This window comes from Vicia villosa, linkage group LG3 (genome assembly GCF_029867415.1).
Source record: "Vicia villosa cultivar HV-30 ecotype Madison, WI linkage group LG3, Vvil1.0, whole genome shotgun sequence".
NCBI classification, from domain to species: domain Eukaryota; kingdom Viridiplantae; phylum Streptophyta; class Magnoliopsida; order Fabales; family Fabaceae; genus Vicia; species Vicia villosa.
In genome coordinates, this window is record NC_081182.1 from 211,263,508 (window position 1) to 211,335,596 (window position 72,089).

A 72,089-nucleotide genomic window follows, 5' to 3' on the forward strand; every position below is an offset into this window, starting at 1 on the left:
TGAAGTAACACATTATTACAAAACGAAAAATTATATGAAAAATACAATTATTGGTTGTAAGAATAAATCTTAAATGACCACTCATACAACATTCTACCATAAAGTATATTATATATGTCTTTGATATTTCCCTTGCAACTATGGTCTCTGCGGTAACCCGTGAAACAATATACACTTTTTATCAATGCACTTATAAAAGACAGTCACCATGTTAGGGCTAATACTTTGAAATTTAGGCAAAGGGCAATCTTCATCAGTTACACATGGATTACCTGCAACTGTAAAAAATAGAATAAAATATGTTAGTGAAATACTAAAAATTGTTTAATAACTATAAAAAAAATAAAAATTATTCAAAAGAGGGAAGATTATTTACCGCCAGCCTCCGTTGAAAGATGAATTAAGGAAAGAAATAAAACTATAGCACAAATAAACTTGAGAATGGTAGCCATATTCTTTTCTCTTTTTGTTTTACAAATTGAATGAAATGTGATCAATTTATAATGTGTAAAGATAATGCTTAAAACATTTAAATATTTGTAGTAGCGCATCACATAATATATTTTAGAGTTAAATATGTTTTTGTTTCTATAAAATACAAAATTTTATTTTTGATAACTATAAAATTATTATACACGTAGTTTTAGTTCATACTGTCAAACTAATATATATGTTTAAATGATTGTTTTACATACATGTTAAGAACGTTTTAAAAACTGCATGCATACAAATTTTATAGGGACTAAAATATGTCTTTTTATTAATAAAGATTACAAATATATTTTTTAATATTTATAAGGACAAAAAAACATATTTAACCCTATATTTTAATTTTAATTGTATCTTTTACAACTTAATAAATGTTTCTTATGCATATTTAGTAAAAGGGTAATATACAAATAATTTATACTCTTTACATCTATTTATTTTCAATATAACTTTTCATCCTTTGGTAATAGAAGAGGCACAGTTTATATTTAGAAAATTGTTAAATTGTTAAACTATGATTTAAATTATCAATATGAATAATGTAAGGTTGATGAGACAATATTTTTATGTATAAGTTGGAAATATTGTATGATTTCTTTATATAAAATCATTTGATCATAAGGAATGAGAATCACATTTTGTATTATACAAAATAGATAAGGATTTCTACAACCTCATATCATATAGAAAGTGTCTTCTCATTAAAGCTTTTACAAATTCTTAATTTGATTCCTTCAAAAAATTAAGTATATTAATAAAACATAATATGATTTGGTTAATAGAAAAATTAGTTTTTGATATATTATTTATAAAATTAAAAATTGGAGGTGAAAAGACATTTTTTAGTTTTTTTTTATAATCAAAAGGATATATTAAAAAACACTAGGGGTGCTTAACCCAAAAGATACAAGATAGAAAAAAATAAAAAATAGAACATAAAATCGCACCCGGATGAAACCGGCCAACAAAAAATTACAAACCCTAGTTATGATTAACTAGTTTTTATACTTGTGATCTAAGTAATGATTAGCACTTGAATCCTAAACCCTAATTAATATTTTAGCCTAAGTGCTTTGATAACAAAAGAACTTTTGTAAGTGAGGATATATTTGTAATTATGAAAAGGCACTACAAGAAATACTGCAATTTGCCAGGGGTTAAACCCCTCACTAAAGGGAAAAACCCCTCATAAATGCATAATTTACGAGGGGACAGCTCCCCTAGCAAAACAAGGGGTCGCAAATCCATTACCGAGGGGCTATCCACTTCGCTAAATTGCTAGGGGCTTTCCCCCTCGCTAAATAAAAAGTCAAAGTTCTGCTCTGCAACCTACAGAAATAGGCACCAGCTAGCAGTCTGCAAGGGGGCAGACTGCGTCAGATATTTTGCTTGGGGATTAGCCCCTCGCAAAATGCAGCATATATTTTTTTTCTTGGGGATTAGCCCCTCGCAAATTGTTTATATTTTGAAAAAAAATATAATTTTCAAAATTGTACATAATAATATATATATATATATATATATATAATTATAATATAATTTAAATAAAAAATATATATAATAATTCAAATTAAAACAAAATTATTATGATACATATAATAAATAATATTTAACCAAATATATAAAAAATTAAACTCCATATAAAATTACAATAATATTTAAAAATAAGTTCATAATAGTTAACACAAATTGTTCCATACAAATTAAAATAAACTTAAATATGTAAATTTAATTAATCCCCCCGTCTTGTTCCTCCTCTTCTTTATTAGCTCCTCCATATCCACTAGTTCCTCCAAATCCACCACCTCCCATATTTTGTGAAGCAAAAAATTGATCAAACCTTTGTGACCGCTCATTTGCAATTCGCATTGCTTCTTAATACTCTTGTGCCTGCCTCCTCATTTCTTCCTGAAATTCTCTCCTCATTTCTTCCCGTAATTCTCTTTCTCTTCTTTGCATTTCCTCCAGCATCTCTAATTGTTTTCTCTTCATCTCTTCAATTTCCAAATTTCTTGCTGCTACTTGTTGTGCTGCCTCAGTATTTGCCAAGTTTCACACAGTTTCAAGCATTTCGGCGGCTAATATAGGTGGAGTGGATGATCCTTCTCCATCAGCATATCTCATTTTGAAATCTCTACTACGCCGCTTGATATTTTTGGAATACCCTCCAGTACAATACATTCTCCCATTTTTCTTCTTTCCAACTGAAACCTTATACCAAGTCTGAAAACCAATACTAGGGTCAACAGGATACCCCGGTGGTGGTTCGGGTATTTCAGGATGCTCTAACAACTTTATGGCAAGTTCTTTATCAAAATTCTCCTATAAAACAATTAAATGTTATCATGATTCAAATAAACTATTACATATAAAAGAAATAAAACTATGTACATATAAAAGAAATAAATAAAATATTTTTGATATAAAAATAACTTACTTGAGTGATTTTTGCGCGCTCGTCAATAAACTCTCCATTTCTCTTGAGATGAGTCTCCATGTGGAGCTCATTAAGAAGTGGAGTTCTGCCTAATTCTTCACGGTAAATAAGTAAAAAAAATTAATTATACATAATGCAACATTTTAATAATAGTTTAATAAAAAATTAATAAATTTATGTGCCATCCTTCGCGCAACTTCAGCCACACTAATACTTCCCGCTGCGTTATTGCAGCCACCAACTTCAGATGCTCTATTTTTTTTGCCTGCTCAGATATTTCCTTAAACTTATCATAATTCCAATGATCAATAAGCTTTGGGAATATATCTTCTCCTATCCAACATGGACGTGTCCCTTTTGCTTCCCATTTAAGTCTAACATTCCTCATGGTATCAGAAAATCGAGCAGCACATTTTGAGTGAAAGTTTTCTTTAATCGTGGCCTCATCTCTAAAATCCCAACAACGTTGCTCCTACATTGTTTTATGAATTTAAAAATATTAAATAAAGTAGAATCATGAATATCACAAAAATTAAAAAGGAAATGTCAAAATGAATAAGTAAATTATACCTGAAATGACTGAAACCATTTTTCCCTATCATCTTCATGTACAACTCCATAAGACGGCCAGAATTGTGAGTATTTCTCTTTTATAATATTTGTTATGATCGATACTGCCTGATGTGAGGGAACAATTCTAAACAACAAAATCTTGAGTTAGTATTGATTAAATAAAACTCATATTTAAAATATAATATAAAAACACAAAAACTTACGATCCTGCATCGGGATAAATGATTAGTCTGCCCTCATGATACTTAATTTTTTGAGTCGTATTTTTTTTCAAAATACGCTTCCTCTTCGTTTGCTCCTCAGCACTAGTATCTCCAGGAGCGCTGGTATCTCCAGGAGCACTGTTATCTCCAGGAGCACTGGTATCATCCTCTGAAGGAATGGGTAATGGCATGCTAGATCCACCTGTCTCCATATGAATGGGTAATGGCATGCTACCAGATCCACCTGTCCCCATATGCATGGGTAATGGCATGCTAGATCCACTTGTCTCCATAGGAAAATATGTGGGGTAAGAGTATCCAGGAGGACAAAAAAACCTAATCCAGGGGGCATGGATAGTAATCCAGTGAAAGATCCAGACATGGGCGGTGTAGGATGCATAGACGGTGTAGGATGCATAGGCGGTGTAGGATGCATATGCGGTGTAGGATGCATAGGCGGTGAAGGATGCATAGGCGGTGGAGTAGAGCGTGGCATATGAACGAACATATCTGAGTTAGGAACCTCGTCTACAATGAATCTAGTGCGACGAGGCTTTTGTTGACCCTTACCTTTTTCATCTTTTTTGGGTGGCATTTTTTCCTGTTACACAAGATAATATTTGAAAGATAATTGCACAAGACAATATTATAAAGTTAATATTACATAAGATGATATTTGAAAGTTAATATTGCACAAGATAATATTTGAAATTTAATATTACACAAGATAATATTTGAAAGTTAATATTGCACAAGATAATATTTAAAAGTTAATATTACACAAGATACTATTACACAAGATAATATGTGAATTACTCAAGATAATATTACATATTCAATTTATTCATCATCATAATCTTAGTTGTCTTCATCGCATCTGATATTATTGTCTTCAGACTCTCTTAACTCTTCATGCTCTTCTTCCATAGGATTTGTTGACAACAAGATACTTGCGTCAACTTGTTGACCCTCAACTGCAGTATCACACAAACTTACAATCTCCTCGGTTTCAATTACCTCATTAACAGGTGAAATCTCATCATGTTGGTATGCAACATCTTCCATTAACTCATCAGTCTCATTGTGACCCATTGGGTTGGACTTGATTACAACACACCATTCTCGTTTCCGTGGGGTAATTGAAGGATAAGGTACATAATAAAATTGCCTAACATTATGTGCCATAATGAAAGGGTCATACTCTTTGTACTTTCTATCTCTTCGAATCTCAACAGTGTTATACTTTTTATCAATTTTTGTTCCTCTAGAAGATGGATCATACCAATCACAATAAAATAAGACAACTTTATTTTCCGAGTCCATATAATTATAAACCAACTCGTAAATATGTGTGATAACCCCATAGAAGTCGTCCTCACCACCCTCTGTAACTCCTTTTACGACTACACCAGTGTTTACGGTTTTCTTCCCTACACTCCATTCCTCAGTGTGAAATTTGTAACCGTTTACAAAATATGTGTTCCATTCATTTACACGTTGACTAGGGCCTTCAGAAAAATTTCGCAAATGTATTAAGTCAGGACTTGGTGTAACAATACATGATAATTGCTGCTTAAACCATGTTGGAAAATAGGCATGTGTGTAACCAGTCGATGGTTGTTCGCCTGTGCTTTGATAATAGTAGGTACCAAATGCCCTATTTTGAAAAGAAAAAAAGGTTAGAGAAGGTAAATCTTAGCCAATTAAACATATACACTTAATTTAAAATATACTTACTCAGGATATGGTTTAACTTCAACGCAGTTAATCAGCACATGAACATGAGCATATTGCATTTCTTTTTGTGAAAGCCAATGCTCACTCTTCTTCCCTGCGGGATGGCCTGGACGACCGAAAACTGATAAGGTAAATTTACTTCTTTCATTGAAGTGAACTTCGTTCCTTATGATTCTTGGAGACAACATCATGTGATTGAAATAATGAGAGCAAAAATGTGATGTTTCGCGATGTATATAATGTGCACAAATTGATCCCTCAACTCGTGCCTTATTTTTAACTGATCGCTTTGAATCACCCATGAATCGCTCAAATGGATACATCCATCTATATTGAACAGGTCCACCTAGAAAAGCTTCATAAGCAAGATGCACAGGGAGATGCTCCATAGAATCAAAGAAACCTGGCGGGAATATTTGCTCCAACTTGCAAAGAATGACAGGAATATTTCGGTCCAATTTAATGATGTTGTCTACTCTTAAAGTTGAAGCACAAATGTCTTTAAAAAATTGACTGATCTCAGTTAGTGGATTAAGCACATTCTTGGGCAGTGAACTAAATGCAATTGGAAGTAATCGTTCCATGAAAATATGACAACCGTGACTTTTCATTCCATGCAATTTCCTAGTGTTGGCATCAACACATCTTGCTAGGTTAGAAGAATAACCACCAGGCATCCTCAATTCATTTAACCACCGACATACAGCTTTTGCTTCTTGGGGAGTAAGAGTGTAACAAGCCTTGGGTTTTAATAATTTTCCGTTTGGTCGAGGTTTCAACTCCAATTCTTTTCGATTACACAAAAGTTCCATGTCTTTCCTAGCCTTCTCATTTTCTTTTGTCTTCTCATTATCCATCACCGTGTTAAGCACATTATCAAAAACGTTCTTCTCAATATGCATAACATCAAGATTATGAAGCAACCAATTATCCTTCCAATATGGGAGGTCCCAAAAGATACTTCTTTTTGTCCGATTATGGTCAACCCCATATCCTTTAATTCTACGTGCTTCACCATAGTCTGTGAATTTTGGTAGGTCACAAACATTATTCCATACTTGAGTCGATGACAATCGAGGGGGAGATAGATCTTTTACTTTTATTCCTTTTCTAAAAGCATCTTTATTCCTTCTAAATTCATGGTTGGTAGGTAAGAAACTACGATGACAGTCAAACCACGAACTTTTCCCACCAAAGTCCAAAGTAAACGCTTTTGTGTGATTCATACAATGCGGACATCCCATTTTACCATGTGTACCCCATCCAGACAACATGCCATATGCAGGAAATTCATTAATTGTCCACATCAAAGCCGCTCGCATATTAAAATTTTGTTTACGAGACACATCATAAGTCCACGCTCCCACCCACAGCCTCTTGAGATCATCAATTGTAGGTTGCAAATAAACATCGATTCCCGCCTTTGGACTCGACGGTCACGGAATGATGCATATCAAAAACATGTAAGGTTTCGTCATGCACATCTCAGGAGGGAGAATGTACGGGGTACCAATAACTGGCCAACAAGAATATGCATTTCCTGAAAAATTATAAGGAGTGAAACCATCTGAGCATAATCCAAGTCGGACATTCCTAGGTTCAAATGCAAATTCAGGATGAACTCTATTAAAGTGTTTCCATGCCTCGCCATCAGAAGGATGTCGCATCATGCCTGAACTAATTTTGTTTGTATGGTGCCATGCCATTTGTCTTGCACTGTGCATTGATGCAAACATTCTTTGCAACCTAGGTATTATTGGTAGATAGAACATAGATTTCGCTGCAATGCGATTTTGCCTTTGGTAAACTCCTTTATTGCTAACTAAATACCTCAGACTCTTGCAAAACTTACATTCCTCTAATTCCCCATCATTTGTACCAAACTCGTTGTCATAAAACAACATGCAACCTCTAATGCAACAATCAATCTTTTTTACTTCTAATCCCAACTTTGACACCATCCTGTTTGCATCATAATAACTTGTAGGCATGTTTTCTTTCACAGGAGTCGTGTCCAACATCAATCTCGCAAAGAATTCTAAACACTGATCAGGAATATTCCAATTTGATTTCGCAGCCAAAAGTCTCACACACATTGATAGCTTAGAGTCAGAAGACCCCTCAAACAATGGTATATTTAATTCTTTCAACAACTGATAAAACCTTTGAGCTTTCTCATTCGGGAGCTCTTCTCCATCTAAGTCTTGTGGTTCATCATACACCACATTCACCCCTAATGCGTCAGTGAACATCTCCTCTACGAGATTAAATTGCTCCTGGCATTGCATATGTGATGAACTACTCCCTGGATCAACTCTATTTATATCTGGTTCTATATGTGTTTGACTGCTAGAAGCCTCTCTATTCATCTCCTGCATTGTTTCCCCATTAGATGGCCAAACCCAGTAATTTGGCCTAAAACCCACTCTCTCCAAGTGACGTTTCACTTCACTAGGGTCACTAATAATATTTCTGCAACAACACTTTAAACACGGACACCTTACCCCTCCTTCCCTGCGACAACATTCTTGAGCAAATGCATACGAGAGAAACGCGGCAACTCCTTCCATAAAAAGTGGTTTAAGCCCACGTCGTCCAGGAAACATTCTATCATACATCCAACTACGATAGAATTGGTAATGTTCCATACTACACATGTGAATAATGTTTAATTATATTCAATATTTATCTTTTTCTAAACATATATAAAATATATTTACTTTTTTTTAGTCCTAAACATACATACTTGCTTTTAAAATATTTATATACCGTTTTAATAAATATATTGTTTTTATATACTATTTTTTATTACATACAATAAACTATGAAATATATATATTAAATATAATATAAACTATCAAATATAATTTTAATTTTAAAAGTACAAAATTGATTTTTTAAACCATCAAATATAATATATTGTTTTTATATACTATTTTTTATTACATACAATAAACTATCAAATATATATATTTATATATATATATATATATATATATATATATATATATATATATATATATATATATATTTAATATAATATAAACTATCAAATATAATTTTAATTTTAATTTTTTAAATAAATATTGTTTTTTAAACTATTATATGAATATATATTTGTAGTGCTTTTTAAAAAAATTTATACAAAAAATCACATAAATTTTGAGTTTTAATATACTATTTTTTTTATATACTGTTTTTTAAAACATGTTGTTTTTGTGGTGTACTTTTTTATATTATATACAAAATATGCTTTTTAAAACATATATGTTGTTTTTTATATTATGCAAAATGTTATACTACTTTTTTATATATTGTTTTTTTAAACATTTTATTTTTGTATAATAATTTTTATATATACTATAAACTATACAAAATAAATATTCTATTTTAATTTTTAAAAACACATAGTTTGCTTTTATATACTGTTTTTTATATATTATTTTAAACTATTCAAAATATAAAAGATATTTTTATATACTCTTTTTTAAAACACATTATTTTTATACACTGTTTTTATTTATTTTAAGCATTAAATAAACTGTTTTTATATACTGTTTTTTGTTTTGATTTAAGTAATATAAACAAATTGTTTTATATAAATAAATATTTTGACAGTGTATAAAAATACAGCTTTTTTTCTAAAATAAAAAAAATATATCATTTTTTTAAATTAATAAATATACAATCTTTATATTTACTTAAAAAAACGAGAAAAAAAAAATTTAATCTCTAACATAAATACACATAAATATACACTCTTTAAAATTAACACAATAAATCTCTAACATAAACACAATAAATTTATATACTATTTTTAATTTAACAGTTTGTATAATATATACACTAAATATTGTTATACAGTTAATAATATATAAATATCTATTAATTAATAATTATTTCAAAATTAACTTCTTTAAAAAATAATAGTTTATATTATTATTATACAATCAAAAAAACACACAAAATCAAATATATAAACACCAAATATATCTACTGCACCTTTTAAATACATACACAAAATATATAAAAAGTTTAGTAATGTGTACCTCGAATTGATGAACAAATTGTTGTGTTTCTTTATGCTTTTAGTTCCAAAATCTTGCTCCCTTTAAGTAAATCATTTGATACATGAAAAACAAGAAATAAAATTAAAATTTTAATTATAAATTAACTCTAAAAATAAAATTATCACATAACAGAATAATTAGATTTACTCACCAAGAAGAAGAAAAATAATTGTAGAAGATAAGATGAAGGGAAGAAGAAGAAGAAATTAGTGTGAAGATTCTGGTGAATGAGGAAGTGGTGAATGAGGAAGGGAAGAAGAACAGATAAATATTAGGTTATAATAAGCGGTGGTTGCGTGAATTAATGATGCTGTCATTATTTCCAAGGAGCGTCCCCTCGCTAATAAAACGGTAAAATTCTGCGTGGGGCATCCCCTCGCTAAAAAGCAACATTGGAAACATAAACTGCACGCGCAGTCTGCAAGAGCAGTAATGGTTAATTTTGCATGGGGTAGCCCCTCGCTAATATCCTAGTGGTTTATTAGGAGGGGTGTCCCCTCGCTAATCTCTGCCAAAATGCTATGCCTGAATTGACTTTTTAGCGCCATTCCCATTTGCTAGGGGTTGCCCCTCGGAAAATGGTTTTTTCAAAATTTAAATTTTCCCTCTTTCTCTTTTGCGAGGGGATTTCCCAAGCTATGTTTATTTTTTTCTGTTAACCTGAATTTAACGTTGCGAGGGGCTTTACCCCAAGCAACATTAATTTTTTGTGAGGTGTTTTACCCCTAGCAAATATCCCTGGCAATTTCAACTTTTTCTTGTAGTGAGGATAGAATTGTAAATTCACCAAAGGAGTAATTTGTTTACACATTGGTTGAATATAATCCAATTGGGGATTTATTTCGGTTAGAAGCAAAATTTGTTAAAATCTTTGATTTGGGGATTATGTATAAAACCCTAGTTTAGGTTGGAGATTAGCTTATGATAAAATATCATATATTATTGGTTAGCCCGGTATTAAAACAAAGATAGGTTTAAGCTTAGCCAAATATTAAAAGCTTCATAGGCTGGGGATCAGCTCGAAGTTAAATTATCACAAGTTATTGATTATCCCGTAAAAAGCCAAGGTTTAGATATCAAGGTTTAAGAAACTTGAAGACTAATAGCTCCAAGGTTCTTGTTTGTGGAATGAAAACTAACCACTTTAGTCCACCATTGGGAAAGAAGACTGGCCATTTCACTCCAAAGTTTATCTCTGATGACACTCTATCATTACATATATTTTGTCGAAGAAATGGAGAAAAACAAAGTAAAGATCACTAAATTTAATAATTGAAATTTTAGCTCTTGCAATACAGATGTCAAAACTGAGTTCTTAACAAAAATCACAATTTCAGGACTGATGTTATGACATCATCTGCTGACAGAAAACACTTGGTAAAACAAAAGATTGTGTAGAAACTAAATTGCAGAAAAATAACGGCAAAATCAATCGCTAACCCAGTTCGGTGCAAGGTCACCTACTCTGGGAGCTATCAAACTAGTAAGGAAATCTATTATGATAATATTAGTTCAAAGCCTAAACAGTCCCAGTTTACAACTTCTCACCTAATCACTATCTTGTGCGACTTCTACATAGAACCTTATAGACATGAGATCCCTATCTCACTTCCTACAACCAATCACCTTTGTGATGAAACCTGTCACAACCTGTGACATAAACCAAAGAACCTAATAGAAGATTACACTTCTAATAAACAATACTTAGTTTTGCCTAAAAGCTTTAACTAAGAACAATACTTAGCTCTTTGCTTCAAAGCTCATGAGTGAGAACAATTAGTCTACCTCAATGTATCAGAAGATACATGAGTGAAATACAAAGAAAAAACAAAAACCTTAAAAGACTCCCAAAACCCAAAACCTAAAACCCTTATTTTATACCCACTATCTCTTTTTGTGAATGCTTGCTATTTTAGGTTTAGCAAATCCTTATTCATATACTTTGGAGTATGCGATTGGACTCTTGAATCAAATCCAATCTCCTCCTTTTCAATCATCTGCAAGATCTTCACACAAAAATAGGAATCAATGGAATCAAGGTTTCCTAAAAAGACTCTAAGATCTTTTTTATGAAACCAAATCAAATCTGAATTGTTCCTCAAATACTCTTGATTGGTCCAGAGTATTCTTATTTATGAGTTTTCTCAAATACTTTTGTTTCTTTAGTATAAAATTCTTGTTTTTTGAACTAGAGAAATACATGGATTAGACCTCAACCATAACTCCGTTATTTGCATTGCACTGTGATCATCTTTTGCTTTTGTATAAAAGGAATAACTAGAAATGTCGTATGTCATCCAAGTTATCACAGTAAAGTTTGGCATGTATGACAACCATATTATTGTCTCAGATGCACCATAATAATTAGAAATCCTCTTATTAAACCAACTTATGAATCTCTTGATATGACGTGTCAACAATCACTTGTCATTCATTTGGGGATATTTATTCTTTATAACTGTTTTGTGAGTAGCTGTGTAAGGTTCGGCTACACTAAGATTTTTCTTTATATATAGAAATGTGCTTCAAGTACCACATTCTGATCCATTGACTTAACATTTAAATCTTGGGTATCTCTACCTTCAAATTTGTGAACATGTGAAGATTTTAGAATTCCAATAGACTTTGTTTCCGACAAATAGTCTGAACAAAACTCAACAACTTCTTTTGTGATGGACATTTCAACAATCGAAGCTTCCGGTCGGTTACAATTCCTCGTATATACTTTAAATATCTTCATGTATCGCTCTATTATATACATCCACCTTAAATAAACTGGACCAAAAAATTTTGATATCTTTGACTAGATGAACGAGTAAGTGAACCATAATTTCAAAAAATGATGGAGAAAAATACATCTCCAATCGACACAAGATTATTGCAGCCTCATCTTATAATTCATCTATTTTTTTGAAATCAAAAACTTTATTACATATAGCATTGAAGAATAAACACAATCTGGTTTAGTTACTCTTACATTTTTTTGAAGGATACCACTGATATCCACTGGTAGAAGTTATTGCATCAAGTTTTTTAAGCCAATTAACTTGAGATATTTATTAATAAAAGTTTTTTGATGTTTGATGAGTAACCTTGAAGAACTTTGATACCATGCAAACACTCTAAAAAACTTTTCTTTGCCAACTCTAAAACAAACGTTCCCCAGTGTTACCAGACCAGAGCATGACACGACTCTAAAACTATCGAAAACAGCCTACGAGCTATCCTCACCAAGCAAGTATGGCTACACTTCAATCTGAAAAATAACAACAGTAAAGGTGAATCTCATTCACAATTAAACAATGTTATCAGTTCATAAACGATAAAACATCAACTGCATAATATTCACCCAATATCAAATACATTCAGATTATCCACACATTCACCAATCACAATCATCAATTACACACAACATTATAATAATTCAGATTATCCACACCGCCTTTTTCCGTTAAAGGTAAATTCAATTAAAGGTAGGTAACTATCCCAAGCACCGCCTTTTTCCAATACACAAGCACGCAACAAATATTCTAACGATTGAATTGTCCTCTCTATCTGACCATCTGTCTGCGGATGATAAGCAGAACTCAATCTCAACTTAGTACCCAAAGCTTTCTGTAAACCTTCCCAGAATTTAGATGTAAACCTCGGGTCTCTATCAGACACGATACTCGAAGGACTACCATGCAGACTCACTATTTTCTCAATATACAGCTGAGCCAACCTCTCCATCGGATAATCCATTCTCATCGGTATAAAGTGAGCAGATTTCGTCAACCTATCCACGGTAACCCAAATAGCTTCACAATTCTTCACCGTTCCCGGTAAACCAGAAACAAAATCCATCGATATACTATCCCACTTCCATTCAAGAATAAATAACGGTTGCATAGGTCCATACGGCTTCTGATGTTCAATCTTCGACTTCTGGCAAGTCAAACAAGAATAAACAAACTCAGTTATTTCCTTTTTCATTCCAGGCCACCAGAACAGCTTTTTCAAGTCATGGTACATCTTGGTAGCACCAAGATGAATACTCAATCCACTACGATGTCCTTCCTCAAGAATATTCTTTCTCAATTCGGTAACATCAGGAACACAAATACGATTGCCAAACTTCATTATGCCATTGTGGTCAATTCTGAATTCGCCTCCTTTGCCTTGGTTAATTAGAGTCAACTTATCAACCAACTCAACATCAGTTTTCTAACCTTCTCGAATCTCTTCCAGAATACCACTAGTCAGCTTCAACATACCCAACTTAACACTATTAGGAGTACCTTCACATACCAAACTCAAATCTCTGAATTGTTCAATTAGATCCAATTCTCTTACCATCAACATCGACATATGCAAGGACTTCCTACTCAAAGCATCAGCAACAACGTTTGCTTTACCTGGATGGTAATTCAACCCAAAATCATAATCATTGAGAAACTCTAATCATTTTCTTTGTCTCATATTTAACTCTTTTTGATTGAAAAGATACTTCAGGCTCTTATGATCACTAAATACCTCAAACCTTGAACCATACAGATAATGCCTCCACAATTTCAACATGAAAACTACTGCTGCCAACTCTAAGTCATGGATTGGATAATTTCTTTCATGAACTTTGAGTTGTCTTGACACATAAGCTACTACCTATTAATTCTGCATCAGTACACCTCCTAATCCCATCAACGAAGCATCACAATAAACAACAAAAGATTCCGCCGGGTTCGGCAAAATAAAGATCGGCGCACTAGTAAACCTCTTCTTCAACTCTTGGAATCCTTCCTCACATTTCGAATCCCAGATGAAAGCTTGACCCTTCCTAGTCAACTTAGTTAACGGCAATGCTAACTTTGAAAAACCTTCGATAAACTTTCTATAGTAACCTACAAGACCGAGAAAGCTACGGATTTCAGAGACTGACTTCGGAGCTTCCCACTGAGACACAGCTTCTACCTTCGCCGGATCCACGGCAATACCATTCTTGGAAATTACATGACCAAGAAAACTTACTTCACTTAACCAGAATTCGCAATTCGATAGTTTAGCATAAAGCTGCTTTTCTTTCAGCAATTCCAATACAATTCTAAGATGATCCGCATGCTCTTCTTCATTCTTAGAGTATATTAAAATATCGTTTATGAACACCAGTACGAACTTGTCGAGATAAGGATGAAAGATCCTATTCATATATTCAATAAAAACAACTGGTGCATTAGTAACTCCAAATGGCATCACAGTATATTCGTAATGACCATATCTTGTTCTAAATGCAGTCTTCTGAATATCATCCGTCTTCACACGAATCAGATGATATCCCGATATCAGATCAATCTTACTGAACACGCAAGCCCCAACTAATTGATCCATTAAGTCATCAATCCTCGGCAATGGATATCGATTCTTGATAGTAACTTTATTCAGCTGTCCATAATCCACACACAGTCTCATCGAACCTTCTTTCTTCTTTACTAGCAACACCGGCGCACCCCACGGCGAAACACTAGGACAAATAAATTCCTTCTCAAGTAACTCTTCTAGTTGACTCTTCAACTCAGCCAACTCAGATGCTGACATGCGATAAGGTTCCATCGATACAGGACCAGTTCTCGGAATTAATTCGATAGCGAATTCCACTTCTCTCTCAGGTGATAATTCTCTAACATCTTCTGGAAAAACTTTGGGAAATTCACATACTACCGGTATTTCACTACCCACTGCTCTCCCTTTCACTTCCATAGCTGCAATTAGCATAAACACGGCAGCCCCGTCTTTCATTGTTTCATCCACTTGTCTAGCAGTCATCGCCAAGTCCTCGACACTGACATCTTCAGGAAAAATAACCGTCTTCGTGAAACAGTTGATAAGAACCCGATTGAATTTCAACCAGTTCATTCCCAGAATAACATCGAGTTGTTCCAACGGAAGGCACACTAAGTCCATTCCAAACTCTCTACCAAAAATATCAATTGGGCAGTTCAAACAAGCAAATGAAGTAGTCACTGAACCCGACGCAAGAGTGTCAATAACCATACTTTTGTTTATATCAGATATTTCTAAATTCAATCTTTTAGCACAATCCATAGAAATAAAAGAATGAGTTGCCCCAGTATCTATAATTGCAATTAAAGGTGTGCCACGAATGAAACACATACCTTTAATCAATCGATCTTCAAGAGTTGTCTCAGAACCAAATAAAGCAAACACTTTACCACCAGCTTGATTCTTCTTCGGCTTAGGACACTGTGGACTAATATGACCTTCTTCACCGCAGTTATAACAAGTCACAACCTTCCCTTTGCAATCCGCAACGAGATGTCCTGCCTTCCCACACCTATAACACTTCTTCTCTTCACTATTGCATTCATGGATACGATGTCCAGGTTCACCGCACTTATAGCACCTTACAGGAGCACTAGAATCTCCCCCACTAGGCTTCCTCCAACCGCCAGTCTTTGGATTATCCTTACCTTACGGTTTACCCTTATCCATAGGCTTCTTCCCTTTCCTGTCAACTGACTCGCGGGAGTGAGATGACTTCAGCTTAAGGTCATCTTCTTCGAAGATCCTACTACAGTCCACCAAGTCAATAAATCTCCGAATCCTCTGATACTTGATTCCTTGCTTAATCTCATCACGAGGACCATTCTCAAACATAACACACTTCAAGAATTCGCTCGCTTCATCATTGTTATAGTGAACATAATACATAGCCAGCTCGATGAACTTGGAAGCATACTGAGGTACCGTCATGTTACCTTGTGTCAGCTCCAAAAAATCAACCTCTTTCCTGCCCCGAACATCTTCAAGAAAATACCTCCTCAGAAACTCTCTCTTGAACACAGCCCAAGTAATTGCTACACCCGCGGCTTCAAGTTCATCCTTGCTAGCAACCCACCAGTCATCAGCTTCCTCAGACAACATGTGAGTACCATACCTCACCTTCAGGTTTTCAGCGTAATCAATCACTCGGAAAATCCTTTCAATTTCCTTCAGCCATTTTTGAGCGCCTTTGGGATCGTGAGTGCCCTTGAACAGCGGAGGATTATTCCTATGAAAACTATTCAGTTGTCTGTCAGCACCAATCCCAACTCCATTTACATTCCCTCCCAGCATACCGACAATCATGCCCAGAGCCTCAGCAATTGCGTCATCGTTTCTTCCACCTCTTCCAGCCATTGTTATGCTAATTCACAAAACAATTCAGTCAGAATTAAGGGTACCGACAGTGTCCACCTTACACTAGTCGCATACAAGGGAAATACTGACACTAAGACTCTGACTCAAACGACCGACTATGCTTTGATACCATTATCGTAACACCCTTATAAACCCCTATTAAATTAAATCATATTTTTAGAGTAAACATGCAATCAAGAGCGTTACAACTACTTCATATAAAATAAAACACCTGTCATGCTATTCCATGGAAAATAAATAACTTCAAAATATGTTTCAAACACAGCGGAATACTTCATTTAGTTGAATAATCAAAACAACATCTGCCATACTCAAGGCATAAACAACCTTATTCAACAATAAAAACCAAAAAGAGAGTTAATATCCAACTCTAAAACAAACGTTCCCCAGTGTTACAAGACTAGAGCATGACACGACTCTAAAACTATAAAAAACAGCCTACGAGCTATCATCACCAAGCAAGTACGGCTACACTTCAATCTGAAAAATAACAACAGTAAGGGTGAGTCTCATTCACAATTAAACAGTGTTATCAGTTCATAAACGATAAAACATCAACTACATAATATTCACCCAATATCAAATACATTCAGATTATCCACACATTCACCTATCACAATCATCAATCACACACAACATTATAACATTGGAACACTTCCATTCATGTTATAATAATTCACACACCTAATGCAGTGCAACTATATGCATGTGGTATCAATCATGAGTTTCTACTCATCTCACCGATCCAACATCATCAAGGACACGACTACTTCCTCTCACTAATTCCACACAATGGGAATTAGCGACCACTGATCCATCTACGTCGGGATTCAGCCACCATATGATTACAAAATGCATGCATCATCTATCACATGCTAACCACCACTTTAATCATATGAACACACCATCACAAAACAATCCATCACCTAATCCATACGACAATAATGTCTATCATCATCATGTACCAAGTACATCAAACCAACACAACAACAAATAGGGTATTTTCATCATTTCATACCATACATAACACATCCGACACGATTCATCATTTCCGGATAAATACTTAATTATAAAATAAAATTGAGCTACTAATCTTTGAATTATTTAGGTGTATAGGAAATAAAATTATCGACTCAACGCCCAAAACGGACTCACGGTTCGAAAGATACAAATTTTTGAAAATAAATATTTTTCACAAAAGATACAGCGTAACGGGTTATAGATAAAGCGTAACGTGTTACAAAAATAGTTTTTCAAAAAAAGCTTCAGCCGTAACCGGTTACAAGGAAACCGTAACCGGTTACGCTTGACATAACTCTATTCGCTATTATTTTTTTTCAACCGTAACCGGTTACGAACAACGCCGTAACCGGTTACGAACTCGCAACCAGTCCAGAAACCTCATTTTTCACAACCGTAACCGGTTACAAGCCTGACCGTAACCGGTTACATCACTTGTAACAGCAAAAAATCACTTTTGACAGCAGCTTATTTCCATTTAAACATACACCAAATCGATTCATTTCGACTATACACGAAAAACAGAATCAATCCACAGTTATTACATGTTATTTCATGCTTAACAACACATCCAAATATAATCAAACATCACAAACATGTATCATCACACAAACCTATAAATTTGAACCTAATTGTCAAAATCCCAACCCGATAATAAAGGTTAATCGGAAGAGTCCCCCCTTACCTTAAAGTCTTGGGATCTTCGAAGCTCTCTTCCTCTTCTTCTCCTCTATCGCACTTTCACGTTCTCTGTGTTCTCCCAAATGCACTTGTGTTTCTTTCTTCCAAAAACACTCTTGTTTTATGAAAACTTAACACAACTTTAGTAAAGGCCTTATTTCCTACACCCCCTTTCTCACCAATTACAACACTGGCCCATTACTATATATTCCAATTTTATCATTTTAATCACCGCTGTAACACCCCATATTTTACATTTATTAATTCAATGGGAGTTTAAATTAATTTCTTGGATTATTGGTATTTTAATTGGACTTAAGTTGGAAATTGTGTAAAATAAGCTATTGGGCCAAGTTGTGGTTAGTAATGGAAGGGGTGTGATTGATAGGCCATATTACTAAAGTTATTTTGCTTTATTTTCATAAAATAAGGAAAAAAAGAAAGAAATTGGAAGTTAGAAGAAGAAAACCTAAGAGAAAGAGGGAGAGAGCTTATGGAGAAAAGAGATTTTCGTATTCATGGTGCAGCCCTCACAAAATGGGTCATAACTTACCGCTCGTAACTCCAAATCAGGTAATTCTCGAAGATTTGGATTCTACACGAAATATCCTTCAATTTGATATATTAATTCGTGTCAGGGAGGTTCTCGATGAGGGAAATAAGCGAGTTTGAAGATTGGGAATTCTTGGTGAAAATGAAGAAAAGAGGCTTACGGGTTTGATGGAGAAGAAGGGGAAAAGTCCAAATTCTTGGCTAAGATAAGGGGGGACTCTTCCGATTAACATCTATTATCGGGTTATGGATAATAGGACTGATATAGGTATATTATTTCATGTCAACTGAGTTGTATGATAGAGTTGGGATTTTTGGGGATGTTGGTCGATAATTATGTGTTTTGATGAATTCCATGAATTTGCGGTTGTATGATGTTTGATGATGCATAATATATGTTATATGTGTGTATGATATATGTTGTGTGGCTGTTTTGTGGTGTTTGATCAACTTGAATCGAATTGGTCGAGGTTGAGGAATTTGGGTTTCAGGTTCGTATGCTGTCAATTGCGATGGGGATCTCTGATCTGGTCAGTTCGTGCCGCGTCCAGTTGTTGGCGCCTCGAACTGCTTGGCAAAAAGCTTAAGGAGAATTATTTCACTCAGTTCGTGTCGCGTCCCTTGTTGGTGCCGCGAAGGCGTCGTTTCCTGACAGCGCGTCACGAACAATGTGTGGCGCGCGTGCTGCTAGTAATTTTTGAAAAGTTTAAAGATGCATAACTTTCGAACTGTTGGCCTGTTTTAAGTGCCGTTCCGAGAAGGATTAAGCTTATGAAACATTCTTTGTGTTATAATAATAAAATGAGCAGCATCTTGAATTTATTTTATCATCCTTTGCTTGTTTTGATGTATGATGTGTTGTAGATATATATGATAAGATATGACGATGTATGCTATGTTTAAAATTTGAGTCATATGGTGATTTGTTTGAATGGTATGGCGAAGCTTATGAGACATCCTATGCGAGGATATGAGTATGATGTGAATATTTTGTTAGTTCGATGGATGACGTATTGTTGACATATATGATTAAATGTGACAATATAAGATGTTGTTTTGAAAAACATTATTATGTGATGATTGTTGAGAATTGTATGATGATGATTGCTTTGTTTGGAATGATGTAGATACATGTATGTTCTTTCTTATTAATGATTATGATTGATATGGACACATGTATGTTCTTTAATGATGATAGTGATGATTGATTGTATTTGAATGATGCTAATGTATATAAGCATACTTTGATGATGATGATGATGATGAAATGAGTATTTGAAGATGTTACTCATTAGACTTGACGATGGTATAAGTATGTTCATGTATGTTTGCATTCATTCATATTCATTGATGATGCTCTATCCATGATGATGTGTTGGATCAGTAAAGGGCATGATTCCCATTGTGTGGAATCTGTATTGGCAGGGCTGTTTCTTGATGATGTTGGATCGGTCATGGGTTATTCCCATTTGATGATGTTGGTACCACATGCATAGTGTCAGTTCATTCATATGCATAATTTTATAACATGATTGGATGTTTTCCAGTGTTATGATTTTGTTATGATGTGTTGGTTTGATGAGGATGAAACTTGTCTGAATTCTGGATATGTTTTCAATTGGGTGAATGAGTAACTATGATGTGTTATTATTTATGATTCAATAACATTTGTTAATTCGAATGAGACTCACCCTTACTGTTAACATTTTCAGATTGGCGAGTAGCAGCTTTTGGCTTGGTGAGGATTAGCTCTTAGGCCAGTTTGTATAGTATAGTGTCGGTGTCTGTTGCACCCCAAAATTTGCCCACTTATTTATTCCCTAATTGGATTTCACATCACATTCATATGCATGCCTCATGTAGGTCATTCATATAACACATGCATGCATATCATTGTTACTGAGCAAGAAAATTGATAAAAGAAAAAGGAGCTGAGGTTGAGGAAAAGTCTTGGTTAAAAAGAATCAGATCTGAGGTCTCGTTGTAAGGCATCATCTCCATTGATATTCTGCTCTCCAAGTCAAAGCCTTGATTAAAAGATATAGTCTTCGAGTTCATCTGGTTTCCTGAATCAGGGTTTTCTTACTAGAGTTAACGCAATTGACTTTTTGGTCAACATTTAATCAGGAGTCGACTTTATAATGTGAGGTGGAAGGAGACTGAGGAAGAAGTGTACAATTGATTTTCTTTGGTTGATAATTGATTGGAAGTGGAATCGGGGATCGATTAATCGAAAATTCATCTGAAACTGAAAATCAAGACAGTTGACTTTTTGGTCAAAGTCAAGGTCAACTGTCAAATATTGAAGGTTGGTTGAAAACCGGTCAAAGAAGTCAACAAAACAAAATAAAATCAAGAAATAATTGAAGTTGCCATTTTTGGAAGTTGGTTGAAAAATGAAATTTCCAAAAGAGGGAAGTTTGATACTTAGAAATATTTTTGAGGGTTTTCAAATGATTGATCAGCTGACTTCGCGACACATTTGCACGTGGATAGGGGCAGTTTTTTAGGAAAAGTGTAACATGAAAGTTGTCCAACTCGTGGCCCTCTATAAATTTGTAGTTGGGAAGATTTTCATATGAAGACTAGATTAAGAGATATGAAGTCAAGAAGTTGGAAGAATCTCCTGTTTTTAAGTCAAGCTGCTGGTCATTCTTCAAGACACGCGCGAGGCATTTTGTCAAGCACGTGGTGGACCAATTTCAAAGCTCATTATAGAGCAATAAAAGAATTATAAAAAATAAAACTTGGCGAAAATCTCTTCTCCTCTATGTCCTCTATTCAGCAAGATAAAAACCATGGAATTTGATTGTGTTTGGAGCCTGATATAAAGCTCCAAAGTCACGCCTTGGCAAAGTCACGTCTTGACAAAATGCCAGGCATGAACTCAGGGCACGCGTGAGGCAAATGATCGAGCACGTGGTGTGTTGTCTTTGAATCGATATTTAGAGAGTTTCAAGCATTCATTCGACCCAAATTCAATATCATACTATGCTATCGCATGCCCTCTTCACATTGATCATGAGTTTGAGCCTAGAAGTGACCTATTGAGAGAGCTATGATAGCACAAACATGGCCGATCGAAATGTTTGTAAAGACTAGCTGAGTCAACTTGCTGCAATTATTCCACAAGGTATTGTCAAACATGTTGCTAAGAAACAACCAGGTAACTCATGCACACATGAAAGGAGCACCCAAAGCTTACCTCATCCAACCATGCATACTACTGTGCACGTGAAAGGCATGCAAAAGTTACTCCAAATGCAAAAACTTGTTCATTAAGGGTGAGAAGGATGAGACACTCTATATGCAACTCCACCATAACTCAAGTGTATCTCCATATATAAACCACACTACACTCCTTCACCGAGGGATAATCATTTTCTTTCACACTCGACTCCCCCATCTCTCTTCACTCTCTCGGTTCTCTCTCTCATCATTCTTCTCTCCACCACCAATCACCACAACAAACTTTTTCAACCACCATCACCACCACCATAACCGTTCAATCTACACCATAACAACCTCACTCTCATCTCAACAACCTTCAAACCTCCATTCATTCATTAGTGCCATAGCTCTTGAATCCTCATAACCATAGCATGACCTCCACTATCGGAACACCATCATCATGTCACCATCATCATTCTTATCAAAAGTGTGAAAGCATCATCATCATGATTGCAAGTGCAGGTTCTTTTACCAAATCGAGTTTATTTCTCGGTTGAAGACTTACGCTGAAGGATTCATCATCATCATCATCACCATCACCGCCAAGGAACTTCAAGATTCGTGGAGTTCTCTTTCATTTCTTTGAATCAAGATTCGCAACAAGTAAGCTCTACTCCTTTGCATTTAGAAGCATGTATAGGCCTGGAACCCGTCATCAGGGATTGGGTTAGGACAATTAGAACCACCATGTTTTCACTGCATATGTTGCATCTGTGTGAATTTTCTCTCCTTGAGTAAAGATTCGGTTGGCAAAATATAGCCCTTGTATGAATGTTTGAGTTGCGTATTTGAGATCTCTGTATCATGAGGTTTATTTTCGTACCACTGCTGTGTGTATTAGTGGAACTCTTGAAGCCAGGGTTTTGAAAACGCGTTCGGTTAGGATGTTAGAGTTAGAATTAACTAAAAATAGTGGGAGATTCATGATCTATGCAAAATTTCGAGTGGAAAGGTGTCGGCTTTTTGCGGTTCTGGGAATTTTTGTTTGGCTCCGCCGCCTGTGTGATTGGAGAAGACGACTGGAGCGGAGCTCCGACGTCTGAGCTTTCTTTTAAATGATTTTATTTGGCTAGCTAGGTGGCGCGTTCCTACTAGTGCTTCATTTCAGTTTCTGTTTCATTCAAATGATTAGCAAGCGTGGTGTTGTGTTCTGATTGGCTGAAGCATGCTTTTGTCTTTATGTGACTTAATTCTCACTTGCCCTATTGATTTTATGTCATGGTTTTTACGTAGCATGTTAGTAACAAAAACAAATAAAAAATGGCATAACAATGGAATAAAAATAAGGATAGTGGAGCAAGAGACTGGGCCTCAGTTGCAAGCGCTTTTCACACACCCCTATTTTGGGCCCAAGCGCCAACTAAGATAGAATTAGTTCTTTTTTTTTTACTTTGTCACCCCCAGCTTAGGCAGATTTGTGTTGTTTTAAAAAACTGTTTTCTCTTCAACTTTTGCTTCATAAATCATTTTTCTTATGGAATAAAAATCAATAAAAATATTTTTAAGATAGTTCAATGTATGTAGATAATTATGGTATTTTTTGTATATTTTTAGATTTTGTTCTTCTATTTTTGAAAAATCCTTTCCTTCAACATGTTCATTTTCTTTTTAAGTTTGATATGTTTTGCAAATTAATTTGGTTAAATGCTTTAGGAATAGAATTTAATTGCCATTTTTTGTGTGATATCAGTAGATTCATATACCATATTGTGTGTAAAAAATGAAAGTCCAATTCCATGTTTTGGTTAGGTTTTCATTAGGTTTTCTATACCCGATTTATGTGAGTTTCTAAATGGATAACCATGTGAATTTGACCTATAATTTGCTGTGCATTTATGAAATTGACTTAGGTTCTTCTTGTACATATAATTAGAGATGCTTAGAGGTCCTAAGACCTGGAATTAGATTTTTTTAGTCATGTTTTCTTATTTTACTTGATTTTTCTTTCTTACATGTAAATAACTTGCTTTTGATTAACGATTGTATCGTAACTTGTCCAAATGACATATAATTTTGTAAGAGACTTCTTGACTTGATTCCATGGTTGTTTAAACACCTATTAGAGGATATTAGCTACTGACTTCCATCATTTGATTGCATTTTCCTAACTTCATTCACCATTTGAACTTACTAACTAGTTTTGACCTAGTTTTGTCTAGTTTTTGTTAGAATTTTGTGTTATTTCAAGTTAATTGACTAACATAGATTGGTACAAAGCCTTAAACCTATAAATGATATAATATGCTACTGACCTCAAATTTAGTTCATGTTTTCATTCGCTTTTTGTTTCGATTAATTGATGTTAGTTCGCTAATTGTTAAGTGACGATTCAAGTGATACTTTGGTAACGTCTTGTGAATATTTTCGTGTGATACCATATTGCTTTTGTGTTTGACTTAGGACCCTAATTCCTTTGGTTTGCTACTGCCCTAAGGCTTTCTTCCCTCCTTCTCATGCTTTGCTTCTTCTTTCACACTTTGTTTGTTGTTAGTTTAAGAGGCGACGATTGTTTGTTCTTCCTCCACCTTTTGTGGATTGTTTTCTTTTAAGATTCATTATGTGTAGTCTCTCTTAGGAGTAGACTTGGTTAGGGACTTCATTAAGTCACTTACTTTGCTTATTTCTTTTGCTTATCTCTTACTATATGCTTACCATGTTCCCTTAGGGCGGTGACTTCAATCTTCATTAAGATTAGTCACATAGAACAACTTAGGTTGTAGTCTATGCATGATAACATAGGTAGAGATCCCTTATCCTTGACCTTAGGGCCATTCTTATATGTTAGCATTAGGTTAGAAATGTATGTTCCCCTTTTGCATAACAAACAAAAATCCATAAAACACCATAAAACATTAATAAAGGTTGAAAAGTCATAAAATGGAATGGAAGCTCTTGTCCCTCTTGTTTAAGGGGATCACTTGAGTGGAGATTCCTAAACTTAAAAAACACAAACCAAGAGTTGATTGAGTCTTCCTTGATTAAGGTTCACTCGAAACGCTCTACATACTTTTCTCTTTTGCATTTAAGAGCATGTTACTTCCACTCCAATCCCAGCGCGAGTCTCCAAAGGTCGAGCGGCGGAGTGTGCTGTAACTGTTCACTAAAAAATACCAACAAATCCTAAAAAACATAGAAAATATTGAGCAGAACTACGGCGCTCTGATTCTTCTTAAGAGGATACGTAGGCATAGAGGCAACTCTAGCGAGCACAATAATTATTAAAAAACTTTAGGTTAAATCATGCACTGCATTAGTAATAGATACACCCTTTAGATAAAAACAAACATAGGTGGATACCATCGAGTACGATGGGCGTGAGGGGTGCTAGCACCTTCCCCTTGCGTAACCGACTCCCGTGCCCTGTTCTCTGGTCGAAAGACCTTGTTCTTATTCTGAGTTAGGTTTCCTGGTATTCCTTTCCCGCGATGGGATGAATATATTAGTGGTGACTCTGATCCATTTTTCGCGGTAGCGACAGCTGGAGACTCTGCTGGGGATGTTGATAGACCTGTTATGGTCCATTCCAAGCGAGTCGATCCTAGCCTTGTTTGTTTGTTTGTTTATTGGGTGTGCTATGTTTTGCTTATGTGTTGCATTCATTTATTTCATGTTTGCATATCATGTATATTTCCTATTCGCACATATTTTCCTGAGTTGTTTTGCAGGTGGGGGGTTTGTGTGAGGTAAAAGGCCCACTACCCAGGCCAGTGATACTTAGGATTAGTGTGGATGCCCATGTCAACTCCCGTAGCGTTTGATACGATCGAGTTTGACATGGGGTACCACGACCAGGCGAGGTTCTTTCATGGAACATTGTGTCTGGCACGTTTGTGCCTCAAACACATTGTACCCCATGGGAATCGTTAACCCTGGCGACCATTAGGGACCACCTGTCCATGTCTAGACTTCATACCTGTAAGATTGGGGTGGGACAGGATACTAGCCTTCATCATACCCGGATTCCTATATTGCCATCTGAAGCCGGAATTTTGAAAACGTTACATTCAGTATAACCCAGATGTCCAGATATGCGAGAGAATCAGTCTCTCAACACACTGCACACATATCACGTCACATCACTACTATATCCACTTTGTTTCGTCATGGGAGAATCCTAAAGTCTGTTTCAAAAAAAAGAGAGAGAAAGAGAAAAAAAAGAAAAAAAGAGAAAAACAAAGTACTAAAAAAAAGAGAGAAGAGAAAAAGAGAAAAATGGATATAAGGAAACAAAAGAGAAGACTTTATGATTCTCCCCCAAACGAAACACATTCCATCATATCATTTAACATGCATGTTTCATTTATTTTCAGGATCTTTTTGCTTTGTCTCCGATAAGAACACCATTCTCAAAGATGAGGCCTGGCAGAAAGAACACCTACTCGTACACTTTTCCGAATCCGAATCTGGATTCTCTCAAGAGGTTAGCAAGTCAGATTACACTGGATGAGTTGACCAAGTTCAAACAAGATTATGGGAGGATCCTGTACTTCCTCAAGACACCATTTACCAAGTATGAATCGGACGGAGTTCACACTTTGCTCCAATTCTATAACCCTTCTCTCCGCTGCTTCACATTTCCTGACTACCATTTGGTTCCTACCTTGGAGGAATACTCTTTTTTCCTCGGCATCTCTATCAAAGAGCAGATACCGTATCATAGTATGATGAAGGCTCCTACTTCTATCGAGATTGCAAAGGCTATTTATTTGAGCAAATCAGTTGTGGAAGCAAACCTCAAGGAAAAGGGAAACTGTCATGGATTTCATTTGGAGTTCTTGGTTCAGAAAGCTTATGACGCTGTTGTGACTAAACAGTGGGACACATATAGAGCTCTTCTGGCTCTGAGTATCTATGGCATAGTAATGTTCCCAAATGTGGTCAATTTTGTTGACATGAATGTGATCCATATCTTTATTCTGAAGAACCTGGTTCCTACGCTCCTAGGTGATGTGTATCACTCAATACACCACAGAAATGACCGAAAAGGGGGATTGGTTCAGTGTTGTGCTCCATTATTGTATCGTTGGTTTAGGTATCATATTCCTGAGCGCGGCCCTTTCGTTGACAATAGACATACATCAAGATGGTCTGATAGAATCATGGGGCTGGTAGCCAAAGACATTGTCTGGTATAATAGGTCGTTGGATGACGTGGAGATTATTATGGGTTGCGGAAAATTTAACAATGTGCCTCTCATGGGTTTAAGAGGAGGAATCAATTACAATCCCATATTGGCCAGAAGGACTTTTGGATATGCTTTTGTGAGTCCTCCTGAAAAGAAAGAGGTTGATGATGTCATGTTCTATCATCTGGCCACAAATTCTGGAAAGCTGGAAGAGATGGTACAAGCCTGGAAAATAGTTCGCCGAAAAGGTAAGAAGCATTTTGGCCCAAAAGATTGTGCTACTTATGAGACCTACACTGCATGGGTGAAGTATGTGGCTGAAGCTCAAGGGATGCCTTTTCCTCCTAAGGATCCCTTATACCCCCCCATCTGAGGACCAACCCAACATTGTTTCCATGCCGCTCTACAATCAAACGGTGAATCCAAATAGGGAATTAACTGAACAAATGGAAACAATGCAGGTTAAGATGGACATTGCTCGCCAAGAGAAACTGTCTGCGATACACAAATTAAGACAGAAGGAAAAAGAGCTTGAGGAATTGTATGCTGGTGGAAATACCTCTCAGAAAAGATCTCGAATTGTTGATAGCTCTAGAGAAAGAAAGATGAAGGAGAAATATGAGGTCCAATTGGCAAAGTTGACTGAGCAACTTCAAATTCAAACTGAGAAGGCTCATTCAGAAAAAAACCGTCGTCAGAAGGAAAGTAAGAGTCTGCTAGAACATCAAGAAAAGTTGGAATCATGCTATGCAAATGTGAGAGAATTGAAAAGCCAGGTGGAGCGTAAAAATCAGGAGAACACTCAGGCTCAAGAAGAGGCGAGGTATTGGGAGCTGAAAAACCGTCAAATGGAAGTGATGCACGCCAGAAAGGACTTGCTAATCCAAGCGCTCATCCTCAAACCCAATCATGAGGATACCAAGATTTTGTTCAATGAGATGAAGGCTTGGAGTGACAAGAACATTGGAGAGAGCGCACTTCGTCATGTTGACATGGAGGGTCCTCCTTAGAGATGATTTTATGTCGAACCACCACCAAACTTGTTGGTTGGGGTTCTCTTTGTTATGTTTGTAATTGGTTGGCTCATGTGAGCAGGATTATTTGTACTTGGTATTGCCAGAATTGGGTTTTGAAGTTAATGGATTTGTTTCTCATTCCTCATTATTGGTTTTGGGATCTCATTATTATCTTGTGTTGTTTGATTTGAGACAAAGCTAAAGAATCCTAAAAATAATAAAAACATGACATTCATATGCACACCATGCACGCATGCATTTCATACATTCATGTGTAACAGGTACATCAGATGGTTTTCTTGTTTGACTGATCAGGTTTTCTCTTTCAGCAATTGCACCTCCACCTACGCATCGCTATTATACAAGGGCTAATCAATCACTACAAATGGATCAGTTAAGGGATGATCTTATCCAGATGAGAACTCAGGTTACTACTCAGATGGCTCGGTTCATGGAAGTCATGCAAAACATGGTTGATCGCCAAGAAGAGCTCAGAATCAGGATGGATACAGTTGCTCAGGTTGTTGCGGACCCCCCGCAAAGAAATCCTGCTGATATTCGTGTCAATGGTGAGCCTGTGATTGGAGGACCTGGTGTAATTCCTCCTGCTGCTAATCAAGGTAATCCTCGTGGGCCTCCCAAGCCTACTCCTGAAGGACAAACCACACAACAAATCAGAAGGGCTGCTGCTATCCCCGTGTTGGAAGAAGACCGACATGAGGACTTGTTTCCTGAAAGTGAATGGGGATTTCCACATGATGCTGGAAGGATGTTTATAGGGCTGGAGGAAAGGATGAGGGTAATGGAAGGCCAAGGACTAGGTATGGATATCAATGACTTGGGTTTAGTTCCTGGCGTCCGTGTGCCACCAAAATTCAAAGTACCCGACTTTGAGAAATACAAGGGGAACACCTGTCCTAAGACACATGTCCGAGCTTACTATCGCAAAATGCATGTGTACTCTGAGGACGGAGGGTTATTGATGCACTTCTTTCAAGATAGCCTGACTGGGGCATCCTTGGAGTGGTATATGAGGTTGGAGAGAGCTAATATCCGAAGTTGGAGGGACCTAGTTGATGCCTTCATAAAGCAGTATCAATATAATGTTGACATGGCACCGAATCGCACTCAGTTACAGAATCTAACCCAGAAAGCTAATGAGTCCTTCAAAGAATATACGCAGAAATGGCGCGAGTTGGCGGCTAGAGTCCAACCACCTATGCTGGAAAGAGAGATGATGGACATGTTCACCAACACTCTAGAGGGCCAGTACTACTCCGCATGCTCTGCATCCTCGATTTTCGCCGAGTTGGTCATGATTGGTGAACGAATTGAAAGTGGAATTAAGGCTGGTAGAATACAAAATCCAAATACTGCTAGTTCCTCCTCTGGGGCTAGTGGAAAGAAGCCATACAATGGGTTTTCCAAGAAGAGAGAAGGTGAGACTAGTGTTGCCTACTATGGTGGCGGCAGAAATCAGGCTTATCAACAAGTAGCCGCTGTGACCATACCAAATGCTCCCTTCCAACATCAACAACAAGGGTATCCGTCGCGTCAGTATTAGCAAAGACCGAAACTGCCAGAAAGGGCTTTCGATCTGATCTCGATGACATATGCACAAGTGTTGCCATACCTCCTTGATTTGAATTTGGTCCAATTGAGGACTTTGGCCACTCCTGCTAAGTTGCCTGCCGATTGGGATGCCAATGAAAGATGTGAATTCCACTCTGGGCCACCTGGACATAATATTGAAAATTGTAAAGCATTGAAGCATAAAGTCCAGGATCTTCTCGACTCTAAAGCCATCGAGTTTACTCCTACTCAAGGGCCTAATGTTGTTCAGAATCCTATGCCTCCCCATGGAGCTCATGCGGCAAATGCCATTGAAGTTGCTGAAGATACCCGTTTGGTCAATAGTGCGATTGAATTAGGCTCTCTCTTGCCATTATTGAAGAAGGAATTAGTGAGAATGCGTCTATACTCTGGTTGTGGAGAATTTTGTACTGATTGCATAGTCGGATCCTCAGTTTGTGATAAGGTGAAAAGCGGTATTCAACAGTTGATAGATAGTGGGTATCTACAGTTTGAGCATGTGCGACGTCCTGAAATGGTTGAAAACGATGTTAATGTGGCATGCATCCCGTATACTCCTGCCAAGATTCCAATCCCTGCCAGAGCACCTCCTTTGGTTATTACGCTTCCTGGTCCTGTCCCATATAACAGTGAAAAAGCAATACCTTGGAACTATGGGGGAAAGGTTTTCTACCAAGGGGCCAAATATGAGGTTAAAGCGCCGGTTGAGAAAGAAGACGTTGATAACGTTGTGGGCATTGGAAGAATGACGAGAAGCGGTCGTATTTTCAATCCTCCCCAGAATACTCGCGATGTTAATACAGAAGCCCTAGCCCAAGCAAAAGGGAAAAGAGTGGTAGAAGATACAGTTGATAAGGGACAAAGCTCTAATCCTGAAGATACTGTGGCTAAAGAGATGGAAGAGTTCCTAAAGATCATCAAGAAAAGTGAGTATAAAGTGGTTGACCAGTTGAGTCAAACTCAATCAAAGATCTCGATCTTGCAGTTGATCTTGTGTTCCAAAACACATCGAAATGCTTTGTTAAGGCTTTTAAGTACTGCTTTCGTTCCTCCAGAGATCTCAGTGAATCAACTTGAAGGGGTGGTGTCAAACATCAATGCTGGTAATGGATTGGGATTCACTGATGCAGACTTGCCCTCCGAAGGTAGAAACCACAATAGAGCTTTGCATATATCAGTGGAATGTAAAGGGACTATGTTATCTCGTGTTCTCGTGGATAATGGATCTTCTCTGAATGTATTACCGAAGTCGTCTTTGATGAGGCTAGATTATTCTGGTGTCGAGATAAGGCCGAGTGAATTGACAGTGAAAGCCTTTGATGGGTCAAAGAGATCAGTATTTGGGGAGGTTGACTTGCCGATAATGATAGGACCTCAGCTCTTCACTATTACCTTCTTTGTGATGGATATCCACCCGTCTTACCGTTGTCTCCTGGGACGTCCATGGATCCATGATGCTGGGGACGTGACTTCCACATTGCATCAGAAACTCAAATTCGCGACTCAAGGAAAGATAGTCACAATATGTGGAGAGGAAGAACACGTGGTAAGCCATCTTGCGTCCTTCAGGTATATTGATGTGGAAGGAGAGGTCCACGAGACGCCTTGCCAAGCCTTTGAGGCTGTCCAGACTATCAAGATCCCTTATGTTGACAATAAGAAGTTGGAGGCTCCCATGTCTTCACTAAAGGAAGCTAAAGCTGTGGTTGAATCTGGTCATCCTGAAGGATGGGGCCGAGTCTTGGATCTACCAATCAAGCAGGATAAATGTGGGATTGGATATCAGTTGGGTCAGAGTTCATCTAATGAGGCCTCCAAAAAGCCCGGAACCTTCGTTCCGATCAAGTTCTCTAGTGCTGGCATCGTCAAGGATCATATTTGTGCTGCTGATGATGATATGGATAGTGATTACGACATTGAAGAATGGATCAAGCCGTGTGTCCCAGGACAGAAGCTTCTCAACTGGTCGTCCGAGGACATCATCTCAATTGCTTCTGATCAAGAGTAATACTATCTGTTTTTGTTTATCATACAATAACTCTTGTGTTCTTCCCATGTCACAGTGAACACATGTAGGGCATCATTTGTTGCTTTTCAATGTTAAAACCATTAATAAAAGGACGTTTTTGCATTCAAATATTTTGCTCCCTGTCTTTCTTTTTTTACTTTTACATTTGTTTTGAATAAAAAAAAATGGCAACGTTTCTTATTCATCATCATCCCTCCACTCTAAAATAAAGCATAAATCATAATTCATGCAGATCCACTTCTCCTCCAGATTCTGTTGGTAACGATCTTGCTATGCCTCGTTATGACTTCAACAATCCTATCTACACCGCTGAAGAAGGGGATGAAGAAGATTGTGAACTCCCTGATGAGTTGGCCAGATTGTTGAAACAAGAAGAGAAAGTGATCGAGCCACATCAAGAGCCTATTGAGACGGTGAATCTTGGCACCGAAGAGATGAGAAGGGAGGTTAAAATAGGGGCGTCTTTGAATGAGGATGTGAAAGAAAAGTTGATTGGAATGTTGAAAGAGTATTCTGATATCTTCGCCTGGTCTTACGAAGATATGCCTGGATTAGATACTGATATTGTTGTGCACAGGTTACCTCTTAAAGAAAACTCTCCACCGGTCAAACAGAAACTCAGGAGAACACGTCCAAGAAAATCCAGGAAGAGGTTCAGAAATAGTTTGATGCAGGTTTTCTTGCTGTAACAGTTTATCCGCCATGGGTCGCCAATATTGTACCCGTACCTAAGAAAGATGGGAAAGTACGAATGTGTGTCGAATATCGAGATCTGAATAGAGCGATCCCGAAGGATGATTTCCCGCTTCCTCACATCGATGTGTTGGTAGATAACACTGCTCAATTCTCGGTTTTCTCCTTCATGGATGGTTTTTCTGGTTATAATAAGATAAAGATGGCGCCCGAGGACATGGAAAAGACAACATTCATTACGCCTTGGGGCACCTTTTGTTACAAGGTCATGCCGTTTGGGTTGAAGAATGCTGGGGCAACCTATCAAAGAGCTATGGTGACTTTGTTTCACGACATGATTCATAAAGAGATTGAGGTCTATGTGGACGACATGATTGCAAAGTCCCATACTGAGGAAGAGCACCTTGTCCACCTGAAGTAGTTGTTTGAAAGGTTATGAAAGTTCAGGTTAAGGCTGAATCCCAATAAATGCACTTTCGGAGTGAGATCAGGAAAATTGCTTGGTTTCATCGTAAGTGAAAGGGGTATTGAGGTTGATCCCGCCAAGGTAAAAGCTATACAAGAGATGCCTGAGCCGAGAACTGAGAAACAGGTTCGTGGGTTCCTGGGAAGGTTGAATTATATTGCAAGGTTCATCTCACACCTTACCGCCACGTGTGAACCTATCTTCAAGCTATTGAGAAAGAATCAGGCAATAAGGTGGGATGACAATTGTCAAAAGGCATTTGATAAGGTTAAAGAGTATTTGCAAGAGCCTCCAATCCTCGTGCCTCAGTGGAAGGTAGACCTTTGATTATGTACGTGACGGTCCTCGAGAATTCAATGGGGTGTGTGCTGGGTCAGCATGACGAGTCTGGTCGAAAAGAGCACGCAATTTATTACCTCAGCAAAAAGTTTACCGATTGTGAAACAAGATTAGTCAATCTTCATTAAGATTAGTCACATAGAACAACTTAGGTTGTAGTCTATGCATGATAACATAGGTAGAGATCCCTTATCCTTGACCTTAGGGTCATTCTTATATGTTAGCATTAGGTTAGAAATGTATGTTCCCCTTTTGCATAACAAACAAAAATCCATAAAACACCATAAAACATTAATAAAGGTTGAAAAGTCATAAAATGGAATGGAAGCTCTTGTCCCTCTTGTTTAAGGGGATCACTTGAGTGGAGATTCCTAAACTTAAAAAACACAAACCAAGAGTTGATTGAGTCTTCCTTGATTAAGGTTCACTCGAAACGCTCGACATAATTTTCTCTTTTGCTTTTAAGAGCATGTTACTTCCACTCCAATCCCAGCGTGAGTCTCCAAAGGTCGAGCGGCGGAGTGTGCTGTAACTGTTCACTAAAAAATACCAACAAATCCTAAAAAACATAGAAAATATTGAGCAGAACTACGGCGCTCTGATTCTTCTTAAGAGGATACGTAGGCATAGAGGCAACTCTAGCGAGCACAATAATTATTAAAAAACTTTAGGTTAAATCATGCATTGCATTAGTAATAGATACACCCTTTAGATAGAAACAAACATAGGTGGATACCATCGAGTACGATGGGCGTGAGGGGTGCTAGCACCTTCCCCTTGCGTAACCGACTCCCGTGCCCTGTTCTCTGGTCGAAAGACCTTGTTCTTATTCTGAGTTAGGTTTCCTGGTATTCCTTTCCCGCGATGGGATGAATATATTAGTGGCGACTCTGATCCATTTTTCGCGGTAGCGACAGTGTCATGCTCTAATATTGTAACACTGGGGGAACGCTAGTTTAGAGTTCATGATGATACTCTATTTTGTTGTTATTGGAGTAATTTTTAGAGATATTGCATAGATGATGTTATGCTTATCGGTTGATTAATGTTCCGCTATGTAGAAACATAATTTTGTTAAATTGATGATTTGCCCCTAAGTGGATCATGACAATTGATTTATGATAATTTGTTTTAAATTGAATTGTGACACCCTTGTTTTTATGTTTTACTCTGATTAATTTATTTAATTTCCGCGGGGTTTAGAAGGGTGTTACAATAGTGGTATCAGAGCAGGTCGGTCCGTCCGGCCAATTGTCGAGTCAGTTGAGTTGCACGACAGTTGAATACTGTCGGTGTATTATCCCTTGGTACGTGACATGTGAGTGAATCACTGTCGGTACTTGGTTGTTTGTTGAGGAAGTTGGTTTGAAACAAGTGGGGGAGAAACTTCGCTTCTCGGTTATGTTTCAGTTGTAAGACGATTGATTCAGTAGGCTGTTGTTGGCAACAGTGCGAGCGTTGTTGGAGTTGTTGTTTCTCGAATTGAAGGTGACTTGGAATTAAGACTTGACTAGTAATTAAGTTGGAGCATCTTGAAGGAGGATAATTATATGCAATTGATGATTATTTTTAGGAGAGAAAAATTAGAAAGTTGCAATGTATCAGCTCTACTAGTGTGTTGCGAAGTTGTCAATTGAGTAGCCTTATGTCTCGGAAGAGGTTCAACTCCAAGTTTGCAAAGAGGATTGATGTCGTAATGTTATAGAAATCGCACTTCGGCGATGGGATGTGTAGCTCAAGTTATAAGAATGTTTGGAAGTGAAGAGATATGATAAGGAGCTGTTTGGAATGTGATCAAGTTGAAGAGAATGAGGTTTGGAGTAAGATTTCCGTAAGCAAAACGCAAGATAATTGCTGAATAGCTGCAGAACTTCGAAAATTCATAACTGGAGTTCTGGACATCCGATTTGAGTTCTTTTTGAAGCTTCGGAAATCTAATGAGATGAACTTTTTTATAAAAATGGTTGCAGCATCTGTAACATATTTAATTGTGACAGAATGATATTGGAAAGAGGCGAAGTTGCGGTTACGCTTGCTCTTAGAACTAGACTTGTTTGTTAGTACTGCACGGGATATCAGTGTCAGAGTGGAACGGATTGAAGGAATAATTAGAAGGTTTGTTGAGAAGTAATTTTAAGAATTTAATATACCATTTGAAGAGTTTTAGGAATACCGTATAGAGCGTCGCTGCATGATGTCGATGTTGCATTTTCGGATAACAATTGGAAAATTCGTATCTTGAGTTCCGAGTGTGGGATTAATGTGTCGTTTGAGCCTACGAAGAGGTGAAATTATGTTCTACCTTATGGGAGAGTTAGAAATACAGTAGAGGTGATCCTATGAGGAGATATTCTGAATTCGATTAAGGAAGCGTGAAACTTGTTGAATAGGAATACCTACTACCGTGATTGTTTAAAACAAAATTGAGTGGAACATGTTATTGATGAATAGGTTGATGAGATGTTCGATAATAAAGATGATTTGAGTGTCGATGGATTTTAGAGAAGAGTGAATTAGTAGGAAAGGTGAAATAAACTTTGGGAAAGTTGAAGTCGTAATTGTGATGCCAAAGTAACGACGGGTATAAAAGAAGAATTGTAGAGAATTTCTAACACCTATTGATGTGAGGAAGACTTGTTGATATTCGGAGTGGAATGATAATGGGATGTGAAAGACGTCACAGGATTGGGAGTAAAACCACGAGTTATGAATGTTGTCGCGATCTTTTGCTAAGATGAGGATTTTGATTTGGAACGGGATGAATAGTAATGTACGAGTATATAAGTGACTATAAAGCGGATTGTGTGAAATGTTTGAACGTTGGTGTCTCACCGGCAAGATCCAATAAGAGGGAAGTGTGCAAGTTGTAAAGACTCAAAGTTGATTATTGAACTATGACGATGTTAATAAGTTTGAGTGCAAACTCGGAAAGGACACTATTATGTAGTAACGACGATTTATGCTTACATATGGTTGTCGACTATCTATTGACAAATTGAGGACTTGATCACCCTTAATCTCTTGTTGGTAGTAGACGGAATCATAAAGATGGGATGAACTTGTTTTGTTACCTTAATGGTTTGGGATGTGAAGAATACTAAGCCGTGGGAATAATCACTCACCATGTTTGTGAACTTATGAAGAAGTGAATATGAAAGATGCAATATATTGGATGATGACTTAAGACGGGTAATCAGAGTCGCACAATGAAAGTGTGATGTGGAGTAGTGTGCAAGTACTACTCGTGGGCAGTGAGGAATTAATATGTCGGAATCCTACATAGAGAATATGTATTGATTTATATGTTGGATTTAGAATCTAGTGGAGGTAATGATGTCGTATCGAAGAATTATAACTCTTTTGAATAATTTCCGAGGTGACAAACATGTAATTGTGGTTGTACGTAGTTAACGAGTATGTATTTGGCAAAGTTAAGATGACGAGTTGATACTATATGATGCTATAATAATTTTGTTTCGTTGTTAAGGTGGTATTGTGGATTCCAGATATAATGAGGAATTATACTCTATGAAGGACGAAGTTGATTTAATTCTTAAAGAAGAGTGGGATTCAGTTTGAGCTATTATGTAAGCAATGGTATATCGAGGCTGATGAGTGTGATTATAACTACTCGTGTGCACTCATTCCGATGGTTGAAATGTTTAATAGATGAAGTAAATCAGGAATTTGTTTTTGAGTGCGAGTCAGTATTGATGAGTGGTGGATTAGTACCATGGATGGTAAAGAATGATTCTTGAACGACTGAGTAAAGAGGGCCAGAGTTGGGTATAACTCAAAAGTCTAATTGGTAATGATGGTTTTAATGAGTAATCAGAATAGTGCAGCAAAAGCGGAATGTAACGTGTTGGATAATTGATGTTGTGACTTAAGAGGAGTCAGATAATTGGAATTCAATGGTATAGGAATATGAGTATTGAGTTTCTTGAAGGAAGCAGTTGGTGAAAAGTGTAAGTATTATTTTATCGCTCAGATGGAAGAGTGTGTCTAAGGTTGGTACGTTTAGTAGATGGAATGCATTACTGCAGTTTTGATCAATGTCATCATACCATGGTTGCGTAATTATATTATTCAGTTATTGGGCGTATTGTATGGGTTGTACCTCAATTTTCTATTGTTGTTAACCTTTTGGAGGTATAACGAGTAGTACACCTTTGGGTAGTCAAATGGGACGTAAGAGCTGAGATTGAATGCGTGAGATGTGCTTCCTGTTGGTTATGTCAGATGGATTTTTTAGGATCGACTGATGGAAATGTTACATGGGAACTAGAGAGCCAGATGAAGGGCTCTATCTGAAACTTTTCACTGGAAGTATGTTTTCGAGGACGAAAACTCTTTTAGTGGGGGAGAGTTGTAACACCCCATATTTTACATTTATTAATTTAATGGGAGTTTAAATTAATTTCTTGGATTATTGATATTTTAATTGGACTTAAGTTGGAAATTGTGTAAAATAAGCTATTGGGCCAAGTTGTTGTTAGTAATGGAACGGGTGTGATTGATAGGCCCTATTACTAAAGTTATTTTGCTTTATTTTCATAAATTAAGGAAAAAAAGAAAGAAATTGGAAATTAGAAGAAGAAAACCTAAGAGAAAGATGGAGAGAGCTCATGGAGAAAAGAGATTTTCGTATTCATGGTGCAGCCCTCACAAAATGGGTCATAACTTCCTGCTCGTAACTCTAAATCAGGTAATTCTCGAGGATTCGGATTCTACACGAAATTTCCTTCGATTTGATATATTAATTCGTGTCAGGGAGGTTCTCGATGAGGGAGATAAGCGAGTTTGAAGATTGGGAATTCTTGCTGAAAATGAAGAAAAGAGGCTTACAGGTTTGATGGAGAAGAAGGTGAAAAGTCCAATTCTTGGCTAAGGTAAGGGGGGACTCTTCCGATTAATATCTATTATCGGGTTATAGATAATAGGACTGATATAGGTATATTATCTCATGTCAATTGAGTCGTATGATAGAGTTGGGATTTTTGGGGATGTTGGTTGATAATTATTTGTTTTGATGAATTCCATGAATTTGCTATTGTATGATGTTTGATGATGCATAATATGTTATATGTGTGTATGATATATTTTGTGTGGCTGTTTTGTGGTGTTTGATCAACTTGAATCAAATTGGTCGGGGTTGAGGAATTTGGGTTTCAGGTTCGTATGCTGTCAATTGCGATGGGGATCTCTGATCTAGTCAGTTCGCGTCGCGTCTAGTTGTTGGCACCGCTAACTGCTTGGAAGAAAGCTTAAGGAGAATTATTTCACTCAGTTCGCGCTGCGTCCCTTGTTGGCTCCGCGAAGACGTCGTTTCCTAGAAGCGCGTCGCGAACATTGTGTGGCGCTGCGTGCTGCTAGTAATATATGAAAAGTTTAAAAATGCATAACTTTCGAACCTTTGGCCTGTTTTAAGTGCCGTTTCGAGAAGGATGAAGCTTATGAAACATTATTTATGTTATAATAATAAAATGAGTAGCATCTTGAATTTATTTTATCATCATTTGCTTATTTTGATGTATGATGTGTTGTGGATATATATGATAAGATATGATGATGTATGCTATGTTTAAAATATGAGTCGTATGGTGATTTGTTTGAATGGTATGACGAAGCTTATGAGACATCCTATTCGAGGATATGAGTATGATGTGAATATTTTGTTAGTTCGATGGATGACGTATTGTTGACATATATGATGAAATGTGACAATATAAGATGTTGTTTTGAAAAACATTATTATGTGATGATTGTTGAGAATTGTATGATGATGATTGCTTTGCTTGGAATGATGTAGCTACATGTATGTTATTTCTTATTAATGATGATGATTTATATGGACACATGTATGTTCTTTAATGATGATAATGATGATTGATTGTATTTGAATGATGCTAATGTATATAAACATACTTTGATGATGATTATGATGATGAAATGCGTATTTGAAGATGTTACTCATTAGACTTGAAGATGGTATAAGTATGTTCATGTATGTTTGCATTCATTCATATTCATTGATGATGCTCTATCCATGATGATGTGTTGGATCAGTAAAGGGCATGATTCCCATTGTGTGGAATCTGTGCTGGCAAAGCCGTATCTTGATGATGTTGGATCGGTCATAGGTTATTCCCATTTGATAATGTTGATACCACATGCATAGTGTCATACCCTAATTTTTGACCCCCCTGAGATGACATATCTTCAGGATTTTCATCAGGTCAAAACAAGTACCCAGAGCAGTCATTTCTTCATCTGGCATTCAATCAAGGGTGTTCAAAGGCAAGAAAACTCAGGCAAAGGATCAATCAATGGAAGGATTAGTCTCTAACACAATCATAAGACTCAAGAGCTTCATTTTTTCACCTATGATTGATTAGACACCCAGTCATCTGAGTACAGGTTTACTCAGGTCACCAGACTAGGGTTTTTGAGCCTATCAAGGACTAAAATCAGGGATCACCTTTGGGAAACCCTAAAAAGCCCCAGGGGATCATTCAAAGACATCAATCATCTTCAAATAGCTCATATGACAAGATCCACTGGACATCACACCTCAATTCAAAGTCTACAGTCATCATTTTCATCTGGTCGACAATTAGGGTTTTTGACCTAATTCACCAGGATAGTTGACTTTTAATTAGGGCATGGATCCAAAACTCAAGACATGATTCAAGAACCTCTACTACCTCAATATAACCCATTTACATCACTCATTTGAGGAGAAGATCTTGGTTCTACACAAAAGTCAAAAATTTCACTTTATCAGGAAAAAGTCAACTATATGGGTTCACCTTTGACTTTTAAGATTTTTGGTCAAACCATGACTTTCAAAGATCATTATCATCAATATATGGATATTAAAGTCATTTGACCAAAGAAATTCAAAGAGATTCACCAAGGAGCAAAAAGTCGGGAATTAGGGTTTTTGAGGGCATTGTGGGAACTCAAAATTTCACCTACACAACTCAAAAAACTTCCAACATGAAAGTTGTAGATCTTGCAAAATAAAACAACATCTTACATAGGAACTTTTTTCAAAAGATCAACCATTTAAGAGTTTTGGAATTTTGAAGCTTTAGGTTATAAAAACTTAGAAATTTTTCTAAGTGTTTTTAACCTAGTTTTCATCCAACTTTGGGCTCATTTTTCACAATTTTCCCAAATGATTCTGAAGAAACCATAAACTAATGATTTGAAGTAGATGTTTAGGGCTTTCCAAATTGTGCTCAACCTTCCCCAAATTCATTTTGAGCTAAGAGTTATGCTTGTTCAAAGTTGGCCTCATGAAGTAAAATTATAGGTTATGCATCATTTTTGAACTTTGCAATTTTGTGTACATGACCTCACTTATGGATGCTACACGACCCAGAACACATCTGAAAACATGCCATGCATTCATTTTCACCATGACATGAGAATTGAGGAAGATTACCAAAACAAGAACATGTGATTATGTAATGATTACATTTGGGAATTTATGGCAAATTGATGAATCACCCAAGGAATCTTCTCACCAACCAATTAGAGCTCACTCTGCATCAGAAATGTTCCCTAAGATCAGATAGGATCAATGGATGGGGAGCTGGCTCGAAAATGCAATGATCACTCTTGGATATTCCTTGAAATTTCTTCATGGCTAAGAAACCAAACCCACTTCACTAAGCAAGCTCACTCTCTCAATCAGTACTGAATCATTTGCCTATAAATAGAGAGCTCTTTCTCATTCAGAAAACACACCAAAGCAACCATATTCCTTGCTTTCTCTTTCTCTTCTCATGCTTATGGTTTTTCAAAGTTCTTTGGCAAGAAGAATCGTTTTCTTCAAACCAAAGCTTATCTTTGGAAAGTAAGCATTCTAACATCTCAAACGAGTTCATTTGAGGTGATCCAAGCACCTGGATCACTTCTGTACATGGAGAATCATCATCTTCACTTCTCACTTGGAGTTGTTGCAGTTGGAGGTCCATAGAGTAATTCAGAAGGTTTCCAACGAAGCCAAGCATCCAGACACGTTCCTCAGGTTATAGGGAAGCTGTTCAGATGGCTGCAGCTCATCTGTAACTCAAGATTCATCACCCTCCATGTCCACTTGAAGCTCAAATCGAAGGAGTCGAGTAGAGCAACTCAGAAGGATTCAGGCCACAATAAGCATCCAGTTAGCATCACTGAGTCCCAAGGAAGCTTTTAGGATCATTCACACAAGCCCAGGTGCTCTCCATCATCCTCACGACCTTCAGTTTCAGAGGTAAGTTTCTGAAGTCCACCTCTTTAATTTAAGCACTCTTTGTGATAAAGCTCGATTCTATCTTGTTCAGCATCATCAGAGGATTGAAAACCCTCTATCATCATTCATTTATTTTTCAGTATAGCCATTTAATTTGATTTTCAAATTTTAGGGTTCTTCACGTTTTCTAGTAAATTAGTTAGATGTAGTTAATATAAATTCATATTAGTTACATATTTAGAATCGTGAGTGAATTTAGAGCAAGTTTGGTCTTTACATCTTCGCAAATGGTTGAGATTTGAGAGAATCAGAATTTCAAAAATGTTGGAGCTTGAGGTTGAAGACGAAGATGGAGGGTGGCGCCATTTTTTAAATCTCTGAGCAAAGTTTATTTTATTTTTAATGATAGGCGTTTTTTAAGCGAATGAATAACTTGCCCTAGTGGCCTCACATGCGCTCTTAGTCTCCTCATGCCTAAAGTCTGGGGTTCGAATCCCCCTCGCCCCAGACTTTTTGTTTCTTTTATTTTTCCATGATTTACCACTTGTTTGAAAATATAATGAATTGGGTGCGTATCATAAACACCAAGCGCGCGTTGGCTCAGTGGTGTTGTTTTGGGACTGATAACATAAAGGGCGTGGGTTCAAACCATGGTGAGACCAAAACATTATTTTTACCACTAATTTCCTTCATTTTTTCTCACAACTTCACACAATTAATTCACCTATCAAATTAAATCATTTTCACTTCATTTTTCACACACTTGTTATTTAATATATCTATTTTGTGAATAATCAAAAAAAATCATAAAAATATTATTTATTTCATATATTTTTATTAGGTTTAAAATAGTATGTTTTAGGTGTTTTCTTAAATACTTTAAATGCATATACTCATTTTGTTTTAACCTAATTATTTTGTGAATAATTTTATGGTAAAACCCTAATTATTTAGGTCTTAATTAGGTATAGATTTTATCTTTACCTTAATTAAGTTGACTTTTGTCAATTTACAAAACTGTTTTCAATCTCTGATTAAACAGATGATTAAGGTTTTCAAACAACAAAACCTTTTATCATCCAACTGTTTCTCATAAACAGCAAATCATTTTCAATTGGGCCTCTAAAAGAGTGTAAGACCCAACACCTTCTTTCTTTTCATAGTTTGTTTTCAAAAACTGTATTTTCAAAATCTTCTTTCTGTTTTCAAAACATTCTTCTGGTATTTGAAGGGAATTATTCCCGGTGAAACTCTTCAGATACCTATGTGACCTTTGTCCATCTTCACTTCTTCTGTTTTCAAAACTCTTAACTATTTATCATAAATATTCAATTGTTATCAAAACAACAAAAAAATTGCTGGTAAGGCTTTGTACATACTTCTTCAAAGGCCTCCACTCCATCCAGGTTAGGCTTTACAAGCTTTCAATTTACAGTCTTTATTTAAATTACTGTCAAATATAAACTGTACATATATTTGTTTAGAACTACGTTTGAGTGTAAACCTTAGGGCAGTTAAACTATATATATATTATAGGAATATGGCCTAGGATTGAGAATGTCTTCCCGGTGAAGGCTCTTTCCTAATTAGAGATCTGTAGTTCAAACCCCCAAGATGAAATATTCCCGGTGAAACATCTTGGCAAAAACCTTAGAACCCAAAATAGGACACATCCACCCAAAGAGGAATTATTCCCGGTGAAACCTCTTACCCATTTGCTTAGAGCCAAAATAAGTTCAAAACTACATAGTTTTCTCTTGTGCTATAACAAGGACCCTCGATTAGCCTCCTCTTGGGCTTTGTACAAGGACCCACAGGCTTCTTAAAAGCATTTCCAGCTTCCTCTTGAGCTTGTATACAAGGACCCATAACGTTTCTTATAAACATAGGAACAGGTCTTTAGTCACCTTTTAGCCTACCCTGGTGAGTTTCTTCCAATTTAAACCAGACTTTAAACAAGCTAAGATTGTCTCAATCTCATATTGAGTACACTTTTTGGAATGAGAGACATGGACAGTCTCTGTCACCCTTACCTTTATCAATCTTCCTTAGCAGAGTCTAGGATCCATGTTTGTTTCTCCTCAGCAAGAGTCAACCTTCATCTTGGGCTTTAAACAAGAAGTCTCCACTAGATAATCTTTCTGCCATCCATTTCAACAAAAACCCCTGGAAAGGGTTAGCCTCCATATCATTCCTTCATTTTTAACAAAAATCCCTGGAAAGGGTTAGCCTCCACATCATTCTTCCATTTTAACAAAAACCCCTGGAAAGGGTTAGCCTCCAAATCATCAAATCATTCTTTCATTTCAATAAAAACCCCTGGAAAGGGTTAGCCTCCAACATCAGTCCTTCAAAACCAAAGATTCATTCTCTTAGGAGATAATTTCCCCAAAAGAGTCAAAACCCCTGGAAAGGGTCAGCCTCCAAAAAACATGATAAAATCAGTCTTTTAACAGACAATTTCTCCAGCTGAGTCAAAACCCTTGGAAAGGGATAGCTTCCAAAATCACTCCTTCAAATTCAAAGACTCATTCCTTTAAAAGATAAATTCCCTAAAAAAGAGTCAGCCTCAATTCTGGGCTTTGTACAGAACACCAAAACTCCTTAATTTAAATTCTCCCCAGTAGAGTTATCATTTCAATAAATCAATAAATCAATCAAAAAGCCTCAAGCTTGGGCCTCATGCAAGCCAGCTAAAGTCAAATCTTTCATACAGTAGATAGACATAGCTTATCTCTATAGAGAGATATTTTTACTACTCTACCACATTCAAACAAACAAACATTTCAACATTTCAATTTCAATTTCAATTTCAATCAAGTCTCCCATTTAGGACTCTGAAAGACATGCTCTGGCACATCCCCAGACTTGTACACTTTCCCTAATTTGGACGAGCATCTTTCTTTCATTCAAGAGATACTAGCATACTTGCAAACACACAAGTAAGGTCACTCTCTTAATGAAATGAATTCAGTTATTCTGTCACTCTTTCAAAATGTTTGTGGTAGAATAGTACAAATACCTCTTTGTAAAGATGATTTCATGCCTCTTTACTGTAAACAGAGATCTAATTCAAGCTTCCACCTTGAGCTTCAAGCAAGGCACCAAAAACAATTAATTTCCCTAGTTAGTTCCCCGAACTACATTAAGCTTTGACTTCCACCAGGGATATGTAGGCATGAGGTTCACAAGGAATCTCAGCGAGCTAATAAAATACCAAAAATAGTCAGTTTGTCTGTCTGTCTGTCTGTCTTTTTTTTCAAAATCAATTCAATTCCTTCTCCTAACACAAAGGAGAAACTTTCCCAATCATTAGCAGCAAACACAATCACAAATGACACAGAGAAAGTTCCTGTAGAGTACTACAGATATGTAGGGTGTTTAAACACTTCCCTATATATAACCGACCCCCCGGACTCCAGAATTTCTAGTCTAGGTGAAATCCCCACACTTAGCAAACTCTTAGGGTTTAGTTGAGATCTTTTTTCCCTTTCCTACTCGTAGGACAATAAGAAAGTTCGTGTGATATCGTAGGAAGAACTGAAACAAAATTCATCCCGCCCCGGGCGCATTCTCCTTCCAAATTTCGCGTGAAGGGTCTAGCGTGCCGTCCTCCCAAGTGAAACGGGGAGGTAAAAAAAACGACACCACACATAGTGTTAGTTCATTCATATGCATAATTTTATAACATGATTGGATGTTTTCCAGTGTTATGATTTTGTTATGATGTGTTGGTTTGATGAGGATGAAACTTGTCTGAATTTTGGATATGTTTTCAATTGGGTGAATGATGTAACTATGATGTGTTATTATTTATGATTCAATAATATTTGTTAGTTTGAATGAGACTCACCCTTAACGTTGACATTTTCAGATTGGCGAGTAGCGGCTTTTGGCTTGGTGAGGATTAGCTCTTAGGCCAGCTTGTATAGTATAGCGTCAGTGTCATGCTCTGATATTGTAACACTGGGGGAACGCTAGTTTAGAGTTCATGATGATACTCTATTTTGTTGTTATTGGAGTAATTTTTAGAGATATTGCATAGATGATGTTATGCTTATCCGTTGATTAATGTTCCGCTGTGTAGAAACATGATTTTGTTAAATTGATGATATTCCCCTAAGTGAATCATGACAATTGATTTATGATAATTTGTTTTAAATTGAATTGTGGAACCCTTGTTTTTATGTTTTACTCTGATTAATTTATTTAATTTCCGCGGGGTTTAGAAGGGTGTTACAACCGCTTAATTACATAAATCTAGATTAATTAAATTAAATTAAATTAATTCACGAAATTACGGGTGTTACAAATGGTTTTTTTTCCAAACTCAACATGGTGAAAACAAGTATTAGATTCAAACATAGGATATGCTTTATGTCCTTTGACACTGTATCCAGCCAAATTACAATATGCATGAAAGTCGTTAACTGTGCAAAATAACATTGCACGCATCTTAAACTTTTCACCAGAATATGCATCACCAACATCAACACCTTTATCTCACAAAGGTTTTAAATCTTCAATTAATGGACTTAGATAAAAATCTATGTCGTTTGCAGGTTGTCATGGTCTAGATATAGTCATACTTAAAAGTTGATGCTGAAATTCGAAGCTTGTCACTCAAATTCTATGACCACAGTTGTTCTTAGAAACCGTGTTGAAAAGTTTCTCAAAAACAATATATCATGCGCGTTAAAAATGAGATAATATTAAGCTGAAAAAATGACCGTGGTAATATAATATTACTGAAGATATATTTTGTAGTAGAGTAGCGCTTATTAACAAAAGCACTGGTATATCTAATGCTAACTTGTGCCCTAAGGCACAAGTTAGCATGACCCCCTCCACCCCCCAACACACACACGCGCACGCTGGTATATCTAATGCTAACTTGTGCCCTAAGGCACAAGTTAGCATGACCCCCTTTACCCAATGACTTAAAAACAAAAATATGGAAAGAATATGGGAAATTATGTGCACAGGCAATACTTTTTGAAAATTAAATAGATTATGCACTAGAAAGTGATATAGATTATATTTTAATAGTTGAAAGTTTTTATGATGATGAATTTATAATAGACTTAGCTTTAATAGAAAATGATGAAATTTGAGACTATTTTGATGATGATTAAGCTAATAAAAATAAATTATTAAATTATTTCAATAAATAATGAGGTATCATTTTTGGTATCATAGCATTAAGATTCAAATTAATTAAATTTTAAAAAAATATTAAAATTAAAAAATAAGTATAGTTAATGAAAGATTAAGAATTATAGAACTTAACTAGTAAGATACCCGTGCTTCCGCACGGGTAAATTTATTTAATATTGTATGAAATTAATTAGATACATTTAAATTTTTAATAAATGATTTAATTACAAATAAAAAATCTTATATAAATTTAATTATATTAAATAATTATATAAAAAAAGCATCCGGAAGATGATGATAAAAAAAATGAAATTTTAACATTTAAAAATAAAAATTATCTCTCAATTTATATTAATTGTTGATTAAAATAAAATAGATACTTTATTGATAATGACCCGTGAAATAAAAAATTTATTTGATCCGATATAAAATATATTTAAATACAAATGTAAAATGAACAATAATCATATGAATTTAATTGTGTTAAATAATCTTTAAAAAAAAATCTTGAAATGAAGAAAAGAAAAAAAATTAAAAAATAAGGATATTATCTCTCTAATAAAAATAATGATTGATTAAAATAAAATAAGTATTATGTTGATAGTGACCCGTGATATTACAATATTTTTAATTTTATTAAAATTAAAAAATAAATTATTTTTTAGAGTTGATACATAAATAGAGAAAAAAATTAAAATGAAAGTAAGAAAGTGTGGGAAGAAAATTTGAGAGAAATTTGAAATTTTAATTAAGAAAGAGAAAGTGTGTAATGATCAATTAAAATAAATTAAATATTATATTGATAGTGACCCGTGAGATAAATAGATATTTAATTTTATTAAAGTTAAAAAAAATAGATCATTAATAATTTTTGTGATTAAATAAAAAAAATTAAAATGAAAGTAAGAAAGTGTGGGAAAATGAAATGTGAAAGAAATTTGAAAATTTAAGTAAGAGAGAGAGAAGAAGTGTGTTGGGAAAGAAAAAGTTGGTTATTGAAAAGTTAAAAAGTTGGACCAATGAGAGGCCGACAATTGGCGCTTGGTTATTGAAAGGTTGAAAAAGTGATATGTGATTTTGTTAGTTACCAAATTGCCCTTTTGTGTTTGTAAAAAATTTTTTAACTAAGGGCATAATAGTCAGATTGGTCAATCTTTTATTAATTGTTTGTATAGTAGATAGTTTAATTAAAAGAACAAGAGGTCATATAAAAATATTATATAATAGACTAGATTATTATTTAATAATAGGAGTTGATTTTGAAATTGAAAGAATTACAAACCACCTTTTAGAATATGAAAATAAATTAGATTTTTACAAAGCAAGGTTAAAAGAATTAAATGAATATAAAAATATCTGTCACTGAGATTTGCGACTAAAGAATTAGAGACCAAAGTTAAAATTCGGTAAGTAAAAACCGTCACTATCATGACTTATTTTAGCTATGTAAAACCATACGGATCCGGATACCTATCGACTCGCAATACTATAAAACCATACGGATCCTTATACCTATATGACCCGAAATACTACACTACTAGAAAAGTCGAAATAGTCACGGAAATTTAAAATAATATCATTATCTGAAGAAATTGATGTGATGTATAAAGATTTAAATAACACAATGAATGAAATAAAGAAAAATATTATATTATTAATAGAAAATACCAATAGAATTGCATATTATACCTTTAATAAAATAAAAAATGGTCTTAATGAAATAAATAATATACATGAAACCCTTGATGAAATTAATAGAGATAAAGAAATTGATGAAGATATAAATATTCAAAAAATTAGGAAAATTCGTTATCAATTAGAAACCTTGTTAAAACATGAAGAAAGTAATAGAAGTATAACAATAAAAGATTTAGAAGAAATATTAGTTAAAACAAAAGAAGTAAACCAACTAAAAGTAGTTAAACAAGAACCTATAACTACATTTATGTTAATAAAACCATCATCTTCGTGGAGGGGATAAAAACTGAATACATAGAAGCATTAAGAAGATCTAATGATATTGAAGAAATTTGACAATTGATGGAACAACTACAAATAATAGAAGAAGAAAATAAACAAGTAGAAAAAATAGAAAAAATAGAAACAAAGGAAGAGAATGAAGAAGTAATATTAAATTATAATTCCTCAGAAATAGGATTTGAATTAGGATCTGAATCAGATATAGACGCAATATTTATAGAAAAAGGAGAAATAAGTAATTCTAAACAAAAAAGAAAACATGAAGAGAGTTGGAATCCTCGTAGTTTTTGGGAAAACTATAAAAATGAAACTATGAATCAAAGAGGTTATGCAAAGACCGGTGGAAAATGGACAAAAGTTGCGGAATAATTTAAACCTTACTATGAAGAAACTAAATCTAGAAAATTATTATACTTACACTGTGCAAGAAATCCAGAGAATATACTACAAAGGTGGTCTAATGATATGATTATGCTTAAAGCAACCGATGAAATTTTTTTTAAGATAAACCTAATGGATGTCAAGAATTTAATAACTTATAGAACAACAGGAAATGTGCTGAAATTCTTAACAAGAATTAATGATGAAACATGGAATCAATATATAGGAATGCTAGAAAATAATCAACAATTTGCTAAACTAATAATGGAATTAATAAGTAAAGAATTCATAGGCTACAACACTCTTGAACATAAAACAGAAGTAAATAAACTTTTGCAAGAAAAGTTAGAAATCCATCTAATTAATATGCAGATATCTAATATGTATGAAATAGATAGTTACATTTGTGAGTATAAAAAATACTATTATGAATTAGATAATGAAACTAGAGAAATATATAAAAGAGTCTTTATATCCAAGTTACCATACCCACTTAGTGCAAAAATAAGAGATATATGAAAATCTCAACCAATTGAATTATGTGATAGCTTAGGAGGAATTATTCAAATCTTATATATTGAATTAAGACGACAATGCATAAAGAGTACAAGAGCTTAACACTTAAATAGAGGTAGAACCACACTTTATTGTGATATACCAGAGATAGAGCAACCAGGAAATTATGGTTGTAATCAACGAAGTAGAAAACGTTATAAAAGAAAATATAAATTAAGAAAAACTTATCCAAGAAAAAAGGCTTGTAAAAATACTAGAAGAAAGTATTTTAGAAAGAGAAAACAGACACCTAAAAAATATTGTCCAAAGGAAAAAAATAAATGCGTATGTTGGATATGCAATGTAGAAGGTCATTATGCCAATGAATGTCCAACAAAGAAAGAAAAAGATCTTAAAGAAAAATCAAAACTAATAAAGAAAGTATATAAAATATATAATTTAGAACCATTAGAAGATGAACAAAGTGATTATGATTGTAGTGTATATTAATATATAGAGGGTGGATTAAATCTTCAGAAGAAACAGAATCTAAATAGTACATATATCAAAATTAAAATTGAAAAAGAAAAAAAAGAAACTGAAGCCTATATAGATACAGGAGCAAGTATTTGAATAGCAACAAAAGCATTATTAGTAAATGGAAAATATTAGAGAAACCATTAAAGATTCAAATAGCAGATGGCCCAATACACCCACTAAATTGGGTAGCTACAAGAATTACTTTAAATGTTGAAAATAAATTATTCATAGTACCTACAATATATCAACAAGAAACAGGGTTAGATAAAATAATAGGAAATAATTTCTTACGATTATATGCACTCTTTTGCCAATACTTATCGATTAAGGCTCCATATATTAAAGGAAAACAACTAAAAGAAATTACAGATATCCCTATTATTCATTCCTCACAAACAATGTATTCATGAAAATAACCAGAGCTCTCCAAACTAAAATGTGGTGAAATTATAGATTTAGTTTGTAGAAAAATGCGTTATGCATTAATTAATTTAGAATCAGGAAGAAAAATCTCAATACATATTGAAGAACTATTAGATAAAGTGTGCAGTAAAAACCCACTAGATCCTAAAATTAATATTAAAAATGGAACTAGTTGAATTGAAACTAAAAGACCCAACAAAAGAAATCAAATGTAAACCTATGATATACACAAAACAAGATAGAGATGAATTTGCTGAAGATATTAAGAAATGTGTGAAAAAGGATTAATAAGACCATCAAAAAATAAACATTCAGCACCAATATTTTATGTTGAAAATCAAAGTGAGATTAAAAGAGGAAAGAGAAGGATGGTAATTAATTATAAACAAATAAATGATTCTATGGAAGGTGATGCGTATTTTCTTCCAAGAAAGGATTTAATTATTGAAAGAGTTAGAAATATGAGTTGGTTTAGTACTTTTGATTGTCAGAAGAATCTAAAGCTTTAACAACATTTAGTTGTCCTCAAGGTCAATATGAATGGAATGTTCTTCCAATGGGAATGAAACAATCACCAGGTATTTTCCAACGCATGATGGACTCTATCCTGAAAGAATTCAAAGATTTTTGTCTTATTTATATTGATGATATATTAGTTTTTTCAAATAAGGATCTAGATGATCACTTTAAAAAGGTAGAATTAGTACTTAATAGGTGTTTAGAACATGGAGTAGTATTAAGTAAGAAAAAAGTTATAGTAGCTCAAAATAAAATCAATTATTTAGGATTAGAAATTGAAAAGGGGAAAATAATAATGCAAAAACATGTATTAGAAAAACTTCAAAAATTTTCCACTAAACTAAAAGACAAAAAGGAATTACAAAGATTTCTTGAATTACTAACATATATTTCAAATGAAGGTTTTATTAAAAATCTTGCAGCCGAAAGAAAATTACTTCAACAAAAACTTAAGAAGGATGTTATTTGGTCATGGACCGAAGAAGACGAAATACTTATTACTAAATTGAAATATTTATGTCGAGATCTTTCTGAATTATATCATCCATCAGATGATGATCTAATTATTATTGAAACTGACGCATCAAATGAATGTTGGGGAGGTGTTATGAAGGCTAAGCCTCCTGGCCAAAAAAAAGAATTACTATGCAGATATATATCCGGAACCTTTTCAGACAGTGAAATTAATTATCCCACTCATGAAAAAGAAACATTAGCATTAATTCGGATGTTAGAAAAACATCGAATTTATGTTCTTGATAAAGAATTTTTTTTAGAACCGATTCTACTTATGTTGCAGGTTTAAAAAATATTAATCATAAAGGAACTTACAAGCAAGGGAGACTTTTAAGATGGCAGATGAAACTAGCCGAATATAATTACTCAATTACTCACATTAAAGGCGAAAAGAACGTACTTGCAGATATACTTTATAGAGAATGGAACGAATCTCAGAAGAAATCTCGAAACAAAAATTGGAGTTAAAATAAGCACTAAGAATTCACAAAATAAAAGAGCAAGAACTTATTGGAAAAGAAGTGGAATTAATCGATAAGGAAATAGAAATTATAAAATCTCAACTTAGAATAAAGAATCCACTTGAAGAGATTAAATTAAAAGAACCTAAGAAATGGTATGCAGTATTTAACGGATCATTTCCAGGAATATATGATGAATGGTATAAAGGGTATGCAACCAAAGAAGAAGCTGAAAAAGCAATGAATGATCATAGAGAATTAGAAAAATCAAGAAAAGAGATTTATCTTGGCCCAAGAACTTTTTCAGAAACAACAAAGAATAATGCACCAGAAAGAACATCCATGAAAATCTTAGGAAGAATCCCTTCTTCTTTGGATAACTTGCCAATTATGTCTCGAAAAGAGCATGAAAATCAGGTTAAAATTCTCTGAAGAAAAATTTAAGGAGAATTTAAAAAGACTTACTTACTGGACCGAGAAAGAAAATACTAATTGTTTCTATATGGTGGATAGAAAGCTTTTTGGAGTAAAAGCTATAATTACCCCAGGAGCATCCCAGTTACTAACATTTAATATGTTTCAATTTGGACTTATTGAATGCCTTTATCTAGCTAAAATTCTGGAAGAAATTAATCATTTCCCATATAATTTTAAAGAATCGGTCTAGAATTTTAAAAAGAATATTGCTGGAGAAATAAATATTTATTTAAAATTTTATTCAGCCTATCCGGATTTTACAACGAATCAACCAGCCAAGCACTTTGTCTTCATTGGAGTAAGTAATAATCAATTTCCTTTAAGAGATGACTCAAAAGAATAAATGTATGATGATGATCACTTAAATATTATTTTATCTAATCAACTTTCAAGCATATTCTTTTAAATGTCAAGCTATTGGAAAGAATTCATGTGTAAAAGTAGTATACAAAGCTCATAATCTTCTACTACTAAACAAGACAAGTGGGAGAGCACTAAAGGATAGAGATATCCATCTATTGACATCTTCCTCGAAACTATGGTTGTTCAGGAAACTTTGGAAGAATTACACAGAATTTGCTAACGCACAAATAAATAACTTGCAGGTTCTTATGGTTCTTACGGTTAAACAGCAGGAATGAACAATCTACATCTGTTTCACATGCTACAATAAAAAATAGAGTAAAAATTGTTAGTAAACACGATTAAAAAAATTGTAAGAGCTACAAAATAAAAGAGAAATAATTGAAGGGCGAATATAATTTAATGTTACCCTCTGTTGAAAGAAGAAATATAGAAAAAGATAAAACTATAGCATAAACAAATTTGAGAATCTTAGTTATATTTTTTTATTTTATTTTATAAATAGAGTGAGATTTGATCAATTTATAATGTGTAAATATAATGCAATTGTTTGATACAATTAAATATCTTTAGCAGTAAATTAAATAATATATTTTAATTGTCCCTTTTGCACACTTAATCTATGGATGTATATATAGTAACTTTTCATCCTTTGTTAATAGAGGAGGGACATGCTTATCTTTAGAAAATTGTTAAACTATGTTCAAATTATCTATGTGCGTATATTACGGAGGAGGAGACATTATTTTTCTCTATAATAAGTATATTAATAAAAAAATAATGCGGATTGATTACTAACTAAATTAGTTTTTGGTATATTTTTAATTATGACTAATTAGTTTTTATACTATGTTAGCACCCAGACAAAACAAAATATACATCTAAATATGGCAAGTCAAACCTACTATAAAATAAATCACCATGGGTAGAGTCGTATATAGTTTGTCCATAAAGAAAAACCATTTAGGTTTCTATTTTATGTGAATTCACGAGTGTGAATGTTTTGGAACGCATGTATAAATGGGTTAAATGCGATTTTTATTTCTATAAATTATTAAATTTTATTTTTGGTTCCTATATAAAAAAAATATGTTTGGTCTCTACAAAATTATTATCCACGTAGTTTTAGTCATTGTTCTTAAATCAATGTGTATTTTTAAATAATTATTTTGCATACATGTTTAAAACGTTTAAAAAAATTCATTGAAAAAAAGGAAACTCAAAATTTGATTTTAAATCGAGATTTGCATTACTTTTATCCTTATATTTTAAAATTAAAAAAATTTATATTTAATTATTCTCATTTCAAAAAAAATATAAAATTTGGTAAATAAATCTTTCACACTATTCTAAACATATTTGAAAAAAAAATTATTCAAAAATTTAAATATTAAAGAATAATTAAATACTTCTCAAGATTTTAGAAAATAACAGGAATTAAAATTGCATACACAAAAATTTTGTAGGGAGAAAAATATGTTATTTTTTTAATAGAAACTAAAAATAAAATTTGAAATACTTATAAGGACCAAAAACATATTTAACCCTATATAAATTGAAGAGGTTTTAACTTGCCACCTTCGTAATGGATGCAATTACTTTTATGTTCTTACAAAACTAATAAGAAACTCGTGCTATTGCACGGGTCCCGTTTGGATTCACATTATACGTCGTTTACTCTCATTTGTCAAATTTGAATTTATTTTTCAATTGGTTAACATTCACATAACTATAAACTTAGAATCAATCGTATAGTCGATTCACTAACTTCAATTATATAAAGCAGCAGCAAAAGAAAGATTTAAAAGATGAAGATTAAAATTGTAGCTTAAAAAAACGGAAATGTCATTTACAAACTAACACAATGCCTAGAAAACCTGTTTGAACACAACATTAGAAAGCACGATGAACAATCTACAACTATTATCTCAAAGATGCATTTCACATCTACCTGTCAATCTACGTTGTCAATCTACGTCTGCAAAAACCTTCATTATGATAAACAGATTGTAGATGTTATCTCATAGACTTGCTTTACATGTACTTGTCAATATATTCCTTCATGAAAAATCATTAGAATAATCTTTTGGTTACAAACTAATTTATTTGGAAAATTTCTCATCCAACCCCATGGATTTCTTACACACCACAAGAATTTCTATTTTTGCCCCCAGCTTCCGTAGATGGATCTCCGAAAGCACTCTATATTTAAAAAAATATATTGATTTCTTCCATAGATGCATCTACAGAAGCGTACAAAATTAAAGAAATCATGTTTAAACACACATTTTTTCCAATTTAAAATTACTTCTGTAGATGCATCTACGGAAGATGGTGAAAACATAGTGTTCCGTAGATGCATCTACGGAACAGTCTGCTATTTTTTGAATTCTTTTCATTTTCATTTCAAAACTTCGTTTTTTAAACACACACATTTTTTAATTAAGAATTACATATAGAGACAACAATGCATCGACCAATAAAAATACCATATATAAATAATGTCGGTCAAATACATAATCCAAACTCATAGTCGAGTACATCATCAAAAATACATAAACAAATCAAATATAAATACATCATCAAAAAACTACTAAGTATGTCGGGTAGCATCCTGCGTACCGTCCTGGCCATGTCCTCCAGCTCCGTCTCCGCCTCCGAGTCCACCAAGGGCTCTGTTGGCTCTACCCCTGGCGTCAAGTGTCCCACGGGTCCTGCATCGATGTCGATAGTACAAAAATGCACTCTCTGTCATACTGATCATATCGTCCAGCACATGCCTATGAGCAGTCAGTCTCCTCCAGGAAGAAATCCTCTGCAATGGCTCCGAGACCCCTGTCAACTATCTGACGACACAGAGGAAGAAAAGAACGCAACAATGGCCCCTCAGACCCGAAGCTGCCAATACGGAAGCTACTGAAAGTAGAGAACGTAACAATGACGTCTTCTCCACTTTTCAATCACAAGAAAAACCATTTTTGTGCCTTGATCGTGCGTTTAAACCCTAAAACATTACCTACATTGCCTATAAACACTATTTTTAAACCTATCTTATCAGTTATACACGTAAATATCAATTTCTAATTGGATTTCACAAATACTCTAAAATAATTCGAAATATTAAAAACTTACCAATTAAATTGATATTTGAACTTGATGGAATGTGTAGGTTGTTGATGTTAACAATGCCGACCAAACTCGAGAGAAAAAAATTTAATGGAGGGAGTTGTTTGATTTTTGGGTTGGGAGGGTTTTTGAGAGAGAGAGAGAGAGAGAGAGAGAGAGAGAGAGAGATTGAAAACTAAAGAATGGGGAGAGGAAGGGTCTGGCGTGAACTATAACATCAAACCCTTCTGTAGATGAATCTACGGAATATTTTCGTAGATGCATTTGCGGAACAAAGTAAACTTAAACAAAAAATAGGTGCTTCTGGAGATCTATATACGAAAGCACGAGAACAAAATTGTCATTTCAAAGGTGCGCCTAAATGTTTTGGGGTGGGGTGAGAAATTTTCTTTATTTGATAGATTATAAAATACACCCTTGTAAATGTGTGTGTTAAATTTCTTTTACAATCAAAAGCAATTTTAGTATTAATAAATAGTAATTTTTTTTGTATAAATTTGATTTTTTTTAATAGTGATAATTTATTTAATAAAAACATGAAAATTTGTAAATACTATATTTTCTTTAATTGTTTTTTGATATAAATAATTTTTACATAATAGAAAGCCTAAACTAAGGATCTACTTCCTTCAACTTTTTATGTTTTTTTTTTCATTCCTCCATTATAAAAAAAGATTAATGAAAATGTGTATAATTTAAAAGAGGTCAAATAGGCGAGCTAAACTATTTATAAGCAAGATTATTGTACGTGTAAAGATAAAATATAATAAATAAGAACCACCTCAACAAAAATTTAAAATAAGAGTACAATTAACAGTTGAAACCTGATTTTACACTCAATTTGATAAAAACACTTGCCTTATATCGACAACTTTCTTAAAAATTAAACTCTCTACAATGGGTCTACAATATAAAAACAAAAATGGTTTGATTATAGATAATGTAAGATTGCCACTTTTATTAAATAAATAAAAACTTAATTGCATCGACTTCACCTAATAAGTTGAGTAAGCCATATAAAGAAAAATAAGAAATTAAAGGAAAGAAATATGAATCAGAATGAGAAAATGGAAATAAGAACTAATTAATGTGAAATTTAGAGCACAATAGTCAATAAAAGCATCATCAAAATCAGCTTTTGTTCTTTCAAGCTAGCAAATTTGTTCTTACATGTTAAAATTTCAGTATCAATAGATGATATCATGAAATTCTATTTTTAAAAACAATAAGTAATTGCATCAGTAGAAAATATTAGGATTCTAAAGGATAAACATAAAAAGGCAATTAAAAACCAATTATAGAAAATAATTTGTATTATGATGCAACATTTATGCCATGAATTCTATAAAAAAAAAATAATCAATGCCTGAAAGTAGATATATTTTAAATAGCATAATATTCTTACTATTGAATTAGGATCATGAATAGAAATTTATGAGATTATAATATGGTTTACAAATTCAATTTCTTCTGCATTATTTTAGAGTTTGTTTAAATATTAAGGTATTTTGTATTGAAAAAATTTCCTTTGTAATAATTATGATTAAGAAAGTTTGAATTCCATGTTCCTTTTGGTCCCGTTTTGGAATTTTTCAATTCCTTTGAAAGTCTTTGGAAGTTGGAGGTGCCTCAAAATATTAAAGTGTTTGGTTGGAGGTGCTTTCTCAATCGGTTGCCAACAAAGGTTTGTCTTTTCCGTAGAGGTATTTCTTTTGATAACTCTCTTACTTGTGTTTTTTGTGGGTTGGAGAGGGAAACTTTGAATCATCTTTTGCATGATTGTGGGATTTCCGTCTTGATTTGGAAGGAGATTGCTATTTGGTTGGATTGTGTTGATCTCTTTTATGAGGGTAGTATCATGGGAAGCTTTATGAAGTGGTTGGGTTTTTGCAAATCTAAGAAGGTGAAACCCGGTAAAGTAGGAACAATTTGGTTGGCTATTTGTTGGTCTATTTGGAAGCTTAGAAATGAGATTATTTTTCGGAATGTTTCTTGGAGTGTTTCCAATACCGTTTGGAGAATTAAGGCTCTCATTTGGAAGTGCTCTTATATAGGAAAAATTACCCGCACCAATTATAATTTCTATGATTTTAGCAATGATCCTTTGCTTTTCCTTTCTTAGGTTGTATTTGGTGGTTAATTTTTCTTTCGGATGTTCTTCTCCGTCTCTTTGTAATCGTTTGTAGAACTTTTGGTTCTTTAATATATATCTCTTGATTAAAAAAAAAAAAAAAGTTAGGTGATTTTTGTTAGAAAATTATTATCATTTATGTCATGGTGTAAGTAATCTAAAACTTTCCTCATACACAATTTATCCAGTACATTATTTGGTCCCTTATGCCATGTTTTCAAACAGTTTATTTATGTTAGAGATTATAAAGTTTAGAGAAGTGAACAAAATTAAAAACTGGTACAAATGTGATTAAGAAAAATTGACAGAATCAACCTTTGTTTCATTCATCGTCATAATCAACCTTCTTTTTAGTAGCTGCATTTTCTGCTGCCTCATCCTTCCTATCAGATCCATTCGAGTAATGATATGATCTTCCATTATCATCTTTATTAATCGCACTGGATGACAAAGACATGCTTGGAACATTGATATTTTTCAATTTTCCGTAGACGAAGAAAATGAAGAATGCATTGTACTTCAAACAAATAAACAAAATTAACTCGATAAGAAACATACACAGAATACACTATAGCAGCTATTTCATTAAGCAGACAAATAATAGAACAAAGAAAATAGAGAAAAAAATATGTGACCTTTTCTAAAACATAAAACCATAAAGCAAACTGAAAAATATAAATGAGAAATTACACATTATCAAAATGTAAAAAATTTCTATAGGAAATATGTAGAATGATGAAAGACAACAAAAAAACAAAATTATGATTTGAAAGTATCAAATATTATAAGCCCTTAATAAATCACATAAATTATAAATTAGAAAACGTAACATCCAGTTCAATCTAAGGAAACTCAAAATCAACCAACACAAAGAATTCAACTCTAAGATTATTTCAACAAAAATTAGAAAATCCAATATAGAAGTTAGATTCAATCATAAGTGAAAAAGTCAATAACTTTGTCTCATATGATAATGTTACTACTTCTTTAAATATCTTAAAATAGGTTCAAACTCGCATTGAAATAGATAAAGTCTATAGCATCCAATAACTCGTAATAGCATGATTCATGATCAAAGTAAGAACTAAATGTGTTTATCATATCAAATGCCATGTAAAAAGAATTTAGAAGATAACAAAATTGGATAGAATGATAAATTTTGGAATGTCGATGGAAATGTATCAGTCTAACTTGAGACAACATTACAAATAGATTTCACACGAATTTTTATTAAAGATCCTTTGAATACCTAATTTTGGAGAGGTCAAGAGCATGTTCATCATTGTCGTTGTTAGGTGGTGGTCTTCTTAAGTTGTTGCCTTAGGCGGGAATCGAGAAGTTGAAGGTTGGTGAATAGAGGACGGGTTATTTAGTATAAGTGGTGCTTTCCTCTCCCAAAGTATATAGAGTATGATAACAAAACTTTAATCTAAAAAATATAACAAATGAGATATTTATTTGAATATATCTTGAGTAATAAACACACATATATATGACATTGATTTCAATAGCATGGTATATAAAAACAAATCAACACACTATGAAAAAACTTACTTTTAGAGAAACTCAACAACATCTAAGGTTCACTATTTATGAGCAGTATTATATTTTCAAGGAAATAAAAACAAAAATCACATGAAATAGAATACCAAATTCATCCATGTTTGATGTCTGAGATCTTGAGGTGAAATTATAATCAATTTTCCTGGTGAAAAACATTAAGAAACGGAGAAGAAATTTAAAGAAAGAAAGATGTAGATCTTCACCTCCCTCTTAACCACCACTGTCATTGGCATCAACCATCTCAAACAGCCAAACAATGCCTACAATTCACTACCCATTACAAAACAAAAACGAAAACAAAAGAAATATAGAAAAGAACAGAACATATTAAGCATAAATTGAAAATTGAAAATTCAAAACATCTATTGATAGGGTTTAGGTGAGATTCAAATGAGTGAATCTTGGGGAAGGATTTTTTGCAATGTAAATAGTGATTTTCTCATACCAAGAACAAAATATTTATGTTGGCCGTTCAATTTTGCCTGCCACTATAAATACATCCATACATCCCTGATTCGTTCAATTCAAGTTATTTGTTAATGGAATATAAATGGAATATAAAAAATATATATATAATGCAACAAAAATTCTCGGTGTGCCACATCTGCGGTATTAAATACCAAATCAATATAAAATAAAGTAATGTCCAATTAGTCTGTTTTATCCTTATAATTAGATTAAGCGTTTAATCATTTGGATTAACTTGTATTTATCACGTACTTTACATTTTATATATTTATAATAGATAATTGAGAATTATTTTTTTATATTACGGGAAAATTTAAAATTTTTGATAAATTACAGCACTTTTCGAAATTTTCGATAAACTATAATACCTTTTGAAATTTTCAATAATATTAACTTTTACTTTTAAAAAATATATATATTTGATATGTTAGTAAAAATTTTGAATACTTCATTAAAATTTTTGTTCTTGCCACCCTAATCTTGCTTATGAGTAATTTGGGAATAAAAAAAAGTGAGGATTCCAAATTCAATTTTAGACGTGGTAAGTTAAAACCTCATATAAATTATATGCTTTTTAGTATCACTTTTTTCCTATGGTCTTGCCAAGCATTTCATACAAGGCTGTTTCAATATAATTGAAGGTCCAAAACGGAAATAAAATTGAGCTCATTCCTAAGAAAAAGTATTACAACATTTATATTTTATAAAAAACAATTTATAAATATTATTTATAAAGATAGATAAATGATATTCAACCTATTAAAATATGAAATTTATATTTAGACCGAAAATTACAACATTTACCATAATAGAAAATATTAATATCTAATAGTAGAGTAATATTCTCACATCTTATAAATAAGAAAAATATGTAAAAAAAAATGGAGCGCGGAGAACCAATAATGCTAGTAGATCATTTTTCTTCATCTCCGTATATAATGGGCTCAAAGCTAAAGACCTTTATGAAGTGTTCAAGAGCTTTGGCAAGATCAACGAGGTAGTGATTCCTCTTAAAAGATATGTTAGGGGGAATTAGTACGAGTTTGTTAGATTTTTTAATGTCGTTGAAGAGAGGAGGTTGGCGATGAATTTAGGTAATATTTTTCTAGGGGATCAGAAGGTGCATGTGAAAGTCCACGCTTTCATTGATAAAATTGAAATAGGATCATGGGAAGGCGCAAAAGTCAACCTTAAGTAATGTAGCTCAAGTGGGGAAATGATTGTTTTTGAGTGATTGAGACATATCAAAAATGGGTAGGTATTAAGCAAGATTTGGTAGGAGATGAATTACGCCATCTGTTTTATATTATAAAAATTTCACTTTTTAAGTTTATTGAATAATTAATATATGTGATCTATAGACCAGATATATTAATTATTCAATTAATTTAAGAAACTAAGATACATTGATTGTCTTATGAGTAATGCTATTCTTACACTCATTCAGGTATTAAAAATAATATTTAGCAATCATCAAACATGGTTAATGCAGTAATAAAGTTGGTTAATACACGTTCGTACATGAACAGTGTCGTTCGTAATTTTAAAAATAAAAAATAAAAAATATTATTTTATTTAAAAAAACACTGTTCATCCTATAAATACGGTGAACAGTGTTTAGTGTAAGTATTGGTGTATAATATGAGTGTAAGAATAACATCACTATTGTTTTATCCTATAATTTACGGAGAAATGGAAGCCTGCTAAGAGAAGAATCTTGCAGAAGTTAATTTGTAGTAACAAAGTTGACGGGGTATGATTCAAGTAACAAAACTTTGGAATCTTGATGGTTTTGGTGCAAGTTTTATGTGGGGCGCATGGGAGGTGGGTTAGAGTACCAAGTGGGATCACAAGGTCTTTTAACTTTGTGTAAGGTAAATATGTTTAAGCTCATCTCTAGCTTTGTAGGTGAAGGTCTTTTTGGAAATTTAGGTGGTGTGGAAGGTAGAACATGTTTTATAGAGAATATTTACTGCTTTTAATTTATTAAAAAAAAACACGAGATAGACTTTTGATTTGGATCAATTTCACTGTAGCAAAGCTTAGAAAACTGAGCTGCAAGTTCAACTAATGTTTTGGGAACTCTGTAGCACATTTATTTGACATAATGTTGGTATTTTGATACAACAAACTCTACGCAAGTTCTTTAAGAGTAAACCTTATACCATAAGAAAATAGGCAAAATTTACTACATTGTAGACTTAATAAGTATTTCATTTCATAAGTTCAGTAGAAAAAATACTAGTTACAAGTCTGACAAAACATTATGCCTGATGTATGAATCAATTCATATTGTTCGATTAAATTGTACCAATCAGAACCTTAAGTCCAAAAATAAAAAATCATAATCTTAAAATATACATTTTAAGCTTTCCAAAACATGTTCATTTGCTTTTTTTTTTTAGAAAGCAAATTACAATAACGGAAGAACTAGGGGTTCTTCAACCCTCTTACAAAAGCCGGAAATAGCCGACCAAAGAAAAAATTATCAACCAAATAACCATTACGAGATGAAGAACAAAGGGTCCTTAATAAACTCATAAAAAGAGTATTTGGAATGGGTAATATTCCCACAAAATGACCACCTCCATATAAGCAACTTAATATTCCATACGGCGTTATTTACGCTCCAATTTTCTCTCCTAAAACACACCCCATTCCTTAATAGCCACAAATGTCACGTTGTCGCTAGCCACACTACACCCTCCTTTCTATGCCTCACCTTCATACTATCGAAAAATTCGTACCATTCCATAAAGTTGGCTAAACAATCTTCCTTCCTATTTTCCTCTTTACCAACCCAAAGAGCAACCTCCCTCCAAATCTTTTTCACCACCGAACACTTAAAAAAGAAATGGTTTCTATCCTCCAAACAACTACCACATAAAGTGCATAATAAATTATCATTAGAGAAAGACAAACCTCTAGAAGCCAAAAGATCCTTAGTTGGAAGCTTGTTGAGAAAAAGTCTCCAATCAAAAGCTTTTATTTTAAAAGGAACATCCAATTTCCACAACAACCCAAAAGCATCATCACACTTGTTTTTCGGACCAAACGGGATACGCAATTTTTTAAAGAAATTGTAACAAGAAGCTACCGAAAAAACCATATTAGAATTCGCAAGCCACGCCACTTCATCCTTTCCTTCCGACCAACCCCCAAAAGTCTCCAACCGCTCCTTTAAAGCACAAAAATTCTCCATTAACCCGCTACTATCCAAGAAATCAATCGAAATACCAAGATTACTCCAATGCCAACTACCCTCTTTCCATCCTCCCATGGGCGCCACCGAAACATTTTTCAACCAAGATGCCTTGAATAATTCCGAAAAAAATTCTTTCAACACCATATCCTCCAACCACCTAGCTTCCCAAAAAGAAGTAGTATAACCATCATGAATGGAAAACCTACAATTCTCAACCAAGGGATCCAACAAAAAACAACTACCAATCTTTAACAAATCCTTCCACCAATAAGAACAAGATGAAGGAATTTTAAACCTTTTATCAACACAAAAGACCTTTGTAGATATATCTCCATACCTCGATTTCAAAATGTTATACCACAAAGAATTTTGGCCTTGAATAATTCTCCATCTCCATTTATTAATAAGTGCTAAATTAAATAAAGCAATATTTTTCACTCCAAGCCCCCCTTTCTCCAAAGGTAAAATAACATCCTCCCACCTCACCCAATGAATGGTTCTCTTTTCCCTCACTCCCCCCACAAGAACTTGTTTTGAATGCTTGTGAATTTTTTCACAATCTTGCTAGGAGCTTTAAAAAAGGATAATGTGAAAATAGTTAAAGAACTAAGCACGGACTTTAAAAGAGTAATTCTACCTCCCAATTCAAAATTCGATTAGTCCATCCTTCCAAACGCTTCTTCATCTTAAGAACAAGAGGATTCCACGTGGATTCCTTCCTCGGATTGAAACCAACGGGAATGCCAAGAAAGTAGAAATTGCTATCTTCCCTCCTACAAGAAAACAAGTGAGAAACCGCCTCCAAAAAATAGATATTAGAGTTAATTCCAATCAACTTGCTTTTGTGATAATTAATGCCTAATCCCGATACTATTTTGAAAGCCCGGAGTACCGCTTTTATTGCCCACACATGCCTCCAACTCCCTTCCCCCACAATTAAAGTATCATCCGCAAATTGGAGGAAATCCACCTTACAAGAACCTCGAATATCAAAACTATGGAATTCACCAATATCAATGGACTTCCTCACAAGGCCCGCTAATCCTTCCGCCACTAGCACAAAAAGAAAAGGAGAAAGGGGATCGCCTTGCCTCAAACCACGAGAAACCAAAAATTTCTTGGTTGGACTCCCATTAACTAAAACCGACATGCTACTATTGAACACAAAAAGCTCCATCCAATGCAACCATTTTTCTCCGAACCCCATCCTCCTAAGCATGTAACGGAGAAAATTCCAACTAAATTTATCATATGCTTTCTCAAAATCAACTTTAAATAGCATACAATTCTTACCTTCTTTTCTCGCAAAATCCACCACTTCATTCGCCACTAACACTCCATCCAACAATTGTCTTCCGGGTACAAAAGCACTTTGGCAAGGAGAGATGATAGAATTAAGCACCCTTTTTAATCTACCCGCCAACAACTTTGCCACCTCCTTATACATGCATCCCACCAAGCATATAGGCCTATAATCATCCAAAGTTAAAGGATTAGTAACTTTTGGAATTAAGGAGAGAAAAGATGAAGTAATGGCCTTAGAAATAGATCTTCCGTCAAACACATGATTAAAGAACTTCACAAAATCAAGTTTAATGAAATACCAACATTTCTTAATAAAAAGAAATGAATACCCATCCGGACCCGGACTTTTATCTCCACCACAATCCCAAACCGCTTCCTTAATTTCTTCTTCTAGGAAAGGTTTTTCTAAATTAGCCACTTCTTCCGCACTAATGGCATTAAAAGAAATACCATCCAACACCGGTCTATCCTCCTCCGTTTCCAAGAATTTAAAACCGAAGTGATTCCAAACCTCTTCTTTAACATCCTCCACCGACTCCTTCAAAACTCCGGGTGTAAGAATCGGGCCTAAATGGTTTTGACTTCTTCTTTGCTTCATCACCTTGTGAAAAAAACCGCTAGTAGCATCTCCCTCTTTAAGCCACTTAGATCTAGATTTTTGAATAATCATATTCTCCTTAATTCTTAAGTTCTTCCAAAAATTTCCACTAGCCTCCTTTCTCAAGTCGAGATTATCAAAAAGAGAAGGACTAGAATCCGAATCCATCTTTTCATCCGCTAAATTAATGTTGCGCACACACTCTTCCAATTCCATATCTATCTTCCCGAACACCTCCTTGTTCCACACCTTTAGTTTATCTTTCAAAATCCTAAGCTTCTCTTTCAAGACAAAATCACCTCTACCTTCCACCTCCATACTCTTCCATTCCTTCTCAACAAAAGGTAAAAAAGAATCCAAAGAGAACCATTCGTTGTTGAATTAAAAAGGTTTAGGACCCCAATTGGCAATATCCGTCTTAATCCATATCGGACAATGATCCGAAATATCTCTATCCCTAATCAATTGACCAACCACCCCCCATCTATTGACAACAACACTAGACAAAAGAAATCTATCGATTCTACTTTTCGACTTACCATCTCCACTAAACCAAGTGAATTTTTTCCCTTTGCATGGCATGTCCACCAACGAAGATTTATCAATGAATTCCGCAAATAATTCCGCCTCTCTATTGTTAACCACACCGACTTTGCCCTTTCTTTCCTTCCCATCCTTCACTGCATTAAAATCCCCACCCACGATCCATTCTCCATCTTTGTACTTTTCCTTCAAAGATAAAAGATCCTCCCACAAAGCCTTCTTTTTGTGTACGTCACAAGAAGAGTACACATTAATAACATAATAAAGATTAAGATCCCACTTCAATTTTATCCCCAAAAAACCTTCACCTTTAAAACTAAACAAAACATCCATTTTCTCATTATTCCATAAGGAAAGCAAACCCCCCGATCTACCTCTCGAATTTGAGTAAGAATACCCAACTTCCGAAGAAGTCCAAAAGCTCTTAGCTATCTCCTCATCCATGCTTGTCACCTTAGTTTCTTGAATTAAAAAAATATCCGCTTTACCTTTTTTGATTAAAGAATTGATCCTCCTCCTTTTGAGTGCATTCACTCCCCCTCTAATATTCAACGATCCTATAATCATTGGTGCACACTAAAAGACTCCTTCCTACCTTCCTCTTCCTTTCCTCCCCTCTTCTCCAAGTTATTTAATATAGAAACAAGGTTACTCCGTCCCTTCACATCTACCACCCCCAACGCCACAATAGCCGACCAAAGTTTTTCACTTACATTGTTCTCCAAAAACTCCCATTGTCTAGCGTTACTCCTCCGGATATTGGATTCCTCCCCATGATTGCCATAATAAGCCGACGAGTTTCCGCTAGAAATTATGGCTCTATCAACCTCCTTATTTTTAACCTTACAACACCCTCCATTGCCAAACTTGGTACTAGACTTATATCCTCCTCTACCTTCATTCATACCTATACCTCCCATATCTTTCAAAAGTCTCCACTTTAGTTTTTTGCTTCCATGGTCACCTATCCTGTCCCTCTTTCTCTCCTTCACTTTAATACCATCACTAACCTCCAAAAATTCTTCACCATCCAAATGTTTCAACCGAGTTCCAGTATTGCGAATATGCGCTACAACCGCATCAAAAATTCTGTTTGTACCCACTGAGTTAGGGGCCAACACAGAATCAACAGCGCTGCCATTGCTCTCCATCAAACCATCCGCCGAAACACACAGAGAAACAGAATTTGGAATGAAATGTCCGCCCCCGGAATCGCCGGCTGAAACTACAACACTCCCCACAACAACCGCAGGCGCACTACCCTTCAAGGGGAACAAAGCTGTTCCCGCGGCCCCCTGCAAAACAGAACTAGAAACGGCCGGGACCGCTGCGGGATGATCACTACAAACCTTCTGTTTCCCGCTGCCTCCCCCTACTGAAATAGATTCCCCAAATTGTCCCACCCCGAACAATTTACCATCCTTCCCATCAATTGAATCGGTGAATAGTTCAATTGAGTCAACAGGAGAAACTGGCATAATTAAAGCATTGTCTTCTGAAAAATCATCGCTGAACAAATCCTCAGAATCAGAAGAGATACGAGAAGAATGAATATTCGAAATACCTGCACCGTGACGGAATTGGCCTAAAGCGTCTTCCCTCACCGTCAACCGATAACTCTTGTTATCAACATTAACTTGAATCGAATCAGGACATAAGAAATCCGAGGATACTCGCAGCATGATTCTTGCAACATCGAAACATCTACCCGCCGCCGTATTCTCATCAACACAGATAAATGATCCCCAAAACTCTGCAAGTTTCACAAAAAAATCAGAGTCCCACGCGTGAACCAGAATGTCGTATATTCTGATCCAAACATCGCGACTCGTATCAAACACTCCTTCTTCCCATTTCTTAACCTCACTGAACCAAGTGTTCCATCACGAAACCTCCTTACCTATAAAATCCTCCACATACCCCTGTTACAACTCTTCCAATAAACAAAAATTACCTCCGAGAGGCGAGACTTTGACAGCATATATACCTTCCAATTCCATCTGAATTTGAATGTTATATGCAGCACCCGGGATTAAAGCTTTCCCCACAAAAGCCCTATTGAATCTCATCTTATTCTCAGAAGAAGAAAAGAATGAGAACGAAGCCGTTATCGTCTTCTCAACACCAACTTTGCCACCGCCATCAGACAGAACTTTTGCAAATGACCGCGCATCTCTGTAACCTTTCCCCTCACCTCTGTTTCCTCTCCTCACACCAAACCCCTTCTTCCTGACAAAATCACCACCTCCTCCCTGGGAAATAATACCTCTCTGAAATCTAGGAAGATTCACATGAATCTTCTTTCCTCCTATCAAGATATTGTCCAAGCGAATCGCCAGCATCTTCCTGTCATCTCCTACATCCACGAAACGAGCAAAACCAAAACGTTTACCGACATTATTCCTCCTTGGCGCGATGGAGACCTCAACAACCTTGCCCAAACAACCGAAAAGATCGAATAAATCCCTGGCCGAGTGAGAGTCAGGGAACTCCGAAACATAGAAAGATTGCACATCTTGCTTGACACCATCTTTGGGAAGATTAAAGCTTCTCCCTCCCCAAGGAAAACAATCCCAACTCGTATTGCCCTTCTTGGAAGAACGAGCGTACGACACCCTCTTCCAACCGTCGCCTTGATACCCTCCTCGCCCACCAAACATGGAAAACGAAAACACTGGAAGCCCAGAAGGAAGAAAACCGACCCAAACCCTACGAAAAAAGAGAACAAACAAACCAGAACCACGAACCACGTCGGCGGAGAGCACGGCGCACCGGTGAACGAACAAGCGGAACCCCTAAACCCCAGAATCGCCCCTTGACTGCGACCCTTTCTATTCAAACAACAATACATGTTCATTTGCTTGATTCCAACTTCATTTAATATTTTAAGTAATTATTCAAAGTTGAGGTACGATTAGAAAAAGACATGGTTCAGGTTACTTTTTATAGGAATATTATTCCCCGAATGGAATGACCAAATATATGCTATGTAAAATTTTTGTTGCATATTGTTTAATGTTTTATATCTGATTCTTTCCATGTTATTCCTTGTTCGTGAAGTTCAATAATTTTGATAAGGTGTCTGATTATGTTTAGGTTTAATATGAACTGGTGTTGACTATATATGTACGACAAGAATCGGTATTGATTATGTTTAGGTTTGATAAGAATCGGTATTGATTATGTTTAGGTTTGATAAGAACCTGTGTTGAATATGTTTAGGTTCGATAAGAACTGATGTTGATTACGTTTAGGTTTGATAAGAATCATTGTTGATTATGTTTAGGTTCAAAAGAGCCGGTTATTTTAGCCTATTTGACGATGTTATTAAGTTTGCAAGAATTAGTGTTAGCCTTAAATAGCGGTGTAAAATTATGGTTTAGATTTTCGGATAAAAGATTGCATTTGTTTGAATCATCATGCATGATATATTTTGGAGTTAGGCTAAGACTTCGGTCCGTATTTTAAGATTTTACTAAAATAACTTTGAATTTAATGATGGTACCACATGCATGGGAATAGAGGAGATGAGCATTGCATAATTATTGTCGTATATGTTTTGTGATATTGTGTGAGCTTGATTAATTGTGAATGATGTGCATGTATGTTAAATGCTATCCTTATTAATATAATACCATATAACTTTATAGAATATATTTTCACTCCTTTTATTTTCAGTTTTCCTCTATGTGAAATCCTATGCTGATTATTCTCAGGTTGAGACTGACGAGTACTTGTTGCTGTTTTTTATGAAAGATGGTGTATATGGCCACTTCGACTGCTTGCTTTCATTTTATGTTTCATCGGACCTTAAGTCGGCTATTAGTTTACTTTGAATAATAGCTCTGATATTATAACATCGAAGTTATGATTGTTTTGCTACATTCTCTATTTTGTCTTAAACCGATTAATTGTATCTTTGATTATGTTTTAAATTTTAATTTTGTCTTAAACCGAATAATTGTATCTTTGATTATATTTTGAATTTTTGTTTCTATTTCGAATAAAAAGTTGAGCATTCCACTTGTATGATACTCTTATCTCATATTCTTATATTTTACGTTATGTTATAAAGAGAAATTTTTTATCCTAGATTTAGGGTGTTACATTAAACCCCAAAAATCCATTTTCCAAAATACTTCATAAGTTGGATGTGTAAGTTTTTATATCTTATATAATCTAAACTATCATTTTATAATTATTAGAATCAATAACTTTGTTTTAGAAGAAATAAATAAATTGATACACAATTTTTTAAGAGGAATGCAAAAATGTAAGAAAAGTAACATAAAATTAGTGCAATAGGTTCCGAAGTAAATTCCTTTATTTTTTCAATTTAAAAAATGATTTAGTGGCTAGCCTAAACTGGAGACCACGGTGACAAAGGAAACATGAATGATATAATGGCAGGTTCTTTGTAAATCTCAACATAACATTTTGATAAATTTGATCATATTATTTTCTCTCTCAATTAAGTTGGTCCTGCAATATTGAGATGTTAATGTTTCTTCTATGTGTCCTGATTTTGTGTTGGATATTTTGATCATAATATTTTCTACTTAGCTCATGAGATATGTCTATTTGGCATGGATGTATTTTTTCGGCCATTCCTACAAGAAATATACTCGTCTTTGAAAGAACATAATCATCAATTACATTTATGATTGATCGGAAGCATAAATCTTAACGGATACTCATAACTCATGGGTCTATGATATATATATATATATATATATATATATATATATATATATATATATATATATATATATATATATATATATATATATATATATATATATATATATATATATATATATATATATATATATATATATATATATATATATATATATATATATATATATATATATATATATTTGATACTTTAAGAAATAATTCTTCTTTTCAACTATGGTGTTTGTGGCTTCTCTCTAAACATTGTACAGATATTGCTAATGCACTTATAAATGATTTGCAGCTTTAGGGATGGACAATCTTCATCGGTTTCACATGAACGAGTCGCTGCAGTAAAAAATAGAATTAAAAAAATATAATTAAAATACATAAAAAAAATAGTTTAAAAATTACAAAATAAAAAACTAAAAAACTAAATATTTAAATGGAGAAAATGATTTACTTCTAGCTTCCATTGAAACAAGTAATATGGACAGAAATAAAATTATAACATAAACAAACTCGAAAATTTTAGACATAATTCTGTTCTCTTTTTATTTTACAAATAGGATGAGATTTAATCAATTTATAGTGTGTAAATATAATGCAATGTTTAAAATATTTAAATATTTATAACACTAAATTACATAATATATTTTATTTGTCCCTTTTACACACTAAATAAATATTTCATAAGCATATTTAGTAAAGGGGTAACATACAAATAATTTATAATTTTTAGATCTATATTTTTTAGTAACTTTTCATCCTTTGGTGATAGAAGAGGGACATGTTTTTTTAGAAAATTGTTCAACTATGTTCAAGTTATTCATATCAATAATGTACGGTTGAGGAGACGGTATTTGTATGTATAAGTTTAAAATTCTGTATGATTTCTTTATATAAAATCGTTTGTTCATAAGGAATTGGAACAATATTTTGTATTATATAGTGTGGTTTCTTCTACATTATTTGATTTGCATAGCTATATAAAATAGATTAGGATTTCTTCGACCACTTACTATATAGAAAGTGTCTTCTCATTAATGTTTTTACAAATTTCTAGTTTGATTCCTCAAAGAAAGTATATTAATAAAAAAATATGGTTTGGTTACTAATAAAATTTATTTAGGTATATTTTTATATAAAATTTAAATTTGGAGGTGAAAAGGCATCTTTTTGTTATTATAAACTAATTTTTATAGTATGTTAGCACCTAAACAATTAAAAAATCACTTGCAATATCTTGTAAATATAATAGTGTTCTTGGGAAAACATCAATGGAGGTAGTTCTTATGCTAGTCAGGAAGAACTATAAATGTTTAGGAAAAATAAAGAAGATTTGTGTTTTTGGAAGGGATGAATGACCACCATTACTGGTGGTCCAAGATTTTCTCATGCGGCTCTTTTTAAATTACTCATCGATTCCTTTTTTATCATGAAATATTGTCCCTCTTTAGATATCCAA

The 72,089-nt window shown here is 34.4% G+C and overlaps 3 protein-coding genes and 2 long non-coding RNA genes across 5 annotated transcripts in view; 2 read left to right on the forward strand and 3 right to left on the reverse strand.

Annotated features, from left to right (window-relative positions):
- LOC131657279 (uncharacterized) overlaps positions 1-727 on the reverse strand; it is a 792-nt gene extending 65 nt beyond the window's left edge. The window contains exons 1-2 of the long non-coding RNA XR_009300589.1: positions 377-727; positions 1-278 (exon numbers count right to left, since the gene is read on the reverse strand). The exon at positions 1-278 is cut by the window's left edge and continues 65 nt beyond it. This is a non-coding gene — a long non-coding RNA (uncharacterized LOC131657279). The remainder of the gene's footprint in view (positions 279-376) is intronic.
- Positions 728-4,560: 3,833 nt separating this feature from the next.
- Positions 4,561-6,761, reverse strand: LOC131659858 (uncharacterized). Its single transcript, XM_058928984.1, has 2 exons — positions 5,440-6,761; positions 4,561-5,359 (listed from the first exon to the last, which is right to left on the reverse strand). Exons 1-2 carry the CDS (start codon positions 6,759-6,761, stop codon positions 4,561-4,563), a joined length of 2,121 nt encoding a protein of 706 aa, XP_058784967.1.
- A 19,778-nt stretch (positions 6,762-26,539) lies between these two features.
- On the forward strand, positions 26,540-27,685 carry LOC131659859 (uncharacterized). The gene has a single exon (XM_058928985.1). It carries the CDS (start codon positions 26,540-26,542, stop codon positions 27,683-27,685), a length of 1,146 nt encoding a protein of 381 aa, XP_058784968.1.
- A 2,249-nt stretch (positions 27,686-29,934) lies between these two features.
- Positions 29,935-31,929, forward strand: LOC131659860 (uncharacterized). Its single transcript, XM_058928986.1, has one exon. It carries the CDS (start codon positions 29,935-29,937, stop codon positions 31,927-31,929), a length of 1,995 nt encoding a protein of 664 aa, XP_058784969.1.
- Positions 31,930-52,846: 20,917 nt separating this feature from the next.
- LOC131657280 (uncharacterized) lies at positions 52,847-53,559 on the reverse strand. Its single transcript, XR_009300590.1, has 2 exons — positions 53,415-53,559; positions 52,847-53,306 (listed from the first exon to the last, which is right to left on the reverse strand). It is a non-coding gene; the product is annotated as an uncharacterized LOC131657280 (long non-coding RNA).
- Between the last annotated feature and the right edge of the window lie 18,530 nt (positions 53,560-72,089).

Coding starts and splice junctions, on each gene's coding strand:
- LOC131659858 (XM_058928984.1), bottom strand. CDS start 6,761: ATGCGAGCGGCTTTGATGTGGACAATTAATGAATTTCCTGCATATGGC. Junction 5,360..5,439: donor GAAGTTAAACCATATCCTGA/GTAAGTATATTT, acceptor TTTTCAAAATAG/GGCATTTGGTACCTACTATT.
- LOC131659859 (XM_058928985.1), top strand. CDS start 26,540: ATGAGGCCTGGCAGAAAGAACACCTACTCGTACACTTTTCCGAATCCG.
- LOC131659860 (XM_058928986.1), top strand. CDS start 29,935: ATGACATATGCACAAGTGTTGCCATACCTCCTTGATTTGAATTTGGTC.